This window comes from Anopheles nili, chromosome 3, assembly GCF_943737925.1.
Source record: "Anopheles nili chromosome 3, idAnoNiliSN_F5_01, whole genome shotgun sequence".
NCBI classification, from domain to species: domain Eukaryota; kingdom Metazoa; phylum Arthropoda; class Insecta; order Diptera; family Culicidae; genus Anopheles; species Anopheles nili.
In genome coordinates this window covers 33,114,744-33,186,343 of record NC_071292.1, presented here as the reverse complement: position 1 = coordinate 33,186,343, position 71,600 = coordinate 33,114,744, and the positions used below count along the sequence as shown (strand labels likewise).

General features: G+C 48.6%; 1 protein-coding gene across 1 annotated transcript; it reads left to right on the top strand.

The window, feature by feature from the left end:
* The first annotated feature begins 31,309 nt into the window (after positions 1–31,309).
* LOC128726791 (uncharacterized) lies at positions 31,310–62,268 on the top strand. The gene is made up of 29 exons (XM_053820618.1): positions 31,310–31,439; positions 32,183–32,398; positions 37,036–37,469; positions 40,342–41,014; positions 41,121–41,268; positions 44,737–45,206; positions 45,269–45,628; positions 46,067–46,516; positions 47,390–47,538; positions 47,629–47,913; positions 48,014–48,301; positions 48,380–48,466; positions 48,544–48,609; positions 48,927–48,971; positions 49,780–49,821; positions 49,910–49,999; positions 50,064–50,143; positions 50,230–50,378; positions 50,471–55,046; positions 55,198–55,322; positions 55,396–55,508; positions 56,672–57,114; positions 57,208–57,358; positions 57,445–57,635; positions 57,992–58,382; positions 58,467–59,057; positions 59,146–59,267; positions 59,354–60,078; positions 60,637–62,268. Exons 1-28 carry the CDS (start codon positions 31,310–31,312, stop codon positions 59,511–59,513), a joined length of 11,025 nt encoding a protein of 3,674 aa, XP_053676593.1. The 3' UTR covers positions 59,514–60,078; positions 60,637–62,268.
* Positions 62,269–71,600: the final 9,332 nt, after the last annotated feature.

The following is a 71,600-nucleotide window of genomic DNA, read 5'->3' as shown; positions in this document are numbered from 1 at the left end:
AAGCAAAATCAGCCTCCCAGCAGAGTACCACAAACCAGAACGTGGGACTCATTCGCGCCGTTAGGGCGGTTTGTCGTCGCCTACTTCGGTTGGGCACCGCGCGAACCTTCATCAATCTTTGCGCGCCCTTTTCGGAACAATTCATTTCGACTGGCGAGATGTTTTTACCCACCGTATGAGTGTGTGTGTGTGTAAAAAAGTGAGCAAAACGTTGGGGAAAAATCCTTCAACAGTGGGGTACTTCCGGTAATGCAACACAACGTTGTATGTACATGCCTTCTCCACGGCATCGGAAGTAGAAGTAAGCAAGCTCCAAACGGTATAGCGACCAATCGCCCCCTTCATCATCATCATCATCATCATCATTTTCTTCGCTTATTCGCATTTGTTTCGCTTTTCTTTATTACACAAACGGTGCAAAACCCGTCGCTTGGAAGCGAATTTCGAGTTCACGCCGAGAGTTCGGTGAGCATCGTCGAGGACGTCCTTCCGGTGAGCGAGAATTTGTGATGGCGTATGGTGAAAGAAAATACCTCTCGAGTGAAACCACCACCACCACCATGATGTGTGACATCCTGATGGGGGGAGGGAAAAATTAGTGCGTAAACGCGTGTGGGTTTGGAATAAAACCACCCCCCCACGGCTGAGCTTTATGTGCCTGTCTTACGATAATCGCTCATATCCGGCTGCGACTGCTGCGCGTTGATATGTCACTGTAATCGACCATTTTGTTGTTTAATCGACTCGCTCGTTACAGTTTTGTTGAAGTGCCGCTTAAAATGCACCACCCACGCCCAGATCATTGGGTTGCCATTTTCCCAATCAATGCCCAATCGATTCGGGGGCTTTTTTTCTCGCGTAGCGCGAACTTTTCAATCCGCTCCGAGAAGCCCCCGTGTACGTTCGGAAGTGAAAATAACTTTCCCATTTTCCTGCGCAGTGACCTTCCGCGCCTTAACGCTCCGGAATCGACTGGTTCCCGGTGGTATTTTCCCTCCCCCCTTTCAATTCCATTTTCCGTGCATTTCCCTCTCCACACGCGCGCCATCCCGTCGCAAACGACACACATACACAGACACCCACACAAATGGTGGGATGGAAAATTTAACCCAACGCCGCGGCAAGCAGGTGTAGGTAGCGAGCAAGCGCTAGTCCGTCGTTCCCAACCACCGTTCCATTTCGTCCTCGTGACCATTCGCGTTGGATGGGGTTTTGTTTTCTTTCTCCTTTTTTTTTTTGCTTCATGACCGACTCCGCTCGTTTTACCCGCCGCACCGCTTGATCCTGCCGGCGTTCGGGAAAATAGAAAAAAAGAAAGAAAAAAGGTCTCCGAGAGGGATAGACCAAGCAGCGCCCTTCTGGTGCTTTGTGTCCCTCTTTACCGAAGAGCCGAACCAATTTTTGCACGGTCGCGCGAGCATTTCGCACCGTTTTTCCCGACGGAGCTTCGTCCGTTTTTCCCGACGATGGCGGCGGGTGTGAGAGTTTTCCCGTGTCCCAACGTGTCCCAAAGCCCGAGGCCAGCCCGGGATTGGTTCGGTTTGGGGTTATTATAATTTGATTGCTGCCGCCGGGAAGCGGAACGGAAAATCATCATCCACCCTTTTCGGTGAGCCTTTCGTCGTAGCGAAATGGCTCGTGCTTGGTCGTCGCGAGTCGCCTCGAGAACCCGCAGAGAATGAGCCCGATTCTGCTGCTGGGGTTGCTTCACGCAACAACTGCAGCTGCAAGAGGTTTTCCAAGCGTATTCAAACGATTCTTTCGCTGTGCTCATTTACGAAAATTCAAACCTCATCGGTTAAATAGAGCAAACTTTGGTTCAATCTCATCCTTGTCCTACTCAACGTGCGTTTGAAATGGAGCAAAATCGGGCTGGAAAAACAGCTCCAATGCCACGCATCGTCTTATTACCGTGCTTCAAAAAGGCTAAATGTGGATGAATAAATGGCGCTTCATTTGGAATGCAGCATAACGAGCTTCGTCACTGATCTGTGGGCAGCGGTTGCTATCGGTGCATGTAATTACACGAGTTGGTTTAGATTGAGCGATAGCGCGAGTGGTTCGATCGATTTTATGCTCCATAAATTATGCCCCAGAGCTAAATCGAGCGAGGCCTCCTCCCGTCTCGAAGGGTTTCCAACTGTCGGGGCTGGAAAGTGTTGTCTTTATGGGTTTGATTTTGATCGCGCTGATATATATATATCGAGCCAATGGGTCTACTTAATCGTCGTTTAGTATTCACACTAAATGCTGCCGCTTTAAAGCTTTTGGAATTTTGGAGTGAATTAACATCTGTTCGAATTGGAAAATCTACTTGTTTTAAATTTCCTCCGCTCAAAGCATTTCCGTTTGAATATTGTATGCATTTTTAAATCAATCGGATTAAATCAGATGTGTATAATGATGTCTTTCAACACATTTCTTTAATCCGCGTGTTTGCTACTGATTAGTTTACAAGGCACTGAGATACAGTATCGACAGCCTATCTGGTATGATTTTATAAGCTTGTTTTTCTCACATTAAACGCTGCGATTGAAAAGAAACAGGTCGCACCCAAACCACCCAACACAATTTTCTTATCAACCACTCGCATTATAAAGCTAGTATAAACGGCAGCGTTGCTATCACCGATTCCAGTTGGCTTTCATTTTACTTCCCACGCTCCGGCTATCTCGATCACATCGCGATAAGATGACAATCGCCCATGTCCTCCTGCGAGCCTTCGAATTGGCCACTCGAATGTCCGTATTGTGGGCTATTGACTGTGGGCTAAAAAAAACTTACCAAAAGCTGACGGAACAACGTGCGGAACGGACAAACATGGCAAACAAAAGTTTGCTCGAAAATGTTTTGCTGAAATATTAATACATTTTATCGATTTCCCACGCACCTGTCGCTTCGCGTCCGCGATGACGCTCTCTCCCACCCCACTTAAACCACCCCATTTCCCGGGGGGGGATTGGATACGGGTTGGAGGGACGGCTGTTTGCGTGTGCGGCTTCGCTTTTGAGGGTATTCAATTTCGCTCGATTGTTTGTGCAAAATGCATGGCAAATGGGTTCAGATTTTTCCGACGGCGAATCGTCTCATTTTTCGCACCACAGGACTGTTGGAATTGTTTTAAAGTCCTCTCCCCATCGCGAAGGGACTCCAGTGTCTATACGAGACCGTGCTACATGGAGCAGAGATTTCTTTTTGGGGCAGGGAAAATAATACCACACTCCGGAAGGTCGATGAGCAGTCTCACCGCTATGCAAGAGTTCAATATGACATTCAATTTGACAGCATCGTTCGATTGTAGTGTCGTAAAATGTGTTCAGCTTCGGATTGCAAACTGCCGAAACCCTTTCGGACGATGTCATTTTTTTTTGTTTGGATCTGAACATCCTTAAATGTCCAAAAATTCGCTATGAGGTTTTTTTTGCCGCTACCACAAGGCCTTTCATTCCACCCCCAAGAAGATGGAGAGCTCCTTCGGTTTCCAGTGGGAAGCTGAATAGAAATAATCGAAAAATAGAGAGAAAGAGAGAGAGATAGTGGGAGAAAAATTCGTCACCAACAACCAACCAACCAACCGGAAGCGACGTTCGGCTATCTTTCCTACCTGATCCTGGACATGCCACCCGAAAACGGAATTCGGCCGCGCGCGATCATTCGCTAAACCGACCCCAGATGTCCTTTTGGGCTGTGGCATTAGGTGGTGAAGGGCGCCACGGTGGGCTCCCAAAATCGGAGCCAATTCCACAGCCGCTGATAAAACGCAAAAGAGAACTCTAGAGGAACAGACAGAGAGAGCGAGAGAGAGAGCGACTGCTTCCGGCTGTGGACGATGAGATGAGAAAACGGATCCAAATGTTGCATGGAAGGGGATGTTCGTGCCTTTTTCGCCTCCTACTCCCCCCTCCTCCATCCTCCCTCCCCAATCACCCTCTTCGTCACAAGATTCATCCAAAAATTGCAAGCAAAAAAAAAGAAGCGCCAACAAAACGGTCGGTCCGGGGGATGGCGTGGAAAATTGATGACGAATAAAAAAAAAACCCCAAAACGATTCGTCCTTCGTCCTTGTAAAACCCCCTAGCACGGAACACGTTGCTGGGTGGAGGCGTAGGACAAGAGGGATTGTACTGGAGACAGGCGGGGTTTTCATCTGCGCGATTCGGGAAAAAGGAACACCTTTCCTTCGGGGCCATTTTGTTTCGAGTGCCTTACGAGACGGCGATGACCGAGGGGATGGGTGTCAGGAAGGGTGGCATTGTGTGACCGCTCCCTTGGCCTTGCCACTCGACGACGACGTCCTGTTTCCGTCTCCCCTTGCCCCCCCCCCCCCCTCCCCTGTCCGTCGGTTTGCTTTTGCTTAATTTAAATTAATTGCGCAAAATGTTCGGACCGAAAAATAAAAGAAAATAGCCCCGCCGAGCTTGTCGGCGGGAAGACACAACGGTACGGGGATTTCGGCAGCTTGGTTCGCATTTTTGTGGCACTCGTAAGAGAAGGTGGCTGGTGGAAGGTCCCCACCTTCCACCACCACCCCCACCCAACTGTTCACCCAACCGTTACCGAGAGAGCGTCTCGTTTATATGTCGTTTTTTTCCTTCATTTTTTTTTTCATTTCACTCCTCCACTCCACCACCCATCACCAAAACCCAACAGTGGAAGGTCCTTTTTGTGCGAGTGACTGAAATTTAAGAAATGAAACCACCACCCACACACTCGCATTTCTCCTCCCTCTCGTGTACGTACGGGCTCACCCCCGCCGGCTACCCATCTACGATGGTGTTTCGTTCGGGAATCGGGAAATGGATCCTTTTTGGGGGGCGAGGAGCTGTGCAACAGTAACGAAAAAAGAAAACATGTGGAAAAAAATATTACCTACCGAAAATAAAAATCAGCTACATGTGCGTGCCGTGCCCGAAGGATATTCATTACTGCGAGATGCGCAACAACGAGTAGCACATGAATAATGTGGAGAGCAGTGAAATAACTTGATTTTTCATGGCTTACAGCTGCCGAAGCGAGGGTGGTGCGATGAGATATAAAATTAAACCTAATCTCATCCTCCTCGCTAGCGCCGGTGTGAAATGGTGGCAACGCAACGCGTGGAGTATCGCAGGCAGACGAGAATTCAGATTCGACTACTACCTTTTTCGGCTGGTGGTGATAACAACCGCTGGCAGGATTCGTGTACTGGGTATGCTTTGGTTGAAGCGATCTTTCACACTTTGTTGATTTGTTTCAACTGTTTTACTGGCAGTGATTTTACTAGATTTATTTTACTATTTATGTTTGCTTTTCTAGTTTGCTACTGAAGAGTGTTTTAAGAACTGTATTATGAATCGTAGATCTTGTGATGTATGCTTATGAATCAATTTTCCTTTCAACTTTTCGACGCATTTGTTACGCCAAAACGTTTGAAGCGAATAAGTTGGAGTTATACTTTATAATACTGTAAAAGACAGGCACGTTATAGTGGATTTAAAAAGCTATAAGAAATTTCATTCTTATATGTGTTCTTCTTACATGCGATAAGGAATGTTATTATGATGCGTTCGTCTTCTTACATGGCGCAACAACCGTTGCAAGTTCAAAGCCTACCTTGTTAAGGATAAGAAAGGATGTCTTGAATTTTTTCACCAGTCCTTTGGCATAAAAGATTTGAACGCTTTCGGTTATCGAGCAATATTATGTATAACTATCGATAAAAGATACTTCTTCTTTACTATTGCTAGGGCTCAAATTTATTTTATCGTTGCTCATATATTGTTCCATTTGTTTGGTTTGTTAGAAATTGTTTGAGTCGCGATTATTCGCAAAGACTGCAAATGTTTAATCTAACACTCCAAAGACAAGCTGGATGCTTTGAGAAGATAGTTAACGCAACTACACCAGGCTGGAGGATAATGCAATGGATAATAAAATCACAGAACACAAAGAAACGCCCGCAAGCGCAGAAAAAAAAAACGGAAACAATAAAAAATGCTTGCCTACAATAAGAAAAACAACCCACTCACCAAAGAATGGCAACCGTCTGGATGGAGGGATGTCGTCGGAACTAATCGAATTTTCTTTAATCGTCTCCACGCGCGGGAGAAAGCAGCGTGGGAATCCCCCCACCCCCGGAACAGCGAGGGGGGGGAGGGGGTGAATGCGGACGGAAGGGAAAAATTTATGTACCCCCGGTGCGGTCTATCTAATTTTCCACTTTTCATTTCTTCCGAATCCTTGCCCGCCGGGTCGGGTTTTTCTTCCACCATCGGTGCGGTGCTGGTGTTTGTGTGCTGATGTTGGTGTGTGCTTATGTCCACCCCAGCACTATCCAGGGTAAAAACACACACACACACACAGTCGCACACATCCACCAGCTAGCAGGTCATTTCACGAGTAAATACGAGACACACCGGGTTGTAGTTTTCCCGGGCACGGAACGGCGCGTTATGGCAAGATAAGTGCCCCTTAGCGGTGGAGTCCGTTCACACACGGATGCAGTAAGTTCTTCTTCTTTTTTTCTTCATCTCAGCCCAACGTTTCCAGCATCCTTCTTATCGGTGGAAAGGCGGCCACCGCTTCTGGTAAGGGGTGTCTGTTTTTCTCGCCACCGGGTTCGACCAAAAACACCGGACGGGGGATATAACATTGGATGTTGAACGTAAGCAAAATAACAGCACTCGTGATGGTACGTGTGCGTGTATGTGTGTTTGAAAAAGAGAGGATTTTTTTGTGTGTTTTCTCATCCTCCTAAATAGGAAGCTGAACCCGGCCATAGCTTTTCCGGATGGTGGTCCCCAAAAACCGGCATAGCACCGCGTGCGCCGTCTCAGGCGAGAGTTTTCCAAATGTCGCATTTTTTCTCCCTCCAATCCCACCACACACGAGACATTGTTGAGCGGACGGTGGACCATTTTGCTACAGCTTAGCGACACAGGCAGAGCCCCAACATCATGACCCCGGCAGAGGAGAGCACAGCCTTGGAAGGAGCATTTTTTGCGCCCAGCTTTCGGGAAAAGGATGGCAAATGGATCCTATTTTTTTTTGTTCGTTTGACGCTTTTCCTGGATTTCGACTTCCGTCACCGCTGGTCCGGTGTATGTGTGTGTGTGTGTTGGTGTCAAGAACCCCGGGGTAAGGGAACAAACCAAAGCCGAACTAACTAACCGGCAGAAGGTGACCGGGGATACTCGCTCACGTACCAATATTAGGAATAGCTCGGTTGGCCCAAACCGGATGGCACAAACGGCTCATTCATGGCTCTTGCTGAATGCTCCGGCACGGGCAAAGTATTCGGTTGAAGCCTTTTACAATTCTAACTGTGAACACACACACATTCATACCCATTGTGATGTATTTTCGAAAAGGCGAGTTTAATTAATATTTCAGTACTTCATCGCACGGTTGGAGAAGCTGCTGGTGAGAATGTATGCGCTACTAATGACAATCTAAACATAAGTAAGCATGTGCGGTGGGCCATAAGTCACCGGAAATGGGAAAGCTGTGTTTGTTTGAGGTTCGGTGTGTGGACTAACAACTGAGGCAAGGCTAGTAACGCCATGCCGGGAGTGTCTATCTAAATTTTAAACCCCTTTGGTTAGGATAACCAATCTACTTAACACGAACCATACAATGGCGTTATAATGTCCTGTTTTTTTTTGTTTTCCGTTGCTTAATACACGAAATTTGGTTGGGCTTTTTGAATTTTGAAAAAATCTTCATGATCAGATTTTGAATGTCAGTTAAAGCGAAGGTAGAGAACTCAAGGTGCCAAATTATAATGAACGGTAAAACAAACGGTTATCGTTGCTGCTTTGAGCCAGGGATGAGTTTTAGATCTACTTTTTTAGAGTGATTAAATGGAATCAACAACTTGTGAGGTACTATAAGGCGCACCATTAAAGCGTGCGAAAAACCAACTTCCCTTCCAAAACTTCTAATGGGTTTTATGACTTTTTTTATTACAATCAATTCCCAAACCTGTCTTCCCTGTCCACGGTTCGTCTGATTCGCGATCGATTGTTGAAACATCCCGAACCCGCGACTATAAACATCAGTCGTCCGGATGTTTTTCACCTCCAGCAACGGTTGCTAATCGAAGATGGCTGGGTTTTTTTATAGCGTGGCGTGAATAAAGAAGTAAAACAAAACGGACAAAACAAATGTCTGCGTTGTCTTTCTCCATGACGTGGCGGCATAAAACAAATAAAAAAAACCATACCCCAGGGATTAATTATCCACCGAATAGCGCACGGGAGGAATGGCTGTTTGTGAGGTGCGATACGAAGCCGTTTGTTCCGTTTCCATCCATATCTGCTCATTTAGTTAGCCCATCGTTTCACAGCTCATTCTTGTGCGTGTGCGAGAGGATTGTGTCCGCAGAAAGCTCCGCCTCGTTGGATTAAATTTCAATTCGCCTGGTTATTCGCTTTCCGCAACTGAAACTCACGCTCACGCGGTGCCGTTCCATCTTTCTGCCACGTCAGAACTGCCGGCTGGTCGTTATCGATCAGCAAACACAACGAGCGTAGAAAACGAAACATTAAATCCATGTTCGTCGCCGAAATTGAGCCCTGTGTTTCGCGCGATATCGCCATCGTTGGACGAAGAACAACGGATATGATACAAGTGGCTGGTGTTCGATATGACTAAAACATGCCCTGTCTTTGTTCAAATTTTTATCAATTTTTACTCTCCCAACGACATCATCAACTCAATGATTTTTTTGTCTTCTCTTCTTGTTCCTCATTCTCTTTCTAGGTAAGCCTTCTGATTGACTTCTTTCGGCAACAAATCCGTTCAGATTTCTGGCTACTGTTTCGAAATAAGGGTGAGCGTGTTTTAATTTTCGCTCTCAAGGGTCGAAAACCCACGTTTGGCCTGTTGCTGTGCGGATTCTAGTCGCATCGTAAAACAAGAAACCCCACTGGGTGAGCGTAAAAGAACAGTTTTGAATTAAAATGCTCGAGAAAAAGGGACCTCGTCTAGAGCCGCACACTGATTAAATGCCAAAGGTGACGGATTCATTAGTTTGTTACTTGCACGATGTATTTATACATTTTTATTCGCTTGTGCGAAATTGAATACCATCTCATATAGGGGAGATATGGTTGATAGGGAACGGAATCATCTCGCTGCTTACCAAAAGAAGGGACTTTACTTTCATCGGGTGTATTTCGAATCGAGACGTAATCAACCTCAAGAGCGCCTCAGCGTTGTGTGCCGTCTCTTGGATTGATTTTCGTGACACTGGCGTCGGTCCGTCCAGGAAAGGCATCTCCTTCCCGAGTGAGTTCGCCAAATCAATTATCCACCCCGGGTGCATTCAAAGTGAAGTGGAGGAAGAAATTACTTTTTTCCTCGCTCCGATCCTCCCACCGTGTCCGCAGTTTTGCCGTGGTTCCCGGTAGACTTTCGCAATTGTTTCATTTTCTTCTCGGTGGCGTATCGGTTGCGTTTCGCGAGAAGGGACCATATTGAAAGTCTGCTGCTGCTGGGAGGCACTTTTATGGCGGTTTCCAGCGGAGGCTGTCTTTATTTCCTGTAGCGTATTTTGTGCTTCGGGCTGCAATTGCATTGACTCCGGGATGCAATCGCAAAGTGGAAGCCATCGCAATTTGTCACAGTTGAATGTTGGTTTTGAAAACGAGCAAGGACTGACAACGAGATAAAAAGTTTGATTACAACTCATTTGCAATGATCAATTTGAATTCAATTGATGTTTTTTACGGCAACATGACTGAAACTGCTATTTACTATGGAAAATAAATTGTTTCTGATAACAAACCGTGACCGATATAGGGAGTTGAATAGGTACAGGCAATTGTAGTTATTTTTTTCCAAGTTTAAGCCCTTTTTTTGGTTTAATCACTATTTTTTTTTCCTCATGTGGGTTTGTTATCCTTTTATTTAAAGCTAACTTTACAAGCCAATACGTGTTGGTTAATTTTTTAGATTCCATCGTTTGTTTAGAAGCGTTGATCAGCTTTAGATCAACGCTACTCAAGCTAAAAAACGCTATCAAAAGTTTATGTTAAAGAAAACCAACGTTTATACTTGTTAGTAAAGCACCGTTTACCCTAATCTATATAAAACCATTTAAGAGCCTCTTTCATCAACGATGGTTCCTAAGCTATGATATTTGCGAGTTTGCGACAGTTTGTTTCACTGTAAACGGTATTAAATTGTTTCAAACATCGAACGTACCTGTCAATGAGAACACATTCAATGTTTGTGTGGTCCGACAGCGTGTAATGCGTCGTGAAAAGGCAAACAAAATACTCCCCAACAACAAGCGACATCGCCAACACAGATACATTCTGAAACCGAACAAGCGAGCCCTAATCGAACGGGAGCATCTTGCTGTGTCACCTATGCACCCTTCCCCAAAAAAAAATACCCCCGGTTCTATGGTCATTCGGTAATTATCCGCACACCACGCGAACATTTCCAGCGGCCTCGCATTTGGTTTCGTTTCGCTGGTTTTGTCATGAGCTGTTTTTTCTTCGTTTTTTTTCAGCTCTTATTCTCGCTACTGAGGGGTTGGTTTTTGCTCCAACGCTTACACACTCGCGTCGGATGAGGGGAGTTTTTTTTATGTTTTTTGCCAACCCCAAAAGGTGAAAGGGAAGCTACACTGATCTGCGATCGACGTTGTTTGGCTTTGCCAGGCTAGGGTAAAGAGCCACCGTTTTTCGCTCTAAATCTCACTCCTGAACAAAACCACCACGATCCATCTCGAAAGAGCAAAGCCTACAAGGGGTACTACATGTTTGTTCGTAACGGATCGAGCGAGATCCAATAAAGCAATGATTTATTTCGTATCGTACCATAAACGTTCGGTTTTCTCTCGAGCGTGTACCGTTTTGTTATCGCACGAGATGACGCGGTGCAGTTTGTGCTGCGAAGAAATGAATTAACAAACCGAACCGAAACCGAAACAAAATGACGCCAGCATATGATCCGAAATGTACTTCCGATTTCGATGGTTGCTGCTACGGGCTACTGGCGCAGAATGTTACCTCATACACCGTTACGGCTCGTGTGATGTGGCGTGGCTGTTTGATTGGCGCATTATCGGTCGGCTTTATCTGGCGTTTGCACGAAAATGAGTCCACTCGGCGGGGCGATGGTGGCAAACAGGGCGGGAGCACTGTAAAGATAAATGCAGCATTAAAAAAAAAGGTTGCCCCGTGGTGAAGCTGATGATCGTCGTGTCAAATCGAAGACACTTTCGTAGTGTAAAAGTGATGTGCGATAAAAATGTGCCCCCGTTTTTGCTTCATGGGTTTCGTTTTCATGTCTTTGCAAACCCATCATCAGCGAGGGAAGTTAATCATTAATGTTCGAAACACTCGCTCGCACAGAAACCGTCGAATAGCCGGCTCTGCTCGTGACAACGATGAGCAGCTCGTAATCATCAAGCCAATGTCGTGGGAGACGTTCGCCTGAGATCAATCAATCAATTTCGTTGTTGTTTGTCATCTCTGCTCGTGGCCGGATGTAAATTTGCCACCCGCCCCAGAAAGGATCAAATAGCGTATCGCAAGCAGAACCCTCCGGCGGCTTATTTGTCACCTGATCGCAGGCGAGGATGAGATACGCCGGTTGAAATTGCGTTTGACAGATGAGTGTGTCTCGGTGTCAGATTCACGTTCCTGGCGGTGGGTCAATTTTTGCCTCCATGGTGGCGCTTTTTATGTGCTTTGAAAAGGGGATCATCGATTTGATGTTGAGCCGGAAGTACAGAGTGCTCTAGAAATCGCTACATGCTTGTTTCCTTTGGTGTCAACACTTATTTTCTGCGGGCCCTATGCAGCAGGGCAAAAATTGGAAGCAAATACCAAGAATAGGCGCGTTTAAGTACGTTTAGTTGAAACCTTGTTTCCTGGAACACTGGAACGTAGACCAACTAGGGGCCTTTGATTATGCTGAAGCAAACGCGCCGACATGGTCGTGTTTTGTTTATTTTTAGCTCCATTTCGTAAGCAGCAACTGCTCGAGTGAACCACAACCGACGGACCACGCTCATTTGAGTCACCGCTGGTCGGGAAGGGCCACACACACAAAAAAAAAACAAAAAACATTGCGTTTCATTTCGTTCCATCAGTGCCGCGGTGAGAGACGTGATCAGAATACTATCGCGCGAAAGTATGCTTATCGTTTACGGCATCGAGCGATAATGTGTGTGGGGAGGAGAGGGGGGGTGGAGGGGTGGATGTTTAACACGCGGACAATCAACCGAAATTCTATGGGCCTTAGTTTGGCCGCGAATTCGACGGTGGCGTAAACATTTCGCAGTTGTTTGGAAGGTTTCTTTTTTGTTTTCCTTTTTCGAAATCGTGCCTGATCATTTTAGGTAGTTTTTCCTCCTCTTTCTCTCTCTCTCTCTCTCTCTCTCTCTCTCTCTCTCGATCTCATTCTCTCTGTGTCGATGTGATCCAGCAATGTGCACTTATTTGGGGAGCATTTAATTTATGTTCTTTTTTTGCTTGCCCTCTGAAACATGATCTCAACCAATGTACGGTTTATAATATGGTGTTGTGGGATTCAAACCTCTCGGGCATATTCATTACCAATCTGTGGCAAATTATTATGGTTATATGCAACACGGGAGGCTAGCTGTGCTTGGGGTGGAATTATGATGAGTTGTTTTTTTTTCCACATTTTCCTGAGAATTTTCAAAATCACTGGGCATGTACGGGAGCACTGTATCAGTATCTCTTCTGGGTAAAAGGAGGCTTTCTTTAAAAAAAAAAATGCTAATCGAACGCTTCGCCCGCTTGAAGACGTTACAGGCCACGTAACCTCAAATGCCCTGCGGCAGAAATGGGTCCTCCTTAAACCATCCAATCTGCGAGCCTAAATCGTCCTCTTGGGTGTCCTTTTTCGGATGCGCTCCCGCTCCCGAGGCCCCGAGTTCCGAGCCCAATTTACAAGACGGCATGCCTCAGCACACTACACACCCTAACTAACCCAAAAGCGACTTTTTTAAAGGATAAATACATCCCCGAGCCCTTTTAGAACAAAGAGACACCGACGAAGGAAACCCGCGTCCGGTGCGCGCCCCCTCTTTTGGGCTTTTGGTCTGCAGCCCGCTTTTCACTGTTGCCTGTCCGCGCGTGCCCAACAGAGAGTGGTGGGGGGGGGGTGGTCGGAAAACGCGTGAAGGATAAATTTCGCACCAAACTCACACAAGGACGCGCGAAAAACGAGCGCCGAAGCTCGGGCTTTCTTTACCCCGGGGTTATTGATTGCCAACCGTCCTGTGGCCGTTCGGTGAAGTGGGGGGATATGGCGTTCAGGACGGCGAAGGGGGGGTATCATGTCGTGCGATTGGGGCAATGGATAATGGAAGGGCATTTTGTAGGTGTGGGTGTGTGTATTTGTGTGTGTGTGTCTTGTTTGCTGCAACCAACTCGAGGAGGAGAATGTAAGGATTTGCGTTGGGATTGCTTTCCCCAAAAAGTTCTGCGTCGTCCTGGTACGGTGGGTGGTGGTGGTGCTGGTGCCGCGATCATAAATCCTGACCGTACGAACACACACACACACACACCCACACACGCAAGCAACCAAAAAAGGAAGGCCTGCTGCCGGAAGTATTCGTCCGGCACGGAAGGAGACGACCAGGCGTCGGTGGAAATGGGATAACGAAAACGATGCCCCCTTTCCTCCTGTTTTCATTCACCCTCCCTCCCTCCCTCCCACCACCCTATTTCCCCCCCCCCCCCCCCCCCAAGCGGTTAGGTCCCCGCCCGCAGCCGTCGCAGGAGAGAAAAGGGGGGGCGCACGTTGTGTCGCATTTGAGCAATTGCTACAGCCCGGCCATCGAACCTACGACGAAGGACATGGGTCAAGGGACCGGAGCAGTGGCGAGGGCGTCCCTTACCACTCCTCCTACCCTTTCCGCCTTTATGTGTTTCGCTTCATTTCGTGCCGTACCCACCCACCAACGGGCTCGGGCTGACTTAAGGACAATTTCGTTTCGATTTTCTTGGCCGATTTGCCGCTGTCAAACGGTGTTCGCTTCCTGAGCCGCGGAGGTGGTGTAGAAAGACGCAGGGGGAGAGGGGGGTCAGGCGTGTTGTTTTCTTTTGCGTTTTCTTTCCTCCCCGTATGGGTGCTTTTCTCTCGTGTATTTTTTTTTGCTTGCTGTACTATCGCTGAATGGTTTGCATATACCACAGCGCCGCCCAGAAAGACAAAAGCACGTTGCGAGTGAAAAGGCGCCCTTTCGAGCCGGTTCCGAGGCTCGTAAAATTATTGGGAAATGGATTTTAGGGCCCTTCTCCCTCCCGGGAATGAGGGTTCTAGGGGTTGGGAAAAACAAATCGAAAAGAAAACCGGGGGCTCTTGCTGGTGGGAATCGTAAAAGAATAGCCCCGTCTAATGATCACCACCGTTAAGGATGGATTGAGCGTTCATATTGTGCCTTGGGTGCCGCGTGTGTGTGTGTGTGCAATCACCCCCAAGTAAACGCCAAGCAATTAGTGACGGAGCAAAACGGTGTGTTGCTCCTCTCGTTTTGGGGTGATAATTTCCACGATTGGGCGTTACAGGGCGTCCTTTTGCCATTTCAACACCGTTCGCTAAATGCTGCTAATTAACACATGCAATCGAAGGGCCTGCATGCGTGTGTGTGTGTGGTTTCTTTCCTCAATCTGACAGCTGACTGTTCGCACGAGCGCTTGCTTTGATTTTGGTTTTCCCGCGCGTTGCCCAGCAACCGAAACGTCAAAATTGCACGTGAATTTGATGGGCGAAAGATTTTCCGCTTGATTTCCTCCATTTATGGGGAGGTTGGAAAGCAGCATCCTTGTTGAAGATAGAAACGAGTGGGTGGTGAACACCCAAATCGGAGCACTTTCTGGCTTTTCTTTCAAAAGGAAGGAAAAGATCGCGTCCGCAAGCAGGAAAAGGGCGCGTGCGATGAAACGCAAGCAAATGGTCAAACCGTGGAGACCTTCCGGGATGGAGAAGATCCAGGAGGGACCCGGCAAAGGGTAACAATGTTGTGCGAAATAAAGGTGATGCGAAGAGCGCCGGAGCGCCATTCCCCCGCCATTTCCACCGTTCGATCCGCGCCCTTCGGCAACCGTCAATTGGTGAACATTTTTCTCTTTATTCGGGCTTATATTTTTGCTGCCTTCTTTTTTCCACCTTAGTGCGATTTGTGTATTTTTTATTCGCCTCCCTTTCGGTCCGCCGCTTCAGCTCCATTCTGCTCCATTCCAAACCCTCGGTTTCGCTCCCTTTTGTTTTCTTCCCTCCCAGTCGTTTCTTCTCCCCCATTTGCTGCTCATTTACCAATCCAGCAGCAACGACGACGCGCGATTCCTTCGCCCGATGCTGCTGCTGTTGCTGCTGCTGTTGCTGCTGCTGTTGCTGCTGCGCTGGGCTATAAATCGAGAATGGACAACGAAATTAAAAAATAAAGCATGGGTGGAGGGCGGATGGCAATGGTGGGGTGGTCCTCGGGTGGGAGAAAAAAGACCAAGAAGTACACACGCTCCCGTCGTTCCCAACCAGCCGGCTGGATTGTGTCGCGGCGGTGGTTTTCGAATGAAAAAGGAGGCCGAGGGCCTATGTGTGTGCGTGAGAAAGAGTGAGAAAAGGAAACCCGAAGGGGTGGTGGGCGGGGTGGGGTGGTGAAAAACCGCATCGTTCTCGCGCACCCACTGGAGGTTGCGCGTATAAGGGATGGTTTGAAACCGTACGAGAAGGGTGGGTGGATGGTTTGGGGTGCGCGCGCGCTCGTCCGTCGAGGGAATTGTGTATGTTGTCTCCGCTGTTTTTGAAGAAGCAGGAAAAAGGAGTGCGCAGGGTTGGTGGGAGGAAGGCGCACAAGAAGAGGCACACATAAAATAGACTATCTTTAGGGTAAGCGAAAAGGTAAGAATGATTTTCCACCGTCACTGCCACCATTCGGCTGGGTTTGGGGGAGGGTTCGAGTAGAATTTATAATACAGCTGGGGGTGTGTGTTTTTTTCTTTCGCCTTTTCCTCTTTGGACAGTGCTGCCCCCTGGTGGAAGGGCATGAAGGTGCGGTGAACGCGCGCGCACCAACCGAAAGGAAAGCGGAAGAATATACAAAAAAATAAACCACCCGCCCGTGGTGAGTTAGTTTGCGCCCACCCGAGGGTGGTGTGTGTGTGTGTTGATGAGGAAAATGTGCTGCCGCGTGAGGAAGGGTGTGTTGTGCTAGGGGAGAGGGTGGCTGGTAACAGATTGGACGGAATGCACGGTCGGTCGAAGGGTCGGATGACGAGTGTCGCCGAATAAATTCGTGGTACCGTGACTTGAGTGAACGTCGATTGATGACGAAATGGTACGAATTTTCACCTCGCGAGAATGGCTTGTTTTTTTTTTGCCCTTTTAATCCGTTTGCCTACCTCCCTAATTGGGAAAAGAATGCGTCCTCGCGTAAGGACATCGTGAATCGCAGTAAGCCACCATTCAAGGGTTGCTTTTGTTTGTTTAAAAGAAGTTTCTTTTCTACCCGAAGAAGAAGGTTTTTCGCCGGCTGACGGCGTTGCTGGGATGCTGGTCAGCGCCAGCGTTAAGTGTTTTATTTGTAAGATCGAGCACACACACACGGGTACACACGCACGCACGCATAAGGAACCGCTAGGTCCGATTTCAATTCCGAAATGCAGCATGCAAAAAAAGGGCAACACTCACACACACACACACGCGCGCAGGCATAATGGATCGAGATGCAGAAAGAGAGTGAGAGCGAGAGCGAGAGAGCGGCTCGAGAAAAAGGGCCCTTAGCAGCGGCGTCGATGGTGACGGCGGCGGCCTTCTTAAGAGGCGACCGTGACGACAGAGAGAATGACCACGGGGGCAGTGGTCGTTCTCTTTCTCACTCACATGCCTGGCACCGCTACGCACTTCTCTCGCGTGCCCGAGTGAGCGCAACAGAGACAGGCGGCACAATTGTGAGCGGCGAAAGATCTCTTGCGTGCGTGAGATTCTGATCGCCAAAAAGGCCGCCATCGCCATTTCTCTCGCGCTGTGCCGTAAACGTGCGGCACCCAGCAGCAACAACAACAACAACAACACCAAGCGCCGACGACGGTGACACCAACAAACACAAAATAAGAACAACAACGCTTCAGTGCGTGAACGCACGAGAGAGAGCGAATGTGAGCAAATGGTGAGCGTATTCCGCGAGAGAAACGTTCGCTCTCACGAGACTGAGCGAAGCATTTCTCACTCAACCGTCGGATGCTCAGCCGCCGCATGCTCGCGGCGCCAGTGAGCGATGAGAAGTGAACGCGTGAGGACGCACCTTCTTTCCGGTGGCACAATTTTATCGGGTGAGCGAGAGGGTGCGATTTTGTGCGTGTGTGCATTGGGTTAGGAGTTCGCGGTGGGGAGCTTGTGGTGAAACTCCCCTCCTCCCCTTGTGTGTGTGTGCATGTGTGCTTTTTGTTTATATCCTGCGGCTCGCCGCATCAAAAAACCGCCCATCACAGAGTGCGTGTTCCGGTGAACAGAAAGTGCGTGTACGTGCGCGCGTGTGTGTGTGTGTGTTTGTGTGCCGGTTGTCGTCGTGCATTCGTGACAACGCGGTCACGCGTCGTGTGAGCGTTATTGCACGCGGGAAGCGCATTTCGCATCATCGACCCCAACTGCATCTTTTTTTGGCCCATTGTGAGAACGCGCGCGCGTGAGCTGCGGGCACTGAAAAGCAAAGAAAAAGAAGTGCAAAAGGTACGCGATGATGTCCCGCTCGATATGCGAGTGCGTGTGAGTGCGTTTGTGCGCTGGTCGGCAGCAGTAGGCTCTGCCGCGGAAGAGAGTAGCCAGAAGGAGGCGACGGGTTGTGTGAACTCGCACTGTGACGAGGCTGTGGTGGAAGCAGAAGAAGAAGAAGGAGCAGGTTAGGAAACAAGAAGCGTGCAGAGAGGGTCTGTGGTGGTGGTGGTGGTACCCGTGTACGGTGCGGGGTTTGAAAGTTTTTCGTTAATTATCTCTGAACCACCTCCAACACACGGTGGCTCGCTCTATCTCGCTCTCGCACGACGCGCGACATCACCGATTTCCGTTGATGGGGTCGCGCGTGTGGTTTGGGTGCGCTGGTGTGTGCGGTGGCTGCCGCCGTCGTCACCGTCACCGCCATTTGCTGTCGTTCGATACATTTTTTTCCTTTTTTTTTTCGTTCGTATGTGCACCCCTCGCACCGTCACCTTCTTTCCCATCATCGGTCACGATGCGACGACGCCGCCGCCGCCGCCTGCGTTCGTTTTCCTCTTGTTCTTGCTCTATCGTTCTCTTTCGCGCGCGCACGCTCTTTCTCTCTCTCGCTCGCTCGCTCGCTCCACGGGTGTCAACGGTTTGTGTTCTTCGATTGCGCTGGCTTTTGCGGCAGCGGCTTGGTTGGTCGGATGGATGACGTTGGGTTTGCTGGAGCGTTTGTTGCTAGTGAGAGAGCGAGATGAAGCGATCCACGGGGGGGTGGGAGTTGCGTGGAGCGGTACATGGTTTGTACGTGCTCTGTTGTTGGAGCTGACAGGTGAAGAAGCAAGAGGGCTCCAATTGGGTTTGGGATGAGGAGGAGGTCGATTCGGACTCGCGAGCCTTTTTGGCGGAAGAAAACGCCTCGTTAGTCCGTGGGGTTGAAAAGAGCAGAGGAGGGGAGTACGAGAGATGATGACGGGTGGGGTAACCCTCTTGATGACGATGATCCGTTGGAGCTTGCGTTGGGTGGAGGAAGAGACACGAAATGTTTGTTGTGTGGACGTGTGTGTATGCGTGCGTGCGTGCGTGTGTGCGCTTTGATCCTCTTGCAACCATTTAGCAGCGGGGTGAGTTCGTTCGTTAAGACGCCATGAACTTTTCCCGTTTTTGAAGGGTGTTGGGGGTGCGCCACCCTTCTCACTCCCTCCCTCTTCATCCACCATCCTCAACCACCCCGCGCTCATTCATCCACCTTCAAGACACCCTCCCACGGGAGGCACGGGCGCGTGCAAATGAGCGTGCGTATGTGTGTCTGATCGGTGCGAAATCCATCCAGATGCCACGCTCGTGTACGTGTGTGTGTGCGCTAGTCTTTCCTCCCTGGCTGCGGACGATCTTCTTCTCCTTCGGGGGGCAAATAAAAATTGGTTTCCATTTCGCGCATATCTCGCTTGGCCCACAGCAGCAACGTCCGCGGAAAAAAGGGCGAGAAACCCCGTGTGTTTGTGTGTGCGGGAAACAAGGGCGAAGGCGAGAAGACGATGAGTTGACGGGTAATGGATGGGAGTCCGCCTCTCCAGCAAGGCTCAATAACAACAGCAACAACAACAGCAGCAGCCCTTCTTGCGGTCGAACGAAAGACAATGGGGACCCCGCGCGCCCTTTCCAACCCACCTTGGTACCGCCGGTGCTGCCCCTTCGAACGCGTGTCGAAGCACGGGAGAAAAAAAGGACCGCCGATTACTTTTATCCGTAATTCGTTCTGGGTCGAGGTTGCCCTTTCGTGTGCGTCCGTTCCATCGACAGCCAGCCGGCCCTTCCAATTTGCCCTTTGCATTTGGGTCTGCTTTTTTTTCTCCGATGAGTAAACGTGTGTATGGTAACGTTTTAGAGCGCCTTCTCCCAAGCGGTCGTGCGTGTTGTCCTGTCAAACGCGCTCATCTGACGTTTTTGACGCACTCGGCGGCTTGCTTTGTTTACGATCAACACACTTGGGTGACATTTGGCGGCGGCGTTGTTTGGCGTTTAATTCTTTTCGTTAAAAATGCACACACACTTTTCCCGACCATCTAGAGCTCATTGCCAGTGGAAAATCCACTCTGGCATTTCCTTCTAAACCTTTTCCAACAGAGATAATCGGTGGAAGGGAGATGCGTTTTATTTCCTTCTCACCCGATTCGCCGCCCTCGACTAATGGGTTGTCATTTCCTTCCGAACGGTGGCGTTTTTTTCTTCCGTTATTTGCCTTCCCCGGAGTCGGAAAATGGTTTTCCGTGTGGCGCCCCGGGAAGAGGCTTCGTGGAAAAGATGGCTTCCTTCTCATTACGGTCGCGCGCTTCCTCCCTCGAAAGCACGAGAAGCGTTTTCCGATCGGCCACAGGCGCGCAGGCACAGATGTGGGTTTTCTCGCCCCTGCAGGTCGTGTTAGCGAACGGCCAGGGATGGTGGTGATGGGCGTAAGTGAGTGTAAGAGAGAGAAAGAGAGAGAACACACCCGCGAGCGACAGATCTGACATTTTGGATTTTTTTTCACCTTCCTCTTCGACCCGGTTAACAGAACCGCGCCGCCTGTCAGCCTGTCTCTCACTCACTCACTCGTTCGCTCTCTCTCGTTCGCGTGTTCGCACGCACTCTTGCACCCGTTTCGCGTGCTCTATCTCACTCTCGCTCACTGTGTTGGATAGCTTTACCGTTTTCCTCGGCCCTTGACCATCCCAACCCAACTCATTCCTTGCTTGCTCGACTTTGCGCGCTACCTGCTCGACCTACCGGGGCATCCCCCGCTACCACCACCAGCTCACCCTTCCACCAGCGACCCACACCTGTCGGCGGGGGGTTGCAAACGGTCCCGCAAAGGGTGGGGGGTCCATCTTTCAACCGATCGAACGTCGACGAACTCCAATCGAACAGAGGAGAATCGGTCGGCGGCTCTGCGGGTCACGTACCCTTGTGTGGGAAAGGAATGGGTATGGATGATGGTGGGGCGAAGGGTGGTGAAAAACAGAATACTTCTGCGCTTCCCATCTCGTGTCCCCCCGCAACCGTGTGGCTCAACACAGGGTGGTTCATCTGTTTTGCGGGCGTCCGCTTTTCGAGGCTCGTCTTTTGTCGCCGCCGCCCTTCTTGGCGGATGCGATGGGGGAGTGTAAAGGTGGGTGGGTGGAAGTGGGAGAGGGCACCCTTGTGGATCAGCCATCACCAGCACCTTTCAACCAACTGACGTTTTCGCCACCATCATCATCATCCAGCACACAGGGTGGTTTGCACGACGGTAAGTGTCAACACACGAACGAATGGACGCAATGGTGTGTGTGTGTGTGTGTGTGTGTGTGTAATTTTCTCTCTTCCCCTCACACCTTTCCACCCTCTTTGGTTCCACCATTACCCAGCGTCCGTGGTAGCAGGAAGCCCCGCGAGAGCCGCTGGAAGTGAAGGATGGAGAAATTTTTGCCACCATTTTTCTTCCCTTCCGCGTGGAAAACTCTTCCCCCCCCCTCCCCCCCTGAACCCTCCATCGGGGCCACTAGTGCCGCCATAAAATTTCTTGTCACACTTACCTTTCCGTGCACACCGTCCATCTCGCGCGAGTGCTGGAAATGGATTACTTCACCTCGGGCGTGTTTTTTTTTCTTTATTTCCGAGTGGCCAGACCAGGAATTATAGAAAAATAAATGCTGCTACGTGAGTGAGTGTGCGTGCCAATTTTCCGTCGCGTTTACTTTGGCCTTTATCGAGCTGAAAAACCTCCCTCCCCGCGGTTTGTGGAGGGAAAATGAAACGTTTTCCTATTCTTATTTGTTTCCATGCGAACAGTGACAAAATAAAACACGCCACAATCGACCAAAGCATCCTGTGCCTGTGCCAGGGATGAGAAACCTCGCTTGCCACAGGGGTGATCAATTTCTTTCGCCACAACCGTATCGAAGTGTCCTTTTGGCGAGGTTTGGCGTCGTTCGAGCGGCATTACAAACGCCATCGCTTGATTAAAACTCTCGCCATTCCATTTATCAATCGCACTCGCACAAGATATACTGCATCTAACGAACGAAAGGGAAAAAAAGACTCCCGAAGCCCGATCTGATCGACAATTCGGTACAGTAAAGAAAAAAAACCCGCAGCCTCTTCTCGAACGCCAAGAGGAAGAGGACGCAATTCTAGATTGAAATTCATTCCGGTGTGTGACGCGACTGCTGCTGGGTCGCTGCTGTTTCTTTTTTCCATTCCTCTACGCGTTCTTTTCATTTTATACCCCTCGTTTATCTCCTTCCCCTCCCCCCGTTATCATCCGCCACCCCATTATCCCGTGTCCAGCTTTTGTGGCCCGCCCCGATTTGTTTATCCTTCGTTATTGGGCCCTTCCAGCAGCAGCCTTAAAGCCCCCTGAGCTGAGCGCGCTGGCGAATGGAGAAAAAAGGCACGAATTTTTGATTGATGATTCGTTTGCGCGAAACTCCTGTATGTGTGTGTCTTTTTTGAGTTTTTTTTATTCCTCTGCTCTCCTTCCCTTCAGGTCCGGTTCCGTTCATTGGTAAAACAGAGAGAGAGAGAGAGAGAGAGACAATTTTTGGTGGCTGTTGTGTGCCTTTTTGTCCCATCTTTTTCTCTCTGTTTTGTGGCTCTCGAACCTGAAACAACAGCGAACGCGCGCCCGGAGCGATCGTCGTTATCTGGTACCCGGCTGCTGTTGTGATGTGTGCTTGTGTGTGTGTGTGTGTGTGTGTGTGTGTGTGTGTGTGTGTATGTGTGTCGTGCCTCACATTCCTCTTCACCACCGGGGTTGATGATGATGCTGGCTGAGCCCAGGCTCTGCTCCAAAAACGAATTTTGCCTGCTCGAATTCTGCTGGTGCAACCGTGCCTTCTTTTTGTATGTGTTTGCGTATGTGTGTGTGTGTGTGTGTGTGCACACATCTTCCCTCTGTCCTTCTCACCAGCACCCTGTGGGACAACGAGTGCAAATTCCCAGCTAAACCATTTCTCCACCCTTACCCTTCTCGATGCACAAAAGATGCCCAGAACTTGCAGCCCAATTTGTGGTGTGGCTCTGGTTTTTTTTGTTTTCCTCCTGTTGTTTGGCTTCTCCTTTTTTCTGATGGGGGGATGGTGTGGCGAGACTCCGAAAAGCACTCTGCGCTCGTCCTGTCGCCGTTGTGCGCGTCCTGGCGGAAAAAGTTCGGCGCATTTCCTTTTTTTTTTTGGATTGTTTGCTGTGTGTAAAAAATGTCCCAACTGGTGGAAGGATGGCCTGTGCCTTATCTTTTTGACTGTCGTTTCCTTGCGCTTCCTTAAAAGAGGTTTCGTCTAAGGTTCGATTTTCGTTTTTTTACACCCAGCTTTTCCTAATGGGGTCGTATTTCTGCGGGCTCCTTTCTCAGACCATCTTCTTCGTCCGATTGACATTTTTCCTTCGTTTTTCATCACGCACACATCCATCGGAGCAAGCTCACGTTTTAATCACACGATCGTTACCTTTCGTTCGCTAAACTGCATTTCGTCTCTGAAAATCGCTTCGCAAATCCACAACGGAGGAGTTATTTTGATGCATTACTTGAATTTTCCACCCGAGCTGGATTGAAGCGCTAAGGCATTGGATTACCGCGCAGTTATCTACTTCTCAGTTGGAATGGATTTTATGCACACACGCGGAAGCAAACCCGCCCTCCCAGCTCTGGCGTCTTGCCAAATCGCTAATCTTCCTCCCTTAAACTCAAGCCTCCCTCGGCGAGTGAAAATCGAACGCGAAATAATAATAATTCCCAATTTCCTAGCCGTTTGAAGAAACCCATCGAAGACGACGGGCAAAATGGGTACGGATGGGGCATGTCCATCGTCGTCGTCGTCGTCGTCGGCCCTTCCCTACATCCCATCTACTTTTCTCACTCTCTCTCGTGGGGGAAAAGCGCACATTTTTCTCACACCAAAAGAGCGCTATGGCGTTGAGCCGCCAGGATCGCCGATATATCCCGGTCGTGGTCCGCCATCACAGGGGTTGGGCACATTGAAAATGAATGCCCTCTCACCCTCCTTCCCCCCCTCTCCCCATCGGAAGCGGAAAATCACCCACCAACTCAACTCGTACGCTTGCAAGTGGCTCGATTCACCACCGCTGTTGTACGGGGTTCAATCGTTTTTCGACGTCCGTTCGATGAAGGGATGGGTGTCTAAAAGGGTGGGGGAAAGGAGGATTTGGGTGCTTCTCTAAAACACACGACGCCACCTCTCGCTTGCGTCCCAACTACGGGGGTGCTGCAGAGCGCGAGGAGATATACGTGCGTTGTGAGGAGAAGAAGAATCACCCGCGCGAGAAGGTTTTTAAGGGATGAAGCGAGAAAGAAGCGCGGAAACTGGTCCGGCGGAGGAGAGTGCGTGATGATGACGATGGAAGGAGGAGGGTAGGAGGATAAATGACGGTAGGGGGGTACCAGCAGCAACACCAGCAACAGTAAATCGATCGTATGCCAGATATATCCTCATGCCGACGACGACGACGATGGACGACGATTCCATGATTCACGTCCATATATTTCGTCGCCCTTCCAACCTTCGCGCTCGGTTGCTGTTGCTGCTGCTGTTGTTGTTGGTGGTTCTCTTCCTCCCCACCACCCACTCCACACGCGTCACGGAAGCTCGTTCTCCTGCTCATCAGCACGACCCAGGGCGATTGGGGTTGTTTCTCCCCATCCTCACACGACGGGAAAAAGGTGCCGCCGTCATCGCACTATGGGCTATTCGTGCGTCAAAACACTCAACCACACCTTTCCGTTCAGATTAGCGAGGAATTTTTCGGGATCAACCATTTGGTGGGAGTTTTTTATCGCAACATCTCAACGCACGATTGAAAAATCAATCATCGGAAAATGCGCACATCCTCTCTTCTCGAGCGATGGCCCATAGTGGGACTGGTTGAACCTCTTTCTCTCTCTCTCTCTCTCTGTGGTCCGAGGAAGACCGAGAAGCGTATTTGGTGTGGTCCGCGACGTGTGTGCCCTTTTGGTGGGCTAGCAAAAGAGCCCAGAAGCCCCCGGGGGGCCGTCGTGGTGCTGGAGAGATGATGGACGAGAGGAGGAGGAATAGTTTTCGCTTCGGTTGTGTGCTTGAGTTCGAGGGCCCGGAAATGTGCCGCGGGTGAACCGTGTATGTGTGTATGTACTCACATGAGAAACCGCTTCCATTCCGCTCGCGTTTTGGGGAGGTTATTTCGCCCTGGATGAGGCAGCGAGCATTTATATATTTATATATATATATATGGCTAGCTTTTGGCATCGTCGTCGTCGTCGTCGTCGGCGTCGATGGCGTAATTCTTCTTATTTTTTTGTGTGCCTTTTGGTGGCTTACCCGCGTGTTCGACCCACCCCACCCACCCACACTCCTTTAGAGCCTTTTTCTCCAACCCCCACCGAAAAGGAGTTGGTTTCTTTCGACGAGCGAGAAATGCCCGCGGAGGAAATGAGGCGCCTTGCCGTGCATTCTCGCCCTTTTTGGGGACAGTCCAATTTGTGGGACTGCTTTTTCTTTTTTGCTAAGCGGGAAATGCAATTTTCCGACCCTTCGAGAAACCCCTTTGCCTGTTGGGTTAGACACCGTCATGGGGGTTTTTCCTGGTGGGATGCGTTTCGGGGAAAAACAGCGGCCAAATATAATTGGATAATTTTGGAACGCTTTTTAAAGGGGCAAGCGAGACAGAGAGAGAGAGATCGAAAGGGAGTGAAGCACCTCCGGATGGGAAATTCAATACCCACCCACCCCTGTCGTTCTTGCCGAGGAGGATTTCCGTGACTTTATGTTCCAATGCCGGAGCGGGGCTTGTTTTTTTCTCTTCCCGTTAAATATCTTCTCCCCGACCGATCACATTTCATGCGCAATTTTTTCTTCCCATCTCAGCTCCCACATCCGGACGCTGGTTTGGGGACATTTCTTTCTTTTTTTTTGGTTCCACCCCGTCCCAGCGAGAGAGCCATCATATAGGGGGTTGGATTCCGGGGGCTTTTTCTTTTTATTTTTTGCCCCATCCCACCGGACCTAGGCTTCTGTTTTTTTCCCCTCCCACAGACGTCTTCTTCACTCACGCGCCTTTCGCGCGCTCGAAATGTGAAAGGTGCGCGGAGCTTGCGTGTGTGTGTGTGTGTTTGTAGCGAGGGATGATGGGGTGTGGGCACAACTGAGACCTTTTTTTTTCGCAGGAGGGAATTTTTCTTTCTTTTTTTCCCAATGCGTGGTTCGGTTCGATGGCCGCCTCCACCACCTTCTCCTCCTTCGTTCGCACACCACTCTCTTCTCGTACGCGGTGAAAATGGATGTCGCTCTACGTTAGGTGGCTCTCGGAATCATTCATGCTCTCTCTCTCTCTCTCGCACTCTGCGCTTGCGTTCTCACTCACTCCCTTGTTCTGGGATCGCACCCCCAAAACCCCCCTTTTTTAACCAACAGCAGAAAAGAAGAGACCATCGCGCGGTCGATTCTCGATTCGTCTCTCCAGCACAGCGCGCGTGGGGTTGGCGTTATGGCTCGTCGGTTCGTTCGTCTGTTCGTCCGTAATTGCTCAACGGTTTCAACCCCGCGAAATCTACCCCTTCACGCGTGCTTTAACCCTCCCCACATAAGCTGCTGCTGCTGCTGGTCCTGACAAAGGCTGGTGTTCTGGACGATTCGAACGAAGGCTTTTCTCGTCCCAGAGGGATGATGATGGTTTGTTGTGGACCTTTTTTTAGGTAGGGGGGTTGCGCCCGTCGGGTGGTTTGAAATAAATAGGCTACGGGCCGATTCCTCGGGCATTGTGAGCATATTTTCCCATAATAACGCACACGCCCGCGGGCGTGGTGTTGATAATTATTTCGAGCCGATCGTGATGCCCGATGAGGGGCGCAATATTAGAAATTGCATCAGCAAAACAAAAGGCGCGCACTAAAACTCACTTCATTCTGCCACCAGCCGTCCGCACTTTGAATTAAATCCGTATCACGGTGCGTGCATGTGTGTGTGTCACTGTTGTTCGCCTTTTTTTTCCACACTTTCTGCTAACTCCTGTTTGCGTTGGGGGTGACTCATAAAGAAGAGGGTTGAAGATATGTTGGTGGGGATACGTACGTAATCTCACGAGCGAACATCGAACATCTGCTGTCAACTCTTTTTTTTTGTGTGTTCTCCGCTCTGTCACCTTCGTTGGTTCTTCGAGCGAGCTAAACGGCGGGTTTGTGTTCGATCGAGAGATCGCCTGGTTTTTTTTTCTTCTCCTAGACCCAAGGGATGATGCCGCCGCGTGCCTGGGATGGAAAATGAGCAGCAAATGAAGGGGATGGGCCTAACACCCGAAAAAAAAACCACTTTGACAGTCAGCCAAAACGGGCCGGTTGAAAAATCCAAGCGGCCCCAACAAAACGAAGACATGTGGGGAGAAAAAAAAAATACATTCGAAAAGAGGTGCAATTTAAAAACAAAAAGGGACCACAGCGCCGCATATCGAATAAGCGAGAGAGAGAGAGCGATGGTGTTTTTGCCTTCTCGTCTGTCGTGTGCACATTTTTTTGGGGCTCTTTTGCTTTTTTTGATCGCCGCCGACATGTGCGCGATTTTTGTCATAAATATGAACTTTTAACGCGATCAGGCCCCAGAGAGCGGCCCTTCTACGTGTGACTGGTTTTTTTTGTTGCATTTTATCTCTCTTCCTCTCTTTCCTGCGCGTTGATATTATTTGTCCCTCGCACAGAGATGAAATTTTGGCCTGCTTTGTTTCTTCGCTTCTCACCTCATTTTCCATCCACAGCGCCGTCGGCAACGCCCAGGCAGCATCAGATGATTTTCCATTTTTTTGTTGTTCCTACCCAGCTTGCTTGGATCGGAAAGGTTTTCCTTCTTTTTTTTCTTTTGTTGCCCTCCGAGCCGAGTTTCCAATAATCAGGCATGAGTGAACTGCTGTTTCGCTTAGGGCGCCATTTGCGTTCACTTCTCACGCCCCGAAGCAAATTCGAAAAAAAGGGCACATAGATGCGTTTGTGTGTGTGTGTGCGCGTGATTTTTATATTCCATTTATATCACCAATTTTGGTGCCTTTTTTTGAGTCCTCTCTCTCTCTCTCTCTCTCTCTTCCTCTCACCCCTTGGTGCTGTCCTTTGCCCAACATTTCCATCATTTACGTGCTCTAATTTGCGTAAAAACGCGCGCGCCCGTGTTTGTTTTTTGCTTTCTTTGTGCCTTAATTTTCGCACCGCCATTTGTGTCTCCCCCCTCCCTCCCAACCACCCACCTCCACTCTCTCTCTCACCCCATACCCAGCCACCCTTCGCCAAAGCAAATCACAGCAAGCGTTCACCTCAACGTTTATTTGCTCCTCATCCCTATCTCGCGTGCGCACCTTCTTCTCACCTCCCCCCCCCCCCCCCCTGTGAGCCCCGTGACCATTTTATATGTCTCATCCTCTCGCTCTCGCTCTCACTCTCTCGTGCGCGCTTACCTACGGCGTCTTTCGGTTGCATTCGCTGCTGCGCCACGCCAAATTGCCTTTTGCAAACTGGCAAAAGCAAAACCACCGCGCGCGAGATGATGTTATTCGCGCGTGCAGAAAATACTTTGTCTGCTCCTGCTAGGGCCCACCCCCCTTTGACGGGTAAAGGGAGGGGGAGCGGGATATGGGAGGTTCATCCAAACGATGGAAGAAACCAGGTCGGGCCGGAGGGTGTTGAGTTAAAGTAAGGAAGAAAAGACGAGAAACAAAATGCGAACGTGCGGCGTCGATGGTCATCTGCATATTTATTCTTCGATCGCATTTGTTCCGTGGTGGGAGGAGGAACAGACGTGGGGGGACCCCCACGAATACATGGGTGGTTCCATTCAACCCTCTCCCATCATTCAACCCCTCGCTTGATATGGTGGAGTGCAGAAAATGGCACACCACGCCGTGTTCGATTGGAAACGAAGCTCGCTCAGGGGGTGAACTTTGAGGGTGGTTCGATTCGTGTGGGACCGGGGTTTGCACCGTGTGTGCGTGTGTGTAAAAAGGATTTTCATTAGCGAAAAAGGGCGGGGGGGAAGGATCGTGTGACAAGCAGTTAGATTAATTACCGTGAAGCAAATCGATGAACACGCAATCGTTACATGTATATGTCCCCGTGTGAGTCCCAAACATTTGCTTCATAAAAAAAACGAAAACGATGCGATCACACGAGAGGAGGGGGGAGGGTGGTCAGAAGAACGGTGGTTGGAAAACATTCTATCAAAAGCTTCCCGCTCGATTCATTCCGAAACCGCTCTGGACGGGGTCCGGTTTATGATCTTTTTTTTACTTTTCGGCGGGGAAAGGGAGGGAGAGGAAGAGTCTCTCCCTCGTTTCACCTGCTCCTCCCCCCTCGATCCATCCCACCGTGTACCAATTTACCATTAATATCCATCCGACGCCCGTGGGCTCGCGAACTCGCCGCCTCTAATGGCAGCATAACAATTTGTGCACTAACATTAATGTGTTCTTTCTCTCTCTTTCTCTCTCTCTTCTTTTGCCTTCCAGGTCCTTGCCACAAGAGCGCTTTTCGGTGGTGGCTTCGGCAGAGCAAAACTCCACGCCACAATCGCGATCACGATCAGATGAAGCCACGCCGCCGCTGTTTGCCGCCTGCCTTCCGAAAAAAACACCCATCACCGAAACACGGTTGTGTGAGCGGGTCATTTTCGGCGAAATCCGCGCGCTTATCTGATGCTGGTTGTGGCAATTACAAGCCACCCCAAAAAATAAAAGGGTGCGCACCCTCTGAGGAAGAAGAAACAGTGGGGGAGAAAAATAAAAATGCAAACCACTTTTCCTGAGCGCGGGACTGACGGAGTACGTTCGCGTGTGCTTTTTGATGCACAAACACACCCTTAAAGCTGAGGGACCCAAGCCCCGTCCCAAGACACCAACATACACACACATACGCACACGTAGACGATCAGTTTTCGTGGCAAAATTGCATCCGGGAGAAAAAAAAGGGCTCCCTGGGGTGTCGCGAGGACAGCGAAGGCAAAAGCGACCAACAGAAGGCTTCTCCTTCTTCTTCTGGCACGCGAACTACCCATGTTGCAATCCTCAGCTGCTGCATTCGAAGTCTCCGAATCATCGAAAAAAATCCCACACCCATGGAAGGGAACGGAACGCGAAGAAGAAGCCCTGCAAAAAATCGTTCGCCCCGGGATCGAGAGATTGCTTCTCGGAGGGGGGATTTTTTTTGGTTTGATTCCCTTTTTTTCTCGCGCTCTGTCAACCTTCGAACGAGATAACTGCCACCGATCCTCGTGATCGCCGACGCTTGCTTTGGAAGTGATCGTTCAGTGGATCCGATTGCTTTTTGCGCTCTTGCGGATGGTGTTGGGTATTTTTCTTTTCTTTCACTCTGACGCCTGGTAAAAGAGCCTTTTTTGAATGGGTTTTTCGCTAGGGTGGAATAGCGAGCATTCCTCTAAAACACGTCGTTTTGGGAGAAATGGCAATAAGTTATCATTTCACAAGCGGCCCGTTTATCGAAGGGACATTATTGACCTATTGTAGGACTTATGCTGTTTTATAGGAACTCGTACGAGTGGTTTATCCCAGCCAGTAGTGTAACTTTCTCATCCATATTTCTATCGTTTAGTGACAATGAGAAGCATAAAGAAGGCAGTGCTGTTGTAGCATGGAGTGGTGTAAATAATATCTAATCCAACAAGATTTTGAAAAAAAACCTGCTTCTATCGCAAATTTAGAAATTTATCCACCAACGGGTCACTGAAAGCGCAATACTACGTGTACGTGTGTTCGTGTGTAGTACGTGTGAAGCAGGAATAATTAACCACCGGTGTGTTTTCGCGGTGCAAAATGATGGTGCATTTTAAAAAGAAATAACTACGTGCGGTCATCCCCGCACGCACGCTTCAGAAGGGGTCGTGAAAATCGTTTCTTACGCTTCTGTCGCGTAGTAGTGTGTAGATGGATCGTGCGAGAGAACGCCGCATCCCCTTTTCCCAACCGAGCCCGGAAAAGCGGCTGTTGTAATGGCGTGCTGCGGCGAGATGGGATCGATATAATAGAGGTCGCTCAAACAGTTGCCCATTTCTCTAACTCACACCCAAATTCAATAATGGTGATAACAATTTCCACCACACAGCAGCCCCTCCGCCGATCCCGTTAATATGAACGCGTGAAGAAAACGAAGCAGAACCCTTCATCCATCCTCCAAGCAGCAGCAGAGAGAGAGAGAGACATCAGGAAAAAGAGAGGCTTCAACCTCTAGTGCGCAAAGAAGGGAAATTCATCGTTCGCAAAAAATTGTGCGTGCGAGTGTATGTGTGTGTGTGTGTATAGAAAAGTGTGTGCGTGTGTGTGAGTGTCGATTAGATAAGTATGTTGACGAGAGCTCATGAGGCGTAAAGTTGACAGCGTCTAGGAAAAGGCTATACCAGAGAAGAAAAAGGCTCCTTCGAAGAGGAGCTTTGTTTGTGTGTAGTGTCGATTCTACTACGTGTGCGGTGGTGTGATCAAACCAACACGACGATTGTGTGATCCGAATTTCCACGGGTCCAGCAGCAGCAGCAGCAGCAGCAGCAGGAGAAGGAGAGTTGGTTTTTCTTTTTCTTCTCGGCAGTAGAAGGGCCGGCGGCGTTCAGCTGCTAGCTCTCGCCCCCAGAAAGCCGTCAAAATTGGCCGAATGGATAAGGACGGGGAGAAGAAGGGCGGCGGCGAGAAGAAGGGTGGCGGCGGGCAGTCGGGAACCGGTCTGGGAGGCGCAGCCGGTGTTAACGATCCGGCCGCGCTGCTAGATGCCGCCTCACTGTTTGGTAAGTGTTTCTAATTTAGATATGCGATAGATTATGTTTAAGAAAAGAAGCTGCTTTTGTAAAGCATGCAGGAAAAAAGGGATGAAAATTGCCACCGCAATTCGAAAATTGCGCAATTTTTCTGGTCGTTTAAAGGTGTTTCCAACCCCATCGTTTTTCCCTACTCTCGAGGCATATGATTTTTGTTTGCTTTTCCGAGCCTCACTCGCGTGGAGGGGTTAACTTTTTCCGCACAAAATCCACTCCGAACGTCGGTCGATTTTTTGGAATTAATTTCACGTTAGCGTTTATGAGCGCTGCGCGGGCAAGTGATTAGTGGCACGTTTTGTTTTTCTTCTCCAAAGATCGCTGGTGCGCCTTTCTTGAAACCGAAAACCCACCAACCCGTTGGCGGTATAATAAATGCATTTAATCCGTGGTGGGTGGCCGCTTTCGAGACTAAATGGTCATATTTTCCTGCTGCTCAGCGAAGAAGAAAGAAGTCAGCCACCTTTTTAACTCGAGCAGGCGCACAGAACGGTAATGACCGTTTCCAATATGCCTCTCTTCCGGTCGCGCATACACCGGTCATTAGCCGGTCACGGATTTGTGGTCGGGTCTTGCGATGGTTATTAAAAGAGGATGCTTTTCCTTTTTTCCACGGCATATGATTTGCATCGTCGCGTTTTCCGGCATTTTCTCTTGCCTTAAAAAGCTCAACCTTTACTGAACCTGCTTCTTATTTACTTTCCTCTTTTTTACAGCTTATTGGGGACGCGATCCTTCCGCAATGGCGGCCGCGGCTTCTAATCCACTGTTCGGTTCACAGTTCGGCATGCCCGGTGGACTTGGTGGGATGATGCCGAACACCGGTTCCGGTTCCGGTACCGGCAACGATCGGTTCTCGATGTCCCACTCGCACCAGAACACGATGGCCGTGGCCGCATCACAGGCAGCTTCATTGGCCGGCTTACATACCAGTAAGTAGTTAATTTTTACTCACCATGGCACGTGGTTTTTTATCAGCCATTTTTCTGTGGGTTTATCAAGAATTCTCTCAGCTGGGGAACTGAGCAACGTGTAGTTTTTGCTAGTTCGTATAAAAAGTTGTTATTAAATGAAGTTAAAATGAATCAAAAATGAGTTAAGAGACCGACGCAGTGAAAAGCCCAGCTTTAAAGCCTCTCCTAGCAGCAGAAGCTTTAAATTTTCATGCAAATATATCGCTTGAACGTCCATTATCAGTAAAATGCCATCGGTTCCACCCGTCACAGTCGGACGCGTTCCTTCACCACCCAACACACGTATACACACACATTTAAGTACTCAATTGGGTGGAAAATTGGGTGAAAACCCACAAACGAAACGGTTGTGCGTGTTGGGGTTGCATTCCCGCAATTGATCTGCGGGTGACCCCCGACATCGAAAGTCACCGATGCATATATGACCCGCAATTGAGCATTCCCACCCACCACCACCCAGTGGTTGCATACTTTCACCCTCCCCACGATGGGGGGTGGCGCACTAACTGCCTGCCACGAAATGCGTGGAATTGTGTTGAATGCATCGCTTCAACTGCTTTAAAACAGTGTCTGTCCGATGGTCCGAGTGTCCTTAAATTCCTCCCAAAAACTCCTAAATGTGTGGGTGGCGTTTACGCATTCACTTTCGATTCTTAAAGTGGCGTTATGCTCGCTTAACGCTCGAACTCAGCAGGTGTGTGATAGCGAGAGAAAATGAAAGTAAATGCCATTCCAGCAATGATAGCAGCAATGCTTCGATTCCAAGAACATGAGATGATGTTGAGAGCTTTATTTCGTGACTGCATCATTGCAACGAAATTCCCTTTAAAGCGCGCTGTGCCACGCCGTTTACGTTTTAAAGATCACAGCACACAAATTTAACGCACTTTAAAGCAGAGAACGCAGGTCCGTTGGAATGTTGGAATGAATGAATAATGGTTTTTATATCATTTAAAAGCATCCGATAAGTGTTGGGTTGAAACGAAAGATAGCGTATCGTTCGATCCTCATTTATGCACCATTAAAGTTTGATGCTACTCAGCCGCTGCGATTTCATCGATTTGCGGCACGAGATTGCCTTTAGAAAAGCGCTCAAAGGAACACAATCGAATGGGACGGGAAGAGTGTTAGAGAGAGAGAGAGATTGAGACAGACGTTCATTCTGGTGGTGCACCGCAGCGATAAGGCAATAAACATATTAATGGCAATAACAATCATACTCTAATCGCCATAATCGTAAATGTATCTCTTGTTTTTTTTTGTTGTTGTGCTTATGCGCGTTCTCAAAGCGGCTCATCGAAGAAAATACTGTTGCGTTTGGGTGGGGGTGGGGGTGAGATTAGAAACCACCCAAGGAATAGAATGGCAGCAAACGCAAACGTGGCATTGTAAAACGCTAAATGCGCTGCAATCGATTTGTTGCGATTAGAATCACCTTCCCATCCGGCGAAGGATTTTTTTTGGATTCAGCGACAGATTTATATCGCTTTGATTGAGTCTGATGATGATGATGATGATGATGGGCGTCGAGAGACTATCGATGATTTCTCAACTGGACACCTGGTGCAGAGAATGCAAGCTCTCGTTGCATAAACATAATCATGAAAATAGGGCCAATGACCTGAGCGAGAGAGAGAGAGAAAGAGAAGTCTGGGCGTCTCGTTCACATGACCCTTCAACCCATTTTTTTGTAGGTGGGGTGGCGCTGTGTGGGTGGATGAGTGGGAGTAGTTCAGTAATGTGAAGTTCATTTTGACAAGGCTCATTATATGATGTGCGGAAAGCGAAAGTGAATATGCGCATTGTTCAGCACAGGAATGGCTGAGGGTGGTTGGGTGGGGGTGGTGGGTTGAAAAGCAGACGTATGTGTGCATGACCCCTTCCGGATGGTGGGCGGCGGCGCGTATGTATGTCTGTCTGCTGCTGCAGCTGCGTGCTTCATTGTGTTTGTTTCGTAGTTTTGTTTGGCTTTTTGTTATGACGTGTGATGGAGGAGAAAAAAAACACGCCCGTCTAGCGGTTGAATGTAGCGCACATACAATACCACCATCATCGTCATCAGCGTCATCATCATCATCATCGTCATCACTGGCATATGATCATCATCAACTCGGGGAAGTCTACTGACGTCAGTTTCGCCCTGGCGAAGAAGGGCTGGTTAATGTTGAGGTCAAGTTCAAGGTAACATTCTTGCTGGGTGGAACAGGGGGTGGTAGGGGTTTTGAGTGGGTGGTGGTGAGAAGGACGAATGTCAAGGCCACACGTGTGCGAGCCGCTGTATGTGTGCCGGTGGGGGTTTGTTGGTGTGCTGTTTAAAATATAACTACACACACGTACACACCACCACCAGTGCGAGAGCTGGCTGATACGCGTGCATATGTATGTGCCGTATCGATCTGTCTGTGGCTGCTGGTGCGTCGTGTGATAATATATATACGTGTGTATGTATGTGTGTGTGTGCGTATGAGCGCTTTCCTTTTCATTTTGCTCAGCGTCTTGGGTTTGAGTTTTTTCTGTATGATTTCTGAATACTTTGAGCTGCATTTTGATGAAGCTGGAAGGATTCCTCTGGCTTTGTTTTTTGTTCATCCTTTTTCGGTTGATTATTCATGGTTGTACTTTTTTGTTGGTTTTTGTTAACCTGCTGGTTGTTTCTTCTGTTACCACCTGTGGACTTTCGGTGAGGGAATCGATTGCCAGAACTAGGTTACCATGAGTTTGCAAGAGTTCAACATCCTGCGTGTTATCTAACAATGCATCTGTAATGCGTTATTTGTTTCATAACGCTACATTAATGGGTAATTTAGCTTTTTTTAATGCTTGAATGGATACTTTTCCCAACCATCAGCCCGAAATTCATCCATGGATGGTCTTCAAGGTAAAAAGAGGCAAACCGTCTAAAAGACCGATTTTTCGTCCCATCGATGTCGTTATCCCCAACGAGCAATTTTACAGCCGTCCCCAGCATCATTCGCCATTGCTGTCTCCCGGGCCAGAGCCTAAAGATGGAGCCTCACTGTGGAACCCCCCCACATACATGGGAGAAAAAAAAATCAAAACCCATAGCCGGGAGAAGCTGAAAGAACAAAGAACCTCTGATCCGCATCGCGAAACGCCACACCACGTCGAGGCGAGGCTCTGGCTCTGCTCTTGGTGTGTGCCTTTCGTGGAAGGTCTGAAGAGGTGGAAAAATGAAAAGATGGAAGCAGAGAGGTGGGGGGAGGTCATGTGGGTCGGAGAGTCCTGCCGGATGTGCGCATTTTTGCTCCATCTCGTTCTCTCTGCCTTCTCGTGTGGTCCCGTGTGACCGAGCAGCAGCGCCCGTGCGGGGTTTTTCGTCGATTGTGTCTCGCCCCGGGGATAAGCACGCGCGTTGAGAAGTCGCACGTGTGCACGAGTGAGAGAGAGAGACAGAGAACGCGTTAAAATGTGGAAGCGAGAGCGAGTGAGAACGGTGAGAAAGAAGACAACGGAGCCGCCGCTTGTGTCTGGTCAGGTTTTATGCGAGACCATGAAACATTGGCCCGCGAAAAAAAAAGGGAGTCGTCAAGGGAGCAGCGCAGAGAGAAGAAGCCGGAAGTGTACGTGTGTGCGTGCACGAAGCATAACTCGGCGCACACACACAACAACAACGACGGGCATGGTGTGAAGTTGGATGGGTGTGTTTGTGTGCGATTACAATTGATTATTGGTACGTACCGGGCGCGCATCGTTTGGTGTTGGGGTTTTTCCTTTCGAGGGGCTGTGTGTGTTTTCCCGCAATATTTTCCTTCTCGAAAATGCTCCCGACGTGAATGACTGAGCTGGGGGAATATCTCAACAAACACTCGCTCACTCCTCTCGGAGAGTCCTTTCGCGAGAGACACATTCTCTTTCTCTCTCTCTTTCTCTCGTTTTCGCTCACTTTTCAACGTGCACCTGGTGCGTGTATGTAGCACTCCAACACCACGGCATGTTGGGATGCGTGTGTGTGTGTGTGTGTGCTCACAAACACAACCTTCACGCAGATGGTGTCGGTAAATGTTATGCTTTTTTTTATTGCTTCATCCCTTCGCGTCACCCCAACCCCTATTGGCCGCTGTGATGTGGGGTTGTTTTTTTGCTTTTAAACACGCCGCGAGGGTGCGTGCCTGCAACCTTATTTTTTTTGTTGCTGCTTCCGATGTTAGCCAGCTTCTTGTTAGTTGTGTGTGCGTCGGTTATCGGTGTTTAACACCACTGCTGAGCGTTAATGCAATTATGCTGATTATCGGCTTAGGATAAGCACGTTTTTACGTAGCTTTTCCAACGAAACAACTCTAAATCCACCAATAACCAGGACGATGTTTTGACTTGCCAAGAAGTTGACGTTCTCGGTTGACTCACCTGACAGCGCAGATTCCTACAACAACAGCAGGCGTTGCAAATGTCACCACCGAAAACCCTTCTGTCAAAGTGTTCAAAGGCGGTCACAATGGCCACGGAAGGGTGCACACAATTTCGTGTGGGTTTCGGCAAAGGGTGCCCTCGGGTAAAGGGGAGTGGCACAGTTTTCCATAATCGCTTATATTTCAATCACTAATGTTCTTTTTTCTCTTTCTCCCCCCTCATTGCAGGCTGGTGGTCGATGGCACAGCTGGCCGCACAGGACTATTTCGCCCGGTTGCAGGCGTCCGGCATGTCGCAGCTGCCATTCTCGCACGACCTGGCCGGCGCTTTTCCGGCTGGGCTGGGGCTTGGGGCGATGAGTGCGGCGGCTGCCGCTGCCGCCGTTGCCGCCTCGGGTGGTAACGCATCGTCCGGTGGTGCCGGTGGTGGTGGTGGTGGTGGCGGCGGCAGTGGTGGAGGCTCCGGTAGTGGAGGTGGAAACTCCGGCAAGGGTGGTTCCGGTGGTGGAAAAGGCAAAAAACGCGACAGAAGCAGCAATAGCAACAGCAGCAACGCCAGTTCCGGGGCCGGCGTCGGATCGTCCGGTGGAATGGCGGGTGGTATGGGTGCCGGTGGAATGGGTGGGGGAACCGGCGGTGGCAGCAACAACTCTTCGTACAAGGTGAGTTTTCGGTGGTTGCTAGGATGTGTGTTTTCCGAAGGAACCAAGTAGGCGCAACATGTCGGTTGGAAAATCCGTCGGGAAAATACGCACACCACCTAACTGTTTTAGCTCAACAATTGTCTTGTAACAAACCTGCGTTTATGATGAGGTCGGTCTTTAGACGTATCACTGTATCATTTAAGGCATAAAAAATCGAACACAAGCATACAGCTACAGCGGGAGGAATAATGGGAATTTGAAGCTTTTGATTCAACATCACAAATTGGTTTCCATCCACCTTCTTCACGTGCACGAAACTCTTCAACATTGCGAAAGAAGGAAAACCTCATTCGCGGTCGTGTCCTGGATCGTTTTTCCCGCACCAAAATGGATTCTCTCGAACCACCCGGGCGATAATGGAGCAAACCTGGGATGTGGGAAGGAGACTGAGCGAGAAAGAGAGATCGAGGCAGGTCCCCTGTCCCGCGACACACTTTCCACGGTGCGTGGAAATCATTTCGATGGTTCTCTCACTCTCTCGCTCTCTCCTCGTCGCGGTGGTATCTTGATTGCTGCGACTTGCCATCGACCGTTTTCGTGTCCCTTTCAGAGGCCAGCAGCAAACAGGAAAAAAAAACAAACCTCTCATTACCTTTTGCGCTCGCGTCAGGGTGCGGCACCCTTCTGTCCTTTTTCCGGTGGGACACAAAACCCCCCCCCCCCCCCCCCCCAGCGTGCCCATCACGGCTATTCAAACAATCAATCCCAACGGCCCAAAAACAACCCCTCCGTTCGTTTTCGCTCGTGTGTGTGCGTTACCTGATTACATTTTGCCCCGGATAGGCAAGCTGCTGCTGTTGCTGCTTCTGCTGTCCAATTCCCACCGTGTTGTGTCACGGTTTTTGGTCCTTTCGGTCGTGGAAAGCCAGTTGGGAGGAGTCGCTGAAGAAGCCTAGAGGAGGGGTGTGTCTCCTTTTTCTGCTGCCCCTGCACGCTCTTCTCGCCGGGAAGATGACATCTTCCTAATTTGTTTTTCAGCTGCTTTCCGAGCCCACCGAAGGGCGCGCAGGGACAAGGATATATTGCGCGTGTGCATTTTTATTCGGGTGCTTTTATTTGTGAGCTTCCGTCTTTTTTTTTTTGCTTTTGCTCTCTTCCACTTCCTCGCGGCTCTCAGGCCAGCAAAAGGGAGGTCCTTTCGATGGTTTGACTTGTCCGGAAAGTGCCACCGTGACGCTCGTCGCCACAGAGAAGGGACGTTAAAATCGAGTTTTTCGTAAAGTTACGCTTGATCAATTCGTTTCATTAAGGGAAACACCAGGCGGCGTTGTCTTTATGTGTTTTTTGCTGTTGTTGTTACCTTTTGATTGGCGAAAGGCGCCTGCGGTCGGTTCGAAATCGATTGGAAGCATATTTTACTCCATGCGAAAGTTTATTGCATTTTTTTGTTGTTGATCTCGCAAAAAACTGGAAGCCTCGTGAACTTTGACATTTCGTTTTTTCTACTTATACCTCTGGAATTCTCTGGCAGTGGGAAAGCTTTTGCGAAGGCTTTTTTTCAAAAAGTTCTCGTCCTGTGACGATGGGTTATCCGTTCTGTAGAAACGAAAATATACATCCGTGATGCAACTCATCCGTTTATCCGATAGTTTTTTTTGTTTCATTTGCATTCCACACCCCTCTCAAAAGTGGAGCCATTTTTTATGCATTCAACTCAAATTTGAACCGCACAAAAACTAACCATACCGCGAAAATGAATATGAAACGTGCATCACGCTCTGGGTGGTGCATTTTTATTTTGCTCCCGCTAAAACAAGCTGTTCCCCGTTAACAGCCCTGGCTGACCCACTCTCCTCTAGGTTGAATCGCTTTTTTTCCCATGATTCATTCCCAGTGCGACGGGAGCACGTTCAGGCTTGGCTTTGCGTTCTGTGCGAAATAAAAATGATTAACAGAAAATCCTTTCGCCCTCCCCAAACAAAAAAAAGAGAGCGAAACACCTCCCATTCCATTCCGTTTTGTGTCGTGTCGTCGTAGGAAAGGGCAGGAAAATTAATTTACGAAAAATGTCCACCGACACGATCCCCGCTCGCGTTGCCTGTCCCGCTCGTTTCGCCAACATTTTATCCACGAGTTATGCAATCTTGCTGTACGTTTCATGCGCGATGTTTCAAGCCTTGCTCGTGATGCTCGTGAGCTGGCCCCAAAATTGCATAGCCTGCGTCCGACCGGATGTCCTCGTGCTCATAACCACCACCGGCAGGCGGGATGGAGCTTTTATTCGCCCGGATCGAGCGAGATGAAGCTCTGTGGTATGAAACTCGCGCAAAATCCATTCCAGAAAGCTAGCCAACCCGCCGCCGGTGGGATAGGTGTATGTAAATTTAATTAGCGTCAACCACCGACCGAGGGAATGTGTATAGTGTGTAGGGTGAGTGAGAGCGAGAGAGAGAGAGAGAGAGAAATCTCATGGATGGGTCCCATGAGGGCGTTTCCAAGCCGCTTTCGCCGCTGTAGGACAATTTTGTGCATATTTATTTAACCCCAAATTGTTCCATCAAACAGCTTTTGTTACTTGAGAATGACGTCCCAAAGGTTTTGGGTGGTCTGTTTACGTTTTAAGATTGCATTCCAGCTTCCGGAATGGAGAGGATATGTTTTAGGATGATTGTTCATGTTGTTCCCATTGCATTTCATGTGTTAGGTCATTTTTACCGTTGAAAAGAAGGCTTCCAAAAGCAACTTCAAGAGCTACACTCAAGGGTTTAATTCGCAACCGCCGTTCCTTGCCATCCCCAAAATGGCACCCCTTCGAGCAAATTTCATTAATTTCGTTTTCCCTTTTTCATCTTCATTCTCTCTCTGTCTCTCTCTTCTCCCGCCCTAACAGAACTCTTCCTCACCGTCCGTGTCACAGGCCGCAGCCGCAGCCGCCTACAAACAGTCCCTCTACAGCCAAGCAACCCTCCACAAGGAGCTGATGGCCATCACGGCGGCTGCAGCAGCCGCCCAAAATCAGCAACATTCCGGTGGAGGAAGTGGTGGCGGTGGTGGAGGCAGTTCCAACAGCTCTCACGCCCAGCAACAACACCAGCAACAGCAACAGCAGCAACAACAGCAGCAGCAGCAACAGCAACAACAGCTCCAACAGCAACAGCTCCAGCAACACCAGCAACATCAACTCGCCAGTCTCAGCATGTTGGCAGGGCTTGGCAGCGGTGGGAGTAATTCCCTCGGAAGCGGCAATTCCGGTGGTGGTGGTGGATCGTCCTCGAAACAGAAATCGTCCTCAAGCGGTGGTTCGTCCGGTGGTTCCGTTTCGCTAGCATCACCGCACGGTGCGAGCAGGCTGATTGGAAACGACTCGATATCGATCACGCGCGGTTCCAGCTCACCGTCCGTGAGCTCGAGCAAGCAGCAGCCAACGCCCAGCGTTACCATCAGTGCCAGCCACGGGAATCCCGGGTCTTCGTCCTCGCAGCAGAACCACCTGCAGGGTCTGTCGTCCTCGTCGCGTTCGTCGAAGGATGGCAAGGGTGGTATGAGCGGGGCTACCGATTTGGGTGAGTTTTCCCTCCCGCGGCAAAAACGCCAAGAGAGAACCAGGGGCGGTTTGGCTCTAATCAACCTCCATCTCCATTGGGCTCATTTTCCTCTTCTTCTTCACAGGATTGAGCGCGTCGATGAACGCCCTCAGCACACTGTCGCAGTTTAATAATCTCGACCTGACGACGCAGCAGAACATGACGGCGACGATGAACGCGCTGGCGGCGAGCCAGGCCAAGGCGAAGGACTACATTTCCTCCGGGATTCTAAAGTGAGTGGTGCCGCCGGAGGGCGACAAATGAGGCGCAAATGAGAAGGATTCGCAAAACCGAGAACGCACACACACACACACCACCCCCCCTGCGGTCGAGAGTGCCTTCTTCTTTTTCCCCATCTACCCACACACACACACACGAACGAACGAACGAACGAACGAACGTGTGTTGTCGCGGAAAAGCTCGCAAACCCACCCACACTATGTGGCCCCAGGACGAAGCCGATGAAAAGGTCCCGATTGCGTCCATTGCGAATTATATTTTTTTGTTGCTTTTTTTTGTTATTGCGCTGGGAATTTCCCACCACTCGTCGGTTGGCTTTGCAAGCTTCTCTCCATGCTGCAGTTGCAAGGACGACGATGACGCTGACGCCGAGAATTAAAATAAGGATGGTGGTAGGCTGAGCGGAAAGGGATTTGTTTGCACTCATTGGAAGGAGAAGAAGTGTGCGCTGTGCGGTGCGAAAGGCAGAGGCGCAGCTTTGTTCTCCGCATCCGCGTGTGTGCACCATCCAGGACATGGTTAGGTCGTCGATCCGTACCGCGCGCGCGGGTTTTGCACCGAACGATTCCAGCGATCCGACAGCAGGACACAAAACGCGGCCTCTGCCGCAGCGCAGGAGCAGGAAAATGGCGTTGCTGCTGTGTCGTACGCCGTGCAGAGCAAACCCCCGGAAAATTCTCGATGCCATGGTGCTTTTTATGGAGTGGTGAGAGGTGGCGAAGGAAGAAAAAAATGGCTCATCTCTCCCCATCGCCTAGTTCCGATGGCTTTTGCTAGGAAACGTGTGGTGGGGATAAAATCTAGTTTCTTTTGGGGGCGAGCTTTTCCCATCGTGTCCTGGTCGACCTCCCACGTGCGCTACCCTCACCAACAACGCACGTGTCCTTTTTATGGGAGCCTTTTCAGCCAGGGGGAGACCGTGGGGAACGGAGAGTTGTCTGATCTCAGTCGGTTCTGGGATGGTCGAAGAGGCGCTGTACGAAGGGAGCGCGAGGATGTATGTGTTTGGTTGGGGTCGGCAAGGATATAGTAGTAGAGCCTCGGTAAATCACCCATCCACCCACACTCCCTCCGGCGTTAGAGTTTTCCGATGAAACCGAATCCACCAGCAAGCAAGGGGGAGAAAAACCCGCCTCGATGAAGAACTACGGGTGCCCCTCTCAATTCACTCTCTCTCTCTCACACACACAGTCCACGCGAGGACAACGAAAGGATATAGGAAATGTAAACGAATAAATTATTCCTCGTCCTTTTCCCCGGTACTTGCGGGGGAGAGCGCCACCTACCTACCGACCAGCGAGAACGCGGAACCGGAAGGCGACCGTGGCTCGGGAATTTTGGAACACCCGCTCGACCACCTAAAGCGTGGTGGGGGAGGGGGGGGGAAGGAATGATGCGAGAGGAAGAAACCGCGTGGGAGGTGGACACATTTTCATTCGTTCGGCGAAATAGTGAGGCTTAACACACCGAACCGGAAAGGGAAACCTTCGCAAAAGCGTTGTGTGTTGGTTGGAGCTGAAGCTTGCATCAGCAGCATCCTTGTTGCTTTCCCATGTCTGCCATCCTTCGATATCGTTCCCTCTCGCTTGTTGCGAACGACTCTCAGCTTTTTTTTATCGTTTGTAACCAGTGTGTGTGTGTGTGGGTCGCTTCACCCTATGTACTGCTGGGGGATGGTTTTTCCCGCCGCCATCGAGAAGAAAAGCATCACACTACAAATGAGGGGGCCGTTTTTCCACGAAACGACGGGCTGTTGCCTTTCTGAGGACGCGCAATCCCACCCATTCATCCTCTCGAAGCCAGCCCTCATCCCTCAGCGTGCTTCTGCAGATTGTCGGTTTAGTGTACCGGGAGGGTGGCAAAAATGCCACAAACCCCACCTGCCTTCCCAGGGATGAGGGAGAAACTGGAAAAACCCACGAAAAAGCAGCCTTTTTCTCACCATCATTGCCCTCGCTCGGAGCCGTACGCGGAAGGATTTGCAATCCCTCTCCGGTCCCCGACCATCTGGTGCTCCCCGTTGTGAGAATCCTCTTCGTTAGGTTGTCGGATCGGATGGCTCCGCGTTGCGTCGATGCCACACTTCCGTTTGTGCCATTTCCTCTTGGCGTCTTTTAGGCTCGGAATGCGGATTGTGTTGCACTTCCGGAAGAAGAGGACGGTGCCGCCGGGTTGCTAATGAATGTGCACTTTTAGTTACTGCTTTTTTTTACTGCTTTCTAAACCATCGTTTCGTCCCCATGCAAGGAAATGATGGAGTAAAGAGAGACAGAAACCACGAGAAAAGGTGGTGGTGTTGCAGCTCTTTTGGACGTGTTCAGTTCGGAGTTTGCAATGCTTTTCGTCGTTCTCTCAAGGGATTCCCACATCCTGTTGTAGAGGGCACGATTCTGGCAGGGAATTTTCTGGATTGTTTTCGAACGAGCGTTTTTTTTTTCACTTCCAACTCCCAAAGGATTGGCCGTAGGGTAGCAAAACTCCTGTGTCCAAACGCCAGCTGCAACCGACAGCGAAAAACCTTTAATCGATCGTTGGTCGTAACTTTTGTGGAGACGGCTCGCTTTGTCGTTTACATTCTGCTTGGGGACACGAATGCTTACCGTCTGCTGGATGCAGGACACATACAGCACATCCTCCCCGGAGAATTCCTGCATTTTAGGATGCATTTTGTAGCGTTTGCGCTGGGCCTTTCGAATGAAAACTCCCGTCATCCAACTGGGAGTCGCGAAAAACACACCAAATTTCAGTTCTTTCCAGCGGCTCTGGCGACCATTTCGATTTTGGCTCCCAAATTCGGGCGTGGTAAGATTGATCCTTGAGGAATCGACCACTGGCTAGTGTTTGCAGCAATTCAGGCGCTTTTGTTGGCTCGCATGACTGCAGCGAAAAATCGATCCCGCTATGGGTTGAATCGTCCCCCAAAATTGGATCGATGCCAATCGTCCGTAACGTAACGAAGCGATGTAACGGTGGCGTGACGTGCGACAGAAATGGGCAGGCATCTGTTGTAGACCCCGGATTTGATAGCCATCGGGATGGGTCGTTCGATGCTTTTGTGGGCTTCTGTGAGATAACATCCTGGTAAAGGAGATGGATTTTTTGTTGGCCTGTCTATTGGAAGGCATCCAATCGAAAAGTCCACATTTAGTTTTCACGTTCTTCAGTTGGTTGTATTTACTCAGTTGTTTTCTCCTGTTTTTTACTCACTATGTTGTTGGATGTTTGTCAATTGCTTATATCCTTATAATTGTTTCTTATTGTACTCGCCGTAATCCTTACGTTCTTTGTTGATCATTTCTTGCCATTGCGTTCATTCGGTTGCGTTACTTTTTCGTTTTGTCATTTTGTTGCCTGCTTTTTCTCTCAACAAACTTCTTACTAAATCCGATTGTTTGTATTTTTCTGCTCAACCATGCGTTCTTTTGCGTCCGCGTTCACATCATCCCCCGATACGACATCAGTGATCCTTCGTCCTTGCTCGGAGTACGCCTGCCGCCGGACACGGAGATCATCAAGTACACCTCCTCCATCGTGGGGCCCAAGGTACCGGGCACGACCGGCCGTGGACGTAAGAAAACCATTTCGCTCGAAGACAATTCCATATTTGCTCAAATGAATGGTTTAAGTGCAGCCAAGCGCCAGCGACTGGAACCGAACGAGTATGGCGGCGGAAACAGCGGCAGCGGCGGTGCCAGTGGCGGATCTCATCTGGGTTCGGGATCATCGGGAAGTGGCTCTGGTTCTGGACTGCTTCCGCCCGGTATGTCACACCATCATCACCAGCTCGGTAGCAACGGTGGCATTGGAGGACTCGGCCCAGGCACGACTGGTGTCGGAAGTGGCGTCGGTGGTTCCAACGATCGGATAGAGGTCATCAAGCTACCGCCGACCATCACCTCCAATGGAGTGTACAATGCCGGAAAGGGGACAGGTTAGTGCGCACGAGTGTCATTACCGCTCTGGTTCTAATCTGGTTTATTGCTTTACTTTCAGTCAAAGACTCTATGGCCGATCACGTGAACGAATGGTCGGGGTTGAATCTCAGCGCCAAGGGTTCCAGTGGTGGTGGGTCGTCCTCGGCAGCAGCCACTATTGTGTCCTCGCTAACGGCGGCCGCAGCGGCTGGTATGAACAGTGGTGGTGGTAACCAATCATCTGGCCTACTGGAGCAAGACGACGCCCCACTCAACCTGTCAATGAAACCGTCAAAATCGTCGAACGAAGGTGGCCGAAGTGATTCGACACATTCCGCTTCGTCGTCGTCACCGGCGATGTCCGCGGCCAGCGCCAACAGTTTGCAGAGCTTGAGCACCATCACGGCGGCTCTTGGAAATACGAATGATTCCTCGCGATGTAAGTATGGGTGGTGAAACCGAACACAGGCGTAGAGATGAGTTCCAGTTGGGATGTTGTGTGGACGTAGGGTTAGACCTGATAGATAGGGAATGGCGGTTTCGAGGATGCTATCGGAACAGGATGAGAAGAAAATTATCATTTGATCACGATGTTTTATTTTATCAATCGAGCGAACGTTGGAACTTTAATTCATGTTTTGTGTGCAGAGATTTCCCTTGACCTTTTGATGGAAACATCCTTGATTAACACTATTTTCCTCTCCCCACGTATATATCAAACTTTTGTATCATTCGCTCCCGTTGTAATTTTTGTGATTCTATTTCTTCCATTTTCTTCTTTCTTTGAATCTGTTTTTGGACTTGGAAAACACACCCACACCCACACTCACATAAAACACACCACATTAACTCCAATGGAAAAATGCAAATTTTATAGCTCGTCGAAAATCCGACAACAAAAGCCGCCGCAACGCGTCGGCTGCGGCAGCAGCAGCAGCGGCTGCTGCAGCTGCTGCTGCTGCCCTTGGTGCCGGTTCCCTCGGCCTGGATGGGAATGTCAACATGAGCCTGGCATCCGCGGCAGCCGCTTACGCCGCCGCAGCTCCAGTTTCGACCGGCGCGGCAGGTCTCGGCACCGGTACGAACAGCACCAGCACGCTGAACTCCCTGCTGATGGCCTCGGTTGGTAGTGGGTCCGGAACCAGTACCATCACCACCAACTCCACCTGCAACACCACCAGCAGTGGCAGCGCCGGCAGCAGCAGTGGTGTTGCCACGGCTGCCAACCATCAGCTGATGGCGGCCCAGCTCGGCTTCAACAGTTCGCTGTCGGAGCTTTTGAAAATCTCGAATTACGAGGAGTACGACTACTCGTCGCTCGCCGGTTGTTAGTATTTGTTTTCTTCAACTACTTCTTCATTATCACATGCACACACACAAAAAACATCCTGCCACCACTAAATCTGCCTTCTTTTGTGCGCTGAGTCCTGTCGCTTTCCCGTTTTCATTATCCCGCGCTTGCCTAGAATGCGAACTCTTACTAAACACGGACGGTTTTGGGCTTTTCCTGGTCTCCATCCACATACCACCCCGCCGCCAGAGCTTGCAGTGTGGCGCTGATTTTAACGAAATGTGAATGGCATTACTTTCTAAACACACTCTCCTTCCGGCAAATAACGCATCTTCTTTCAATGACCTGGCTGGTACCTTCCCGGATGTTCGGAGGGAATGTGCAGTAGGCGTTGAAAACGAAGCTCTCCAAATTTAATCTATTGCGCGCGGCTAGCTTTGATCTATTCAGGAATTAAAAAGGAAAAGCATGTCTTTGCTCTGAAATGAGATCAAACGAGGGGCGGGAGCACGTACGGAACAGTGAAACCTCGCATGCATACGCAATCGCTGTTTTTCCGCCAAGGATGTGTCGGATTATCCTATTACAGAGCGCTTTGTTGGGTGTTGTACATATTTCCTGCTTGCTTGTAACAGAATCCGATGTGTCCGGAAAATCCATAGACACCCACACATACACATTTGCACACTAACACACTGATAGCTAAGGATCGTAGACACGAGCTTCAACACTTCATTACGCGTTAAAAAAAGGATGTAATTTTGCATTATGAGCTAATAGTCGTAAAAAACTCATAACCCAACAGCTTTTTACAATCGTCCGCTTGTGCTAGTGTTAGAAAATGAGAATATAGTGTCCGCGTTGTAGATGGTTCAAATAATCGTGTTTTCGTTCTTGCATGTCGTACAGCTCAATTCAAGGAAGGCCGCCCACGTAACCTTGGCCGTGGGGTGTCCAAACCGAAGAAGAACACCGTCGCTTCTCTGTTGGCGCAGAGTCGAGCCGTTGGGTCTAAGCCTCTAACCGCGCAGCAGCTGTTAACGCAAGATGCAGAGATTGTAAGTGTTGTTTTTGCGCAATTCTTTGATTTTTCCTCTCGGTTGGTACAACTGTAACAATTCATATCATTTTTATTTGACTGGAAACAGGAAAAACTGCGCCAGGCCATGCTCGAGGCGAGCCGGAACCAATCGATGGAAAACAGTACGTCCAATACGAACACCGATACGGAAAGTATCTCCGAGAGTGGCATGTCCGAGTCGGAGGGCGAGGAGCATATAAACGTAAAGGATCTCCGGGTGCCGCTGGAAAAAGGCTGGCGAAGGGAGACGGTGATACGCGGGTTGACGAGAAACGGTCACATTAAGGGTGATGTGTACTACTATCCACCGCAGAGCGTGAACAAAATGAAGGGCATGAATCAAATCCAACTGGTACGAGTGATAGTGACACGACCTATGATAAGTGCAATGTAAACGGGTTTTTAATCATGATTTTTTTCTATTCTGCTTTTCTTCCGATGCCTGCGCGCAGTACTTGGATCAGTTTAAGCCGAAGGATCTGAGCCGTGATAATTTTAGCTTCTCGGCAAAGGCCATCGTGGGCACGTTCCTGCAGCCAGCTCCAGCACCGTACGCCACGGATGGCGAGTTCATCAAAATGACTGACGTGGAAGTGAGTCGGCGACTGGAGGAACTGAAAATGTTCACCCGCCATGCGGGCCTCGGTGTTGAGCAAAGGATCGAAATCGCGAAACAGCAGCAAGCGCTCCGAGACGCTAAGAAGCTCGCCAAGGAAGAGATGAACAAGAACAAGGAAAAGGTATTGAGATCGGTCATCCTCACGGCGTTGTTTGAATGTTCGAATGGAAGGGCTAATGGTTGCTAATTAATATTACAGGCGCGACAAGTAAAGGAAGCTGAGCGCAACGAACGATTGGAGCAGCAGCGCAAGGAGCGTGAATTGAAAAATCAGCAAGCGTTGGAGGTATGAACTTTTCAATATCAATTGATCGAGTGAATGATGTGGAGTGAGTTTTCATCTATTTCTATTTTCTTTTACAGGCAAAGAAAAAACGAGAAGAAGAACTAGCTCGACAAAAGGCGGAAGAAGCAGCCCGAAAAGCACAGGTGCGTACAATATTTCTGTGAAGGTAGTTGTAGATGAAATGCAAAACATAACATTTTTATAGCAAAACGTCCTTTACGATGAATTTAGTTGCGAGTTTTAATTATCAAAAACAAAAATATATTTTAATGTATGGGTTTTTCTTTCATTTTCTTATGACTTCTTTGTCACACGCTATGATTATGCGCCTCTTCCCGGTGCCTATTAAACACACCCGACAAATGTAATTGGGTCCGAATTGGTCTAACAATCGTGTGCGCGGATCGGAATGTGATCGATCATTGCTTTGCTTCAAAATCATATACCCTTCAAAATGCAGGAAAAAGAACAGAAACGACAGCAGGCATTGCTGCAGAAGGAACAGGTACTGCGATCCCTAGACACATGAATCTACCTCATCAACCTAGTGGCTAATATGTTTTGCCATTGTGTTACGTGTGTTTTTGTGTACCCTTGTATGTGTGCGTGTTCTAGTCTACTATCCTAGAATCGGCTGAGAGTATAAACTCTGATCCATCGCTAGATTAGTCTAGATTCCACCAATCCTTTTGTGCGCTACATCCTCCCTTCCTTTGAGGTCACCCGAGACCAAACGTTTTATGTGTGTACATAGCCACATTCATCTCCTTATTGAAAACTTTCTTCTAATAGTTGCCTCTTCGTAGGATACCTTGTCTATCGTTACGTGTCAATTCTAAGAATACAAGCCGTATCGCCATAGCTTATCATTTCTTGTATCTAATCATCATTTTATTTGATTTAATATTCAACTTAAATTGCTATTTTAATTTATTACATTATCCTTTATATGTTATCATTTTTTTTCATTTTTATCATGAGTATGTTTACTTGATTTTCTATCACTAGAAATTTAGGTGTTCATAGCTGTTATTATTTACACTTGTGCTGTGTTAATTCACTTTGAACTGATTGAATTTCGTTTTTGTAATTGATTATCTTTCAATTTTTGTTCTTTCCTGGTCATTGTGATTTTGTTCCTTCGTTTCTATACCGTTTCGATACCATCGTGCACGTTATTGTGATGAACATCATTATCTTGTATAAAAACTCGTCAATTTTTGTTAATTTTTCTTTAAGTTGTGTATAAAATCTTTATTATGAAGAAAAAAAAACGATAGCATAACATTTTTATTGATCTCGTGCTATTTTAGGAACTCGCCAAACAGAAGGAGTTGATGTATGCGATGGAAATGGTAAGGAACATGAATTTTGTAAATCAAAATTCTACCGACAATCTATTATCGTGCAATTGATTTATTATCTCTTATGCTTGTGTCACAGGAACGCGAAAGACGAAGGCAACATATGGCACTGATAAAACAGCTTGAACTGCGTCGCAAATTTGAAGAAAAGGAAAAGAAGAAACATCAAGTGAGTAACTAACAATTTTAACGTAAAGAAAACAGTGCAATAAATCTTCCCTTTAATATTTCAGGTGATTTTGGATAAATTGATCCAGCGCGAAAAGAAATTAGTGATGAGAAAGAGGGACACTAATATCCTTGCCGAATTGAGGTATGTGTGAGAAATGAGCAACGTGTTTACATTTGTCTGTTATTTGTTGTAGCACATGTTTTACTGTATGTTTTGGCTATTTGCAGAAAACCGCAAGAAGACTCGGAAATAGTCGAACAGACTGTTCTGCCTAACTTTTCGCGAATTCCTGGCTTAAAGCTAACGGGCACAGGGTACGCCGACCTGTTGATGGTATTTGAGTTTTTGCACAATTTCGGTGAAACGCTAGGCTTCGGTATGTATCGATAGGGATTGTTTTAACTGGAAATGGATGGTTTGGGGTGATTTAACTTACTCGTTTTTCTTTTTTAATTTTAACCATTGTAGATATGGAATCGCTGCCGAATTTGCAATCCTTCCATGTCGCACTAACTTCTGAGAACGCGATCGATGCCGAGGAAGAGCTACTGTCGGTGATGACGCATTTGCTGGTGTGTGCTATTGAAGATCCGGGCATTCCAAACCCGGGCCGTCATACGACTCTGCTCGGACAAACTCTGCGACAGGCCGACATCACGCACACGAACGTGTCCGAGATACTGCGCATCTACCTATATGCCGTAGCGACAGGCGAGGTCAAACAGCAGTCCGGTATCAATCTCGAACGCGACCGTGACGCACCGTCCAAGCATCATCTAGTCAACGACGAGGATTTCAAAATGTGCAGCACCAAGAACTCGCAGTTCTACGAGCTGCTAGCCGAAAACGCACGCTACAAGCTATCGGAGCTGCTGAAAGACAAGCCATTCGTGGCGCTCAACCCAACCACTAAGACGGAGATCTTGGCCATGCTTTGTAACGATCTGCTGATGAACAAGGCCGTCTGCAAACAAATCGACAGTAGCTTGGAATCGCAAGCGCAGCTCAAAAAGGAACGGTACCTGTTGGACAACAAGATCCGGAAGTACAAAATGCTAGTGGCGCGTAAGCAGCGGCTCGAGCAGTACGAAAAAGCGCAGCAGGCAGCCCTGGAAAAGTCTCTCTCCATGAAAGCAGCCGAAGAGGCCAAGCGAGCTGAAGAAGCAGCCGCTGTCGCTGCAGCTGCAGCAGCAGCAGAAGCAGCAGCAGCTGCAGCGGCCGCAGCAATTGCCGCACCGACGAGTGAAGCAACGGACGGTGAATCGAAACTTCCTGGCTCGGATGCTGGTGCAGGCGCAGAAGGTGAATGCGGTGAGGTTGTGGAAAACGGTCCTCCGCAGGAATCGGAACCATCCGCGCAAGAGGATGGGTTGAATTCTGCGGCACACCCTGAAGGAACTGCCGAGGAGTTGGAGGAAGGTGAAATCGTGAACAGAAAAGATTTCTCCGAGGACGGACATAAGACTGATGATGATGACGATGATGACGACGATGATGACGATAATGATGTAGTTGAGATCGTACCGATGCCCGTGACGTGCACTGTTACGGAAGATTCCTGCCCGAACACGATTCCACCGACGGCTGACGGAGAAGATGGCGAAGAGAACTCAAAACCTGAGACAAGGTCCGCGTTGAGGGATGAGTGTGAACCGATGGACACTGCCACATCGGCCAACATGATGGCGGGTGATCAGAGCGTGAATTCGGAATCGATGAATGGCGTTGAAGCGACCATCGGTGGGGACGCTTTTCCGGAGCAGACCTCGAACAACGGTCCTAGTGTGCCGATGCAGGAAAATCACCACAACACCGTGCATCCGTCGGTGGAGGAACATAACGCTCCGCCTGTCACACCGCCACCGGCGCCGCCACACCCGGTCGTGCATCACGTAATGCAACACAATAGCAAAATGCTGCAGCTAGAGCCGGGAGAAATTCCTCCCCCCGGCATATCTGCGTTAGGTGTGTGTTCTTCCGGTGTAACCGAAATACCGACAATATCCGTTCCATCGACACCAGAGGAAAGCCCCGTCAAAATTGGAGATGGCCACCCGGGCGTTGAAACGCCCAATGGCGGAGGTTCGTTGAACATGATCGGAAAGCCGTTGGAAATGGCAAACAGTGAGCAAAGCATTAACCAGCAGCAACAGGCTCATCCGGGCCAAACGAACACTTCCGCCAGCGAGTTGGATCTCCTGTCAAAGTCCATGATCAATGATCACGCTACGTGCGGAGATCGAGCCGACGAAGACAACAGCGACCTGGAGAGCGAAGGAACACAGCTCGAGGAGGACGAGGACGCACACTTAACGGCGGAAGAGGCGCAACGCAAGTACGACAAGATCCTCGAAACGTCATTCCAAAACAAGCAGCAGCTCGAGAATGCACTCAACCAGCTGCGAGTGAAGTGTTTCGGGCAGGATCGCTACTGGCGGCGGTACTGGAACCTAGGCAAGTGCGGTGGTATCTACGTGGAAGCGATGGAATCTACCCAACCGGAAATGTATCGGTACGAGAACGCCCTCGAGGAGGTCCAGAACCGACCGGACTACGAGCCGAAGTATGCACCTGCTGTTAAACCGGAGAATGCGATGAAACCAGATCCGGTTGAAGAAGCAGATGGCGTTAACTGCAAACCGGAAGCCGTAAAAAGCAACGACACGCAAGAGGACGCAGATGGGCAGGAGTTGAAGCAAGAACTGCAACCGATGGATGAGCGGAAACGGAAGCGCAGCTCGTCGGTGTCACTCAAAAAGCTGAAGAAGAAGAAAAAGAAACCACGCACAACTTCGGAAGGTGGTGGTGCGGTGGGAGGAGCAGAACAGGAAGGTGTTTCTTCGGCCGGATATGACGATGGTGCCGAAGAGGACGATGGAGATGACGAGGACGAGGAGGGTGAAGATGATGAGGACGATTTTTCGCGAACAAGCTTTAGCAATGGGCCAGCACTGGAAGATGGTCGTACGGCGGATTCCCAATCAGATGATTGCAAAATCATCGATGAACCAGAAGTGACGCTTAATGACAGGAGCGGCAATGGTGCTACTGATACTACGGTTCCTCTCGAGGGCACGGAAGACGATCGAGTACGTGCCTCAAAAGAAGCGAATCATGCAGCCAATGGCAACTCCGGAGCAAACCTTGACGATCACGAAAGTCAGTTGAAGGGCCATCACGAAAACGAGGCTGCTGGATTTGAATCTGCTAATGCACGCCAGGAAAATCATCAGCCAACGGATGAAACCGCAAGTCATGCACCTGGATCGGGCAAGAAATCCGACGATCAGCTAATGGACATCGAAGACTCGATCCCAACGGCCATTCTCGTGCAGAAGGGTAACGATCACGATCAAACAAAGACGGTCGAGGTGAACAACCAGATCGGTGGTGTGAACGTGTCGCCTCATCAGCCTCCTCCACATGCAGCAGGGCCGTCTACCTCGATCGATTCGCACGATGACGATGACGACGTGACTATGGTGCAGGAGGAAACACCCACGATCACCATTCCGGACGACGACACGGAGAGTGGCGATCGCATGACGGTGGCACACGAGGGATCGGAAGCGAAGCCAGATAACGATAAGAGCACGGGGGTGACCGGAAGTAGCATGATGAACTGTGATATGAAGCCAAAATTGGTGGAGAACGGCGTAGAGTTGCGCGATCCTGGCGAGCTAGTCGAGTGCCAGCTACAAGAGGTGGACGATGACGAAGAGATCGTGCCGTCGGAACGTGGAAATGCTGGAGACTGTAAGCCAGCGATCGCGGCAGGTTCCGTCGAGAATAGTGGAAGCGATCGCAAACCCCGGACAACGACGACTACATCGGTCATTTCGTACGGCAGTGACGTCGAGATGATCGAGGTGAAGGACGAGGATAGCAACAGCGCATCCCGACCGCAGGTTATAACGCCCGGCGGTTACCTGTACCTGCGCAGCACGGACACGAAGCAGGAGAAGGAGTTTAGCGATCAGCTGCTGAACCGCTGGTTCTCGATCGTGGACAAGGAGTTGCCACTTTCAAGCACCGAATGTGCGCTGCCAACAATCAACGGCAACACGCCGGCTTCGGTCGCGCGGCAGATCTTCACCAACATCACGTGCAGAGAGATCTGCCAGATCCAGGGCAACCGGTGGGACATCGGAAACAACATCCAGTTCTTCAGCGTTCCACTGGAGAAGGGTGTCGATATTCACTTTCCGAACGAGTCCATCCTGTCGATGTCTGGATTGGATGATGACGAAATCAACGAGGTGATCGCGAAGAAAAGCCGTCCTGAGCCGTTGCAGCTATCCGACATGAAGCCGGCGTTCAAGCGTGAAACGATCGAGTACTCGTACAGTCACCACCACCCGAACCAGATTCGATTGCGAGCTGAGATGCTGGCCGAGGAAGCGACTGATCCGGAGGAGTACGGAAACTTTTCCCTTCCCGCGTACATGACGCTGACGCTCTCGAACCTAACCGCGTACGTACAGTGTGATCAGTTCCAGCCACTTCAGATGACGCCAGAGGAGGAGAAACAGCTCGAGGACATCAAGATCCACGGTGCGCCCCGGAAGATGGAACCGCAGGCCGTGCCACGTGACTTTCGTTACGGATGGTGGAAAATCAACGACATCGAGGAGCTAAACGAGCTGATCAAATCGTTGAACCCACGCGGTGTCCGAGAGCGGCTGTTACGGCAAAATCTGCTGGAATCGTTGGCGGAAAGTGTCAACCTCACGACGCCACATCACGTGTCACATCCAAGGGCACCGCCACCACCTAACGGATACATCGAACCGGAAGCGTGGAACTCCTGGAACCCGTCGATCGCGCGTCGTGTCGAAGTCGCGCTGCTCGATCAGATCGAAGCGATGGAGGACAAGGTGGCCAGTGCCTCGATGCAGGTGAAGGGCTGGCAGATGCCTCAGCGCGAAGGAGACAGCGAGAACGGCATCGTGGAGGACGTAACGATCGAGATGTTGCGCGAGCGCATCCTTGGCCTTGAGGCAGCCATCGAGCGTCGGTACCTGAAGCCACCGCTAGGAATCAAGTGAGTATGATCTGGAGAGCGACAGCGTGTGCGCGCGTGGTGTGTGGAGAACGGGTTGTTGGCGGCGAAGAGACGCGCGTTTCTTCCCGGTCGGGGTGTCGGTTGATTGTAATACCTCGTGAATTCGGTTTTTTTGGTCTCCTATCCGTAGCACGACCGAGGCGCAAATGGCGGTTATCGCGCAACAGGAATCGCACAGCAACCAGAACAACTCGAACGTGTCCAACCTCTCAAACTGCTCGAACAGCTCCGCCGAGGATGAGAATCTCCCGAAAGGTAGGTGCATTGGTTGCGACCAGCAGGTCATCAGATTCAACGATTATCTCATGCCGCGATTCTTCTTTTGTAGGTCTGCTTTCATGGCGCGACGCAGTGGAACGTTCCGTCACTACCGCCCAACTATCGATGGCACTGTACGTGTTGGAATCCTGCGTTGCCTGGGACAAGAGCATCATGAAAGCGGTAAGTAGCATCCGGCAAACTGACCAAAGTACCATCCTCCCCCATTGGTTCTAGACGAATCTATATCGTGTGTTTGTGTGCTTGTGGTTTATGTTGTGCACCGTCCCTAAATATACACCTGTGGGTTGATGTTGTTGTGTATGTCCAAGCGACCCATTGAACGGTTGCGGTGTTCGTGTGCTGTGTTGTACATTGTTTTTCTTTTGTGAACGTATTCATTTGTTGTACATTGTTGCACTGTTGTTGCACCGAAGCGGAAGGCAAACGCAACGGCTAATACCCTTGGGTGCATACAATCAGAACGGGGCTATAGGCTCTTGCTCTCTCACGTAGGGACCGGAGTCGGGCCACTCACATACGAATCATTTTCTCGTCCCGGCCGGTGTGAAACGTTGTCGTCGTCCTCGTCGTCGTCGTTGTTGCCATCGTCGCCCATTACTGCTGAGGTAGCTGCGAGGAATCTATAGCGTATTAACGATCACCATCACCACTTCCCTAGCGCTTTCGATTTAGACGCGTGTGTTGCATGATTTTTCCTTTTCTAGTATAGTGTTTCTTTCTTTTTTCTATTTCATACTCTGTTTTCTAACCCCTGCTTATGGTTTTGACACTCTTTGGACCCTACTATAGCTTCATATATTTTGCTCTGTTAATGTATCTCTGATGGCATGCTGCTGAGTTGCGTTTTTTTCCTCTCTTCTTATTTTGGTACTAGCTTTGTCTTTTTGTGCCTTGATCTGTATTCTGTTTTGTACATGTTTGAGTTTTGTTTTTTTTCCCATTTGAGCGTCCGAGTGCTGAATGTTTCTTCTCGCTGTCCGCTGCTGGTCAGCGTCCTTTTGCTTTCGATACTGATTGCTGTTTTTCTTTCTTTATCATTTTCTTTCTTTTTTATTCGATGGAAACGATGTGCGATGTATTTATTTCCTTTCTTTCTTTGTGTTACAACTTTTCGTTTGCGATCGTACGCAACGCGCGCGCTGTGCTGTTGATGTTTGCTGAATGTCTGAACTTGTGAACTTCCTTTGCAAATAACTCGGATTGGGTTTCGGATGGGGGATGGGGGTGTTTACTACCTGGTGGGGTCATTTTGGATGGGGTGGATTTTCTCGATACTCCACTCCCTGCTCGCCGCATGGTGTTTGGGGGAGGTGTGTTTATAGCAATGCGCGAAAGGGGGCAAAAGTGGCGCCGCCAAGAAGGCAGGTCAAGGAAAGTCAAGCAAAAAGAAAAATGGCACGGTCGCCAACCAGCACGATTCGCCGGCGGGCAAGAAAGGCAATGCTTCTAATAACCATGCTACCACTACCACTACTAACACCTCGGGATCCTCGGTGGCAGCAACGGCAACGACGACGACGACAACGACGGCGGCAAGAACATCGACGATGACGACGACAACGACACCGACGACGGCCGCGGCCAATGGCAAATCGAAAAAGAAAGTCCTCTCGAAAACCAAACTGTCTTCCCTTCTATTGCAGAATTGTCAGTTCTGTCAATCGGGAGAGTCCGAGGACAAGCTGCTGCTGTGCGATGGTTGTGATCGGGGCTACCACACCTATTGCTTCAAGCCCCGCATGGACAAGATACCGGACGGCGACTGGTAAGTGGGGTCGCGTACCAGCGAACTCTAGAATTTGATCTGAAAGCATCATTTTACAACATTTAATCTGTTCGATTTCCGTGCCCCTCTTAGGTATTGCTTCGAATGCAAGAACAAAGCCACCGGCGAAAGAAAATGCATCGTGTGTGGCGGATTGCGTCCACCACCGCTGGGTAAGATGGTGTACTGTGAGCTGTGTCCCCGGGCGTATCATCAGGACTGTTACATACCCCCGATGTTGAAGGTACCTGTCTTAAAGATGAAGCGTTCGTCTCTGTAAATAAGCTTTCGAGTTTTAACACCACATATTTATTATTTCGCCCACTTCAGTATCCCCGTGGCAAATGGTACTGCCAGAACTGCGTCGCGAAGGCTCCGCCAAAGAAGAAGCCACAACGCAAACCGAAGGAACGCACCACCAACAACAGCTCGCAGTCGCTGCTGAACACATCGTCACTGAGCAGTTCCCTGAACCAGTCGTTGAATTCGTCCCACGAGGACATCGCGACGACCCCGTTAAGGTAGCTATTGTTGTTGTCTAAAATTCGTGGCCTTACACGCGCCCACTCACACACGCTCTCTCTCTATCACACTAAAACATTACCATTTCCTGTGCGATCGATAACAGTTGAAGAATAGTTCGCGATAGCACCACGAAACATTCTTCAAGGCTTCTCACTTTATGATTTGTGCATCATCTCACGACACTTGTGTTACGTTTTCACCGCTCTGTCCGCTTTATGGGTTCAAATTAATCTTACCCTCATATGCTTCTCTGCTCTCACATGCCGTGCTCACACGGACGCCCTAACACATGATCGTTGTTGTAAAGATGAGAACAATTTAGAAGATATTAAAGAGAACCCAATTAATACAGTCCAGCACATTCAATAGCGTCCACGAGTCATGAAGAATCGTCGGCGCCACAACACCTACAGCCACCACCGCACATGCCGGGAGCCCCAGCATCAGCAGCAGCAGCAGCAACAGCAACATCGGCTTATCAACACCATCAGCACCACCTCCAGCAGCAACAGCAGCAGCTAATGCATCATCCTCAGCAACACCAACATCCGCAGCAGTACGGTGCACATAGTGTTCCTGGTGGCCCGTCGGTTGATAACTACTCCATGTGCCATTCGCCTGCGTCCACCGAAGCTATGGCCGCCATGTACGGTCAGCAACAGCAGCAGTACTACCAGCAGTTCTATCAGCAACCCTCGCCATCGGTCTCGTCCACCATGGCACCACCGACAGCATTGCAGTCGGTACACCATCATCATCATCAGCAGCAGCAGCAACAACAGTATTACACAAATCCTGCCGAGTATAATGCCGGTGTTTGTCATCAGCAACAGCCTCCACAGCAGCAGCAGCAGCATCATTTCCGTCAAACAGCCACCCCGGAAGATGGCCATTCTCAATACACCACACCGTGTGATGCGTCGTCTGCGATCGCACCGGCAGAAAGTTATGCAAACCCACATAATGTTTCGGCGGGGCAGAGTGATCTTCCATCTGTGGAATCGATCGAGCAGGGACACGCTCAAAGAGAAACATCACCCACCGCCGGATGTAGCACTAGCGGTGTTAGTGGTGGCGTTAGTGAGTACAGTGGTCCATCTTCCGACAACTTGATGAATGCCGGTGGAACCTGCACCTCAGACTACATCGACAGCGAGCGGACACCGATCGGAAACGACGGTGATGGAAGCTGTGGTGGCGACTCTTCGGAAGAGTACCAACCGAGACCGTCCCCGGCGAAGGAGTCGATGAGTACGGCCAGTAGTAGCAGCAGCAACAGCAGCAGCAGTGACCATCAGCGGAAGGAGCGGTCGAAGGAACGGGACGAGGCGAAAGAACGCGCGAGACAGGAGAAGAAGGCTGCCAAACGGTTGCTGAAAGAGCTGGCCGTTTGCAAAACCGTCCTGGAGGAAATGGAGGTATGGGCAATGGAATATTTTTCCCTAAAACCGATGTACCATTATTGTTTACTAACGCGTTGCTTTCTCGCTTACCCGTGCTTTACAGATTCACGAAGACTCGTGGCCATTCTTGCTACCGGTTAACACCAAACAGTTCCCGACGTATCGAAAGATCATCAAATGTCCGATGGATCTATCGACGATCAAGAAACGCCTCCAGGATGTAGTGTAAGTGTTGCTTACTTGCGTTTCGCTTGCAACGTGTGTGTGTGTGTGATTTACATTTTCCTTTGTTTTTTCTTTATTTCGCGCAGATATAAATCACGCGAAGACTTCATCGCGGACGTGCGGCAAATATTCGACAACTGTGAAGTCTTCAACGAGGATGACTCACCCGTCGGCATTGCCGGGCACGGTATGCGTAAGTTCTTCGAACAACGGTGGGCTGACCTGACGGACAAGCACTCCTCCTGATACCACCAACAGCAGCAACATGTTAGTCCCATAAATATCACGCTTGGGAACGCTTCCAGCAGCACGGCTGGATTAGAGCTAGCAGAGACGAAACCATCGAGCGATGATGGTATGTTTCTGTCGCCTTTACCACCACCGCAACCATCCGTTATGTCAACAGCGCTGTTGCCACCATCACGGCACTACGCAATGGAGCATGACGGCGGTGGTTGCAGCACCGAACAGCAACAACACCGGATATCCGGAAAGGACATGCACCAGCACCACCACCATCCGGAAAATAGCAGCAGATCCTACCAGCTCGATGACTGCGGCCAACGATAAGATTTTACAGACTGACCATACACACACACACAACGTCACAAGCACTATAACATAGAGATGTAACGTAAGATCGAGGGTGACGGCAACAGTGACAACGTTTGCAACAATTATCATAGGCGCGATTTACACCCCCGGAACCAGAGAAAAAAGACTGTGCCCACCGCAGCGGATAGGCCATGCGGACGGAACTTGCACCAGAATGATGCAGCGTTGATGTGCAGCTTCCGTACGGCTCGAAGAAGTATGTGATTTTGCAACACATCGAACAAGAAGGGATTGTTGGCGCGGGGAGCATACGGGGGAGGGTGATGAGATTTGCAACCCAAGTTACAGCAAATTCTATCTTACATCATCACCACCACCACCACAGGGCATTCGCACATTTTGCAGCTGGTGTAAACGCCTCTGTGTGCACATCATAGAAAACAAAAACCCGCGCGCAGTGTGTGTGTGCGCGTGGTTTTGGATAGAGAAATAGGGAATTATGCAAACGAAGGGACGAGAAGGTTTTATGTTTCGTAAGCGTACTCAAGGAACCACGTTTTATTTGCGTTGAAATGCCACCCATCCCCGTTGTGTACATAGTGTAGGAGAGTAGTGAGGTTTTTTCTTTTGCCTGTTGGTTTTATGAAAGGACGTATCACCAGTAAGTGGACACACGTTACGCCATGATCATCGTTAGGTTAGGAACGCCCGAGGTATCGAGTAGTTAAGTTAAGCAGCAGAAGATTTCTATTTTAATTTTAAACATCCTTTTTTTTTCGTTTTTCCCCCCAACTTAACCGTCAATCGGTGATAGGGAAGCGAAACGAAACGCCCGCAAATAAATGAAATCACTGGACTATAACTACACAAGAGAGTAGCGATTTTCTTTTACAAACTGAAGAGAAACGGAACTATACACGAAGGATGAAAAGAAGAAAAAACAAACGGAAAATAAAATAATTAAATCAGAAACAAATTAGAAATAGAGCACTTTCAAACCCAGAGACGTATTATTGTCGGAAAAAGTAAAACGACACAAACCAATCAGGAAAGTAGCAGCGGCGGATGTCAGACTGTTAAGCACACCCAGTCGGTAGCTGATGGAACAAGTATTCGAATTTTATTTAACTTTACTTTGCGTAAACGAGAACCGTGCGTAAGAAAAGAATGCTCGGAGGCTCTTGAAAAGATGCCTAAGGGCTGAATACGAAGCGTATTCCGCGGAGGGAAGAGAAAAACCGACCATAATGATTCGGTCCGTGGACGTGTTTGGTACGTTGAAATGTTGCAATCCTGGACTTGCCCCGGATGCGGATGCACGTTGACACTTATACCCATACATATATACATATATTTATTGAAGCCAATGCTGCGACGCGGGACCTAGAAGAAATGTGTGGCTGGAACTGACTGATGGGGAATTGTGAACAAGCCGGGAAACTCACCGACACACGCTCCCGGAAACGCCGTACGTCATGTGCTGACCGAAGGGGGGTTGCATATACCTTAAGACAATGTGCCCGGCAGAAGAAAAAGAAGTATTTTTTACACATATACACATACACGCACACCCATACACACGATCGTACGTATTATTTCAAATTGCGTGGATTAGGTTTATAGCGAATGGTTCGCAAGCAGGCAGAGGAGCGTTTTAATTCGCTTTTAAGTAAAACAAATATATATATATTTTTTTACGTTCAACAAGTTCCTCAGGAAAGCAAATCGTTCGCGTTTCGGCGAAAGCAACGAGGAATCAGGTTTTCCTTTGCTTGTACTGTTGCGTACCGCGGTGCCAATGTGGCGTTCGTATACAAGGCAGAGAGAAAGCAAGCAGTACGAAATGAGACGTGAACAAGCGGCGTGTTGCAAAAAAAAATCCTCTCAATCATCGGTGCAGTTCTTTATAGTCAGAGCGATAAACACGAAAGGGAACCGGACGGGGTATCGTTCGAACCGTGAAAGTAGATTACACGACAAAAGGTAGACTAGCACACAAAAACCCAGCAAGGACAACCTGTCCAGCGACATGACGATGATAAGAAATAATGCCATCCTTTCCGACACGCGGGAAACGCGTGGTTTTAAGTGCTTAACAGGCAGTGTGCAGAAGTGCATCCTTCTTGTGCGTGTGCTCACGGTAACGGAAAGAAACGCTATAGGGCGTAGCTGAGGTGGTGGGGGAGGGACGACAGGACTCTAGAAAGCTCCACCACCCACGCACCCACCCATATGTATCGTTCTTTACACTCTAATCATTGACAGTAGCGCTCGATGTACTGATGATGATCATGATCATGATGCAGATAAGGAGGTAGGAGCTTTTTTGGTAGGAAGTTTTCTGCTTGCGTGTACCATAGGTAAAATAAGAGAAAGAGAGAGAGAGAGAGAGAAATCGAAGAGATAAAATTGTAAAAAAAAACACACACCACATCCACTCAACAGAGAAGATCTTAATAGGTTATGTTTCGTTCGGGCAATACAATGCGCTGCCTATTTTTACTATAATGGGATCATGCTTTTTTACCATTTTCTGTTAGAAAGGTTGCCCATTCACAATACTGTAAAGCAGCGAAATAATACGGTACCACTGCTCCTTGCGAGTGCATAGCAGAAACAATAAATGTACATTTTACTTTATTTTAAATGTTTCGTACCGAACTTGCGATGATTTTTTGTTTAGCGCATGGCGTCGTTTAACCTCTCCGGCGGAAGCCCGATCGTGAGTTTTAAAGGATGCTTTACAATAATTTACGCACACTGAAACGCCACGTACGGTGAGGGAACCACGTGGGTCGCGAAAGGAAGCTACGTTTTCCACGTGGGCTGTCTGTAGGGTGTTTTGTGGAAATTGTACATAAAGAAAAAGCCAGATTAATTACGAACCGAGGAAGTAAAGATCTGGGCGAGATAGGAATAACCGAAGGAACCGGAGAGAGCGAGTGGAGATGTGAGGGGGGAAAAAAATTAAACAAAATCATACTTTCGATTCCGGAGGATAAGCACTCTACAGTTAAGGTATATGATATTGAAAAATAAATGATAAATTAGAGAAAAAGGCATTGAACATTACGAGCGGTGGTTGTGATGTTTTTTTATTTTGGAGGGAATTTTCGACAACAACATCCGAAATTAATTCCATCTTTATTACTTCTTTTACTAATGATTTTATCAACAAGAACCGTTGCAGAGATGAGAATACGTGAGATGAAAATTTAACTTAAAACAACCAGTATTCTCAGAATCTTTTTTTTTTATCGAAAACGATCCCATTGTGCTGTCGGCCCAATATTTGAGTACAATCTTGCATGCAATTTAGTTTGCAGAGGAAAATAAAAAAAAACATTTTCAGCGTTTCGAATAGCAGGGGCGAAAACAGCTAACATTGTTGAGATTTGTAACAGGGTCGCATGACAAAAAGAGGTCACCTTGCCTGGCCGTCATCGGTTCTGCGACTGGATTAGTAATTGCATTAGTATTGGAGTCTTTTGCTCATTGTGTCTAATGACCCTTGACAGCCATTGGCTTATCAGCCTTATCACCCAATTAAGGTTCGCGAACATGGTGGGGAAATATCACTACCGTTCGGCTTATCAATATGTGGGTGGGAATGATCTAATGGATGCGGGAGCAGGACAACCCCATCTTCGATAAGATCGCACGCATGCTGCATTCTTACAGCATGATTTCTTGTTATTATCGTAGCCAAAACACCGCAAAATCGCTCCATTTGAGAGGGCTTTTTTGGCATATTTGCGGAATGTTCATGTGCAAACTGACTTTGGGCGGCGAAAGCACATTTGCCATTGCCGCTAAAATGTAGTTAGATTGCAATTATAAACGATTGAATGTTAGAACAAGAACGAAAAAAAACGTGCTTGCTCTCGTCCTGGGCAAGTAACGCGATTGGTCTATTATCGAATATCGTTGCACTATGGCTGCAATGTGGACCGGACACCGTTTGTATCAATCGCTTTTATTTCAGACGATTTCATGAATTAAAGATACTGGCTGGCATGGGAAACATTTAATCACAAGTAATTGTTTGTGATGTGTTCAAAATGCGTTTAAAAATCGCAAACCCAATTAAAACTACACGAGTTTTGGCCACGTAGATCGATGCCGTCGCCATGATGCCACGTCAAGAACAAAACGATCAATGCCAAAAGAGATATAAGGTGCGGATTATCACGCGCCGGAATGATTGACGATCTGAGCTGATATCGCTAGAGAGAGAGAGAGAGAGAGAGAAAAGGCAATCAACGTTGACAGATGCGAGAAAGCGAGAAGGAATAATTGAACATCATTCGAAACATCTCTTGAATGACAAACGAGAACGCCTGCGAGCGAGTACCAGTTGAAGCAGCATCCTACATCTCATATTCTCCTGTTATCATTTTTCGGTTTTGTCAGCAAAATCGGAAATCGAAAAACTCCCGCTAAGTAGCAGCGTCGCGTGATCTTTCTGGTCCGGTGCTAGTGAAAACGTAATTTCTTAAGCAAGTGGATACAAAGTAGCGGGCGATTCGAGAGGTCGGCTGTACATCATAGGCTTGGAAGGTTTTAGGAAGGGTTAATGTTCTTGGGTGGCTTAAGTCATAGTCTATAGAATTATCCAAACATTTGCATTTTGCATCTGACCTTTCTCTCATGCTACTCAGAAGGGAAGAAAAAAAAAAGAAAAGTTCATAGCATACAAATGTTTTTCTTCGAGATAGAGCTGGAACAAAGGGATTGTTTCCACAATTAGATGGGCAAAAGTACTTTCTTTATGCAGATATGGTCTCCTGTTGCTTTAATGGAGAAATCTCATGGAATCACGAACGTTTTTCTTCGAGATCGTACTGGAAAAACGGGATAGTTTCGCGATTTGATGGGGAGAAGTACTTTCTACAAACAGGTATGCTTTCTTGTATCTTTAATGGAGAAAGCTCATGAAATCACGGACGTTTTTCTTCGAGATCGTGTTGGAAAAACGGGGTAGTTTTCACGATTTGATGGGGAGAAGTACTTGCTCCAAGCAGGTATGCTCCCCTGTTTCTTTAATGGAGAAATCTCATGGAATCAATAACTATTTTCTTCAAGATCGTGATGGGCAGAAGTACTACCCCAGCGTGTATGCTTTTCTGTGTCTTCATTGGAGAAATCTCATGGGGTCAAGGACGTTTTTCTTCGAGATCGTTCCGAAAAAACGGGGTAGTTTTCACGATTTAAAGTGCAGCAATACTACCTTAAAGCATTATTTTTTGCTTGAAAAAATCTCGTTGATTGAGGGATGTTTTTCTTTGAGATCGTGCTGGATCGGATGGGTAGCATTACTACCTTGAAAAAGGTATGCTCTCATGTTTCTTTATTTTAGAAAATTTTATGGATTGATGGACGTTTTTCTTTGAAATCAGATTGGAAAAACAGGGTAGTTTTAAAAATTTTAATCGTAGGAATTCAATATGCTTTTTATCAATATGCTTGATTTATTGATTATCTTACTCAATAAGTTTCTATTTCAAACATGGCTTTTAAATAGCCAATTGTGCTGCTATACCTATACCTTTCCTTAAGCATTCCTTCAGATAGGAATTATTATTTAATGAAATATTATAACGGTTTACCATTTTGTATCTTTTGAAATCATCGATAATGTATGAAGAAAACAAACAGGCCGAAAAAGGAGACCAGCGATTTGAAAGAATCCTCTGAAGGAGAGAGGAATAGCATAGAAAAGTATCCCGAGCCCACCCGGGATAAGGTGCAATCCGTACGGTTGATGGGAGGAAACGGATCAGCCATGGAATCAGTAAAAGTGGAATTTTGAAATTCGAAATGTATTTTGTATAATGAATAACGTAGCATAAGAACGATACGGCCAGGCAGTCACTTTTATAATAAAAAAAAGTGTGTTGATCAGCATATTGTAAATTAAAACGATGATATTGCTGTGCTTTCAGAACGGCGCTCATCTTGCAACACAGCTTTGCTCTTATGCCAATTTGAAGCCTCCTTATAACTATTTCTGCTTTTCATACGACATATAAGACAGATTGATCGTAAGGCAGGAAGATTTGGTTAAGAAAAGATGGTTGTGACACGGCGATAAAAGAGAAAATTGGACATAAAAATACTTCTGTCGATATGGAGACTGTCTGATCAAGCAACTGCACGACTAACCCAACACGGTGTTTCTCCATCTCCCTTTATTACCTGAATTAACGATCGCCATCTTTGACTCCAATTACTCTATAGTTGCATGATCCCATTCGCCAGATGTTCTGCAATGCACTTGTTCCATCTATTCGTAGTCGCTTTGTAACCCAACTGGGGTGAATGTTTATTCGAACTGCTCACACTACTCTTTCGATCAGTCGTTCCGCTCGCTTTAAGCCAGCTTCATGCCCTCCTTTTTTCGTTCAGCCTCACGCTTACCAGATCAAAAGACCGTACAAGCTGGTTTACTAGCTTTAACTCCGGTAACTTGGCTTGGGAGCGTACCTACTGTCTCTACTTACCCATCTTTTCTATGGGATAGATCATATGTTGGACACACTCGCATAGCGAATCAGAGAGCCTTTTAATGCCTTTTTTACTCTTTCCACTTACTTTTGCACTTTGTACGATAAAAAACGATTCTGACTGATGGCCAGCCAGAGCAGGGTTACACGAGCACACCAACGACGAATGGATGCCTCCCGATGCATGGTGGGTTTATCAGTACGTTACATACTTTCGATAGCAAAAAGGTTTCGTGTAATTCTACAGCCCTTTCACAAAAATCGAGCACGCTCAAAATCTAGTGCTTTAAATCAAAATCCAGACTTCGCATTATCTTCCATGTGGAGTGCTACTGCTAACGGTGTTGTTGAAAAGCGACCAGCTGTCTGTTCTGCACACTCTGGTTTACAACGATTGCAAAGCACATCATAAGAAGATCACTTAAGATAAGCAACTTAGGCTTGCTGCCAACAGTCTGGCCATCCTTATCGAGCAGTGTGTTGGAGAAGGTATCTCGCCGTTTTGTTATTCGCGATTTCGAACATTGGTGGGGTTTGAAAATCCTAGGCAGGTGATTTATTGTGCGTGCCAAGTGACGTTTAGCAAATTAAACGGAAGAGGACAGTGAGTGTTCGATGACAGTTCGTTCGTTGTCAACGCTTGCTGTGATTGTCAAGTGATGTAAAACAAAGTTCAAAACTTCGCGCGCATGAACGAAAGAAAACCACCGCAACTCGCAGCATCCCGTGGATCAATTCTCGGTTCTCGAGCGTTCTCACACAGGAAGGTCCCGGGCGTGGATCAAGAGTTTGTCCTCCAGGCGGCTTTGACCGTTATTCGGTTGAAAGACCAAGCTGAACTTTCTACGATGGAAGCGTCGGAGTTGCTGGTAACACTGCCCCGTGAAGAAATGAAGGCTCTTCGGGCAGATATGCTAGCTCCAGAAGCGCTTTCTTCTCGATCTGCCATTAGTCGTGGATGCGGTGGCGGTTATGCAGCAGTTCCAACAAGCGTGTGAGAAAGCCGAAGCTGCCTGGGTCGCGCAGGAACAAGCGGAGCTCATAATTGAAAGCGTCGAGGCTTTAGCGTCGGCGAAGGACTAATGAAGGCGCTAGACGAGCATCTCCTGAGCCCGTCGATGGCCACAGTCCAAGTTCGGTCGACTTGGAATGGCATTCAGCGAGCCCGGACACGGCTCTCCAAGCAGCTCGTCGTACGCCTGGCAGGCCAGAAGGTGAAAGTCCTTTAGGCCAGCTGCTACGCTTCTCCGAAGATGGGAACGATCGACTTTGAGAAGTATCTGGCGCTGCGGAAAATCACCCGGCGTTGATCCTAGCGGGTGACTTCAATGTTTCAAATGTTGTCTGGGGTTGCGTCAGGACCACGCGCAAAGGAGCTTCCAGGCTTCCGACGGTAAAGGTGCTTGGTCTGGACACTCTCAACCGTGGCAACGAACTCACCTTTACTTTAGTGGATGTGTCCTGCACGAGTCCGTCCATCGATTGCGCCGACACATGGGTCATTTTCCAGCGGAACTCGTACAGTGATCACAAGTACATGCAGCAACGGGTAACGATTCCAAGCCAGTAAGATAGCAGCACGCCTCATCGGTGGTACCAGCGAGATCAGCAGCGGCAGCAGCGTGAGATGTAGGAAGACGGTTCTAGATCTCTCCATCGGTTCAACGGCTGCCCTGGTGGATAATGGCGTTCCTCTGGCCCTGCAACGGATCATCCAGAGCAACTTTTCCGAGCGGCCGCCAATATTTAAAACGAGCTGAGCAGTGACGGCTGGCGTTCCCCAAAGGAGGATCTATCCTTGGTCCGACCCTGTGGAACGTCATGTACGACGGCGTACTGCGAGTCTCGTTGCCCTCCGAAATGCAGATTAGTCGGGTTTGCCGACGACCTGGTAGTGTTAGCACCAGGCATCTCCTCAGATACAGCAACCAGGAGCGTCGAAGAGGCTGTGCGCAGCATCGCTGAATATCGATGACAAAACATCACCTGGAGTCTCGTCATAGTCTCGAGCCTTCGTCAGGAGTATGTCGATCATCCACTGAGGATCTATGACGTAGAGATCAAGCCAGTGAGGTAATTTCGTTCCAGGCGGTACGTCAAATGAATTTCCATTCTACATAAAATGCTCGCCGGATCCTAGCCCTTATTTGATGAGCGGCGACTTTTCATGGTGGGCGTTAATATCTCCGTTGAGCATCATTCTCTGGTGTCTCATGATGACGATCATTTTGACGATATTCAGCAGGACGAAGATTCACCAACTGCTTCACATCTCCGACGATCTCCAGATGCTCTGGTTCGTCCACTCCACGATCACAGTTGTGCTCAAGATAGACGCTTATGACGGTGTCTAAAAGGCATCCATAGTTAGCTAGTAGGCCATGCACTTTTACATCACCGAACAAATCCACAATGAAGATCGTGTGTCTTCGTCGAGGCTATCGTTACTCTGTGGACTGACCTCCATTGAATAGTCTGACCGACCCGTCGAAGTAGAAGGGAATATCATGATATTGCTTACACCTTTCCTTATTGATGAGGCTTATCCTCTTTGACGTGCAACGTTGCATTACACCTGAACAAACTGTCTCTGTAATACACCAATGCCAAATTCAAGCACGGTTTCAACGAAACAATTTAATTAAAAATCTTCTGCTGCTTATCGTCGCGTAATTTGTGCATTTTTTTTTTTAAGTAATTGTCTCAATGAAAGTGTAAAATAAGGCAGCATATGTTACTGACATTTCGTCTGTTCTGCCAGCTTTCTTCGAATGCAAAAGATTGCGCTTTCATTGTCTCCCGTAAAGCATATTTTCCAATTTTAACTAATTTTTTAAACACCCCTAACCAATATGCTGCAAACTGCCCCTCCGACATATGAATATTGCGTAGCATATTTTCTGCCACTCGCCTGGTGGAAGCTTTTGCAGTTTCTGATGCGTGTTCTGCGTGCAGCTGCTTCCCGTCACGACGCACTCGTCATAAAAATATGGCTCAAATTCCACGAGACGAGGTTAAATTTTATGGCCCAAATTCGCCGGAAACGCCTGAGGGCAAGCAAGCTGCCGTGCTGGCGATGCTGCCCGGGTGCATTGCATGGAGCAGCAAGAACGCCAGTCTGCCCAATCACAATGAATGGCTTGTTCATTGTTCAATGAGATTCAATGAGAAAACAGTAGCCGTGTTTCAGCCGGAAAGAAAAAGCGAACAGTCGTGCTTTTTAAAACGATACATCATACCGCAAGATTTCTAGTCGATGGTGAACACAGGAGCACGTTCAGATCTCCTCTTTTAAATTCTTCATTTCTATTTCTCCTTCTCTCTTGCGGACAAGTTCGCTCCATCAACCCACCAACTCTTTCATTTGCCTCCCTAGCATACGGTGTAGTTGACCATTAAAATAAAGTCATACAAACGAGAAGTTGGTTTAAAATAGTTGTAAATGTATGTTCAAATTTATGGCACCCAATTAACCGAGTCAGCCCGGGATAAGGCTCACAGCTGCTGTTGGGAGGAAATGCCTTTTAGTATAGAAACAATTACTCAAATCCCAAGCCTGACCGTCGCTAAATAAATAATCATAGTTTGCAGTATGTGAACAGGCAGTATGTCGTTTGTACGTGCAAAATGTACCAGTAGCGAGTAGATTTTATGACGCGTTTGGGAAGGAAGCGTCATGAAATGATGCCCACATACTAGGACGGAATAGCTTAGGAACGAGTCATTTGGGTTTTTTTTTGGTCAATAATATACGGCTATCATAAACTGCGATTCATTCACCTCCAACTGTATGCTTAACGACATAAACCTCGGGGTCCCCGAGTCCGTATCGTAAAAGATCCAACAGCACAACAGAAACATCCCACACGCTCGCCTTACGCAACATAAACCACGATAACCACGACGTTTTCTCAACTGAAAAGCTAAACAAGACGTTAGGTGGGGTGGGTTTTCTTTTATTGAAATGTGCTCGAGCTCTTGGTTGAACATTTATCTTTGCCGCACCTTGGTTTACGATTTATCCTTGCGATTCTAAGATGACGTTAAGGCCCAGAAACCAATCCTTGCTATAAAGGCATCTTCCACTTCTTCCCATAGCGGTAACAGATAATCTAAGCGCTCAATCATGGCAGTTTCCTCCAGGCCACCGTACTGTTCTGCCAGATGGCGTAACATTTCCCAGGCTGAATTGACAAAACGAATGCTGCTGTGGTACATTGCGATGGTGCAGCGGTGTTCGATGCCAATATCGGTGAAGTTCATGTATTTATGCCACGTATATGTGTTGAGGATTAGCTGCTCCAACGCCACCACATGTTCAGTGACGTATTGCTTCCACGGATCCTGCGTAAATAGATGAAATTATTAAAACACAACGGATACCTGGTACACTTATTTGGCAATGACTCACGTGTAATGAGATGTTTTCAACCATTTCGTTCGACGCCGAGTTGTCAAAAACAATCACCAAGAAATTGCAAACTCTTTTTACGCGCTCCACTCGCACCAGTGCACGGCTCTAAACTGGCCAGCTCGCGTCAAATGCGCAACCGTCAAAGCTGAGTCAAAGCTGACCACAAAAGCGAGGGATAGTATCGAATAGACGGTCCATAGTCCACACGATCTCCTTCAATTCCAGCGAAAATATGACAGCACAACTTTTTTGAACACATGTTGCAGGAAGCAAACGATTCACTGTCATTTTGTGGGGTTTTCGAAACGTTTATTTGACAGCAAAGTTATTCACTTTCTTTGGTTTAGTGAAAATTTGGTTCGAATTTTTTTTTGCATGAAATAAAAAACGCCCCAATAAATTACGTACATATCATTATTTTTATATTTATATTATGATAATATAATATTAGTAACCTTCTTTCTAACAATATATAACAAAAACGACAACTTCCAATAGAAATCACACATCCAGCTAACGATAACGATATAGTTCCCGGTGTCGATGGCCCCACTTTCACTACCGGAAACTGAAAGCTTGATCATCATTCTTTTCGAGACCCTCGCCAACAGAAGTCAGAAGTCTCAAATGGGGAAACCCTCCGGAAGACGATCGTTCGACACTACGGCTGAAGTCAGTTTTCACCCCAACGCTAGCGGACTGCAAACCTAGAACATTCGTGTAAACAAAACCGATCCACTCTTCTACGCAAATAGCACTCCAGACCGTCTTTTCGAAGCAAAGCCATCCGCCTGGGGAACGATAGCATGGGTCGCCTGAAACTAACCACGATATAGAAGCGTTTTAACAGCGTGAGAA

Excerpts from the sequence above, each read along its gene's own strand:
- LOC128726791 (XM_053820618.1), top strand. The coding sequence starts at position 31,310 with ATGGATAAGGACGGGGAGAAGAAGGGCGGCGGCGAGAAGAAGGGTGGC. Across the intron at positions 41,015-41,120 it reads GAGCGGGGCTACCGATTTGG|GATTGAGCGCGTCGATGAAC; the intron begins GTGAGTTTTCCC and ends TCTTCTTCACAG. Across the intron at positions 57,115-57,207 it reads AAGATACCGGACGGCGACTG|GTATTGCTTCGAATGCAAGA; the intron begins GTAAGTGGGGTC and ends TGCCCCTCTTAG.